Here is a 71,232-nt window from a genome sequence, read left to right on the forward strand (position 1 = left end):
GTGCAGTCCAATGAGTGCTGAGGCATGTAGTGGATATCGTTATGTTCTTACTTCACAGATGATTTGAGTAGATGTTGAGTATATTTACTTGATAAATCACGAGTCTGAATTATTGAAAGGTTCAAGTAATTTCAGGGTGAAGTTGAAAGATCGTCGTGACAAGAGGATAAAATATCTATGATATGATCATAGAGATGAATATTTGAATTACAAGTTTGGCACAGAATTAAGACATTGTGGAAGTTGTTTCACAACTAATACAGCCTGGAACACCGTAGTGTGATGGTGTGTCCGAACATCATAACTGCACCCTATTGGATATGATGCATACCATGATGTCTCTTATCGAATTACCACGATAGTTTATGGGTTGGGCATTAGAGACAACCACATTCACTTTAAATAGGGCACCATGTAATTCCGATGAGATGACACCATATGAACTATGGTTTAGAGAAACCTAAGCTGTCATTTCTTATAAGTTTGGGGCTGCGACGCTTATGTGAAAAAGTTTCAGGCTGATAAGCTCGAACCCAAAGCGGATAAATGCATCTTCATAGGACACCCAAAACAGTTGGGTATACCTCCTGTCTCAGATCCGAAAGCAATAAGGGATTGTTTCTAGAATCGGGTCCTTTCTCGAGGAAAAGTTTCTCTCGAAAGAATTGAGTGGGAGGATGGTGGAGACTTGATGAGGTTATTGAACCGTCTCTTCAACTAGTGTGTGGCAGGGCACAGGAAGTTGTTCCTGTGGCACCTACACCAATTGAAGTGGAAGCTTATGATAGTGATCATGAAACTTCAGATCAAGTCACTACCAAACCTCGTAGGATGACAAGGATGCGTACTACTTCAGAGTGGTACGTAATCCTGTCTTGGAAGTCATGTTGCTAGACAACAATGAACCTACGAGCTATGGAGAAGCGATGGTGGGCCCGGATTCCGATAAATGGCTCGAGGCCATAAAATCCGAGAGAGGATCCATGTATAAAAACAAAGTGTAGACTTTGGCAAAATGGCTCGATGGTCGTAATGCTATTGAGTACAGATGGATTTTAAAAGGAAGACGGATAATGATGGTAAATGTCACCATTAAGAAAGCTCGACTTGTTGTTAAAATGTTTTCCGACAAGTTCAAGGAGTTGACTACGATGAGACTTTCTCACTCGTAGCGATGCTAAGAGTCTGTTGGAATTATATTAGCGATTGCTGCATTATTTATGAAATCTTGCAGATAGGATGTCAAAACATTGTTTCCTCGACGATTTTCTTGAGGAAAGGTTGTATGTGATACAATCGGAAGGTTTTGTCAATCCTGAAAGATGCTAATAAGTATGCAAAGCTCCAGCAATCCTTCTAAGGACTGGAGTAAGCATCTCGGAGTTGGAATGTATGCTTTGATAAGATGATCAAAGTTTTGGGTGTATACAAAGTTTATGAGAAACTTGTATTTCCAAAGAAGTAAGTGGGAGCACTATAGAATTTCTGATGAGTATATGAGTATATGATGTAGAATTTCTGGAAAGCATATAGGGTTATTTGGAAAGTGTTTTTCAATGGAAAGCCTGGATTGAGCTACTTGAACATTGAGCATCAAGATCTATAAGGATAGATCAAAACGCTTAATGGTACTTTCAAATGAGCACATGCCTTGACATGATCTTGAAGGTGTTCAAAATGAATCAGCCAAAGAAGGAGTTCTTGCCTGAGTTGTAAGGTATGAAGTTAAGACTTAAAGCTCGACCACGGCAGAATAGAGAGAAAGGACGAAGGTCGTCCCCTATGCTTAAGACATAGGCTCTACAGTATGCTATGCTGTGTACCGCACCTGAAATGTGCCTTGCCATGAGTCAGTCAAGGGGTACAAGAGTGATCTAAGAATGGATCACAAGACAGCGGTCAAAGTTATCCTTAGTAACTAGTGGACTAAGGAATTTTCTCGATTATGGAGGTGGTAAAAGAGTTCGTCATAAAGGGTTACGCCGATGCAAACTTTGACACTAATCCAGATTATTCTGAGTAGTAAACTGGATTCGTATAGTAGAACAGTTATTTGGAATGGCTCCAAATGTAGCGTAGTAGTTGCATGTACAAGATGACATAGAAATTTGCGAAGCACATACGGATCTGAAAGATTCAGACCCGTTGACTATAACATCTCTCACAAGCATAACATGATCAAACCCAGAACTCATCGAGTGTTAATCACATGGTAATGTGAACTAGATTATTGACTCTAGTAAACTCTTTGGGTGTTAGTCACATGGGATGTGACCTTGAGTGTTAGTCACATATCGATGTGAACTGGATTATTGACTCTAGTGCAAGTGGGAGACTGTTGGAAATATGCCCTAGAGGCAATAATAAATTATTTATTATTATTATATTTCCTTGTTCATGATAATCGTTTATTATCCATGCTAGAATTGTATTAATAGGAAACTCAGATACATGTGTGGATACATAGACAACACCATGTCCCTAGTAAGCCTCTAGTTGACTAGCTTGTTGATCAATAGATGGTTACGGTTTCCTGACCATGGACATTGGATGTCGTTGATAACGGGATCACATCATTAGGAGAATGATGTGATGGACAAGACCCAATCCTAAGCCTAGCAAAAGATCATGTAGTTCGTATGCTAAAGCTTTTCTAATGTCAAGTATCATTTCCTTAGACCATGAGATTGTGCAACTCCCGGATACCGTAGGAGTGCTTTGGGTGTACCAAACGTCACAACATAACTGGGTGACTATAAAGGTGCACTACGGGTATCTCTGAAAGTGTCTGGTGGGTTGGCACGAATCGAGACTGGGATTTGTCACTCCGTGTGACGGAGAGGTATCTCTGGGCCCACTCGGTAGGACATCATCATAATGTGCACAATGTGATCAAGGAGTTGATCATGGGATGATGTGTTACGGAACGAGTAAAAGAGACTTGCCGGTAACGAGATTGAACAAGGTATCGGGATACCGACGATCGAATCTCGGGCAAGTATCGTACCGCTAGACAAAGGGAATTGTATACGGGATTGATTAAGTCCTTGACATCGTGGTTCATCCGATGAGATCATCGTGGAACATGTGGGAGCTAACATGGGTATCCAGATCCCGCTGTTGGTTATTGACCGGAGAGTCATCTCGGTCATGTCTGCATGTCTCCCGAACCCGTAGGGTCTACACACTTAAGGTTCGGTGACGCTAGGGTTATAGAGATATTAGTATGCGGTAACCCGAAAGTTGTTCGGAGTCCCGGATGAGATCCCGGACGTCACGAGGAGTTCCGGAATGGTCCGGAGGTAAAGAATTATATATAGGAAGTGCTATTTCGGCCATCGGGACAAGTTTCGGGGTCGCCGGTATTGTACCGGGACCACCGGAAGGGTCCCGGGGGTCCACCGGGTGGGGCCACATGGGCTGTAGGGGGTGCGCCTTGGCCTATATGGGCCAAGGGCACCAGCCCCAAGAGGCCCATGCGCCAAGAGAAGAGGGAAAGGAAGAGTCCTAAAGGGGGAAGGCACCTCCGAGGTGCCTTGGGGAGGACTCAAAAGAGCAAATGGAAAATGGTTTTTTCGTCCAACGAGCACTCAAAAAACCTCCTTTCGAGCACTCAAAAAATGGAAAATGGTTTTTTCGTCCAACGAAAATGAAAACTTCCTTAGACAACATTGTTTGACATTCCAAGATGCACCCTTGTGCACAATATGAGATCATTTGAACAAACTACGCCATGAATGTGGCCATAAGATTGATCATTTGGCTTGAAAGCCATTGATCTCCACACATGATAGCTCGTTTCTGAGAACACTTTTTTTATAATAATTGCCGTATTACAAGTTTGTTATTTTTCATAGGAACTTGGCCACATATGATGACACAATGCGAAGGTTTCCCAATTTTTTGATTTTTTTTGAATTTTTTATGCCCGTTTCAAAATGCGGTCAAAACGGCGGGAATGACCGTTCCTAGCTAGTGGTTGAATCTTGGATTTTTTTTGGTGTTTCTCTGATTAAATAGATACTTATGTACCTAGAAATGATTTTTGGAAAAAATAAAGAGCAAACCATGAGGCAGCTGCAGTTCAAATTTGACCCGCTTCCAACTGAATCGACGGGAATTTGTCTTTTTCACCAGAGGTGGATCAAAACTTTTGACACCCAACCATTTTGTCAATTGTGCATTAAATATGGCCTAGTATTTTAGAAAAATGATTTGGTCCAATTTTGCAATAATTATTTGGGAGGTCCTTCACAAAAAAACCTCCTTTTGGGCACTCGAAAAATGGAAAATGGTTTTTTCGTCCAACGAAAATGAAAACTTCCTTAGACAACATTGTTTGCCATTCCAATATGCACTCTTGTGCACAATATGAGATCATTTGAACAAACTATGTCATGAATGTGGCCATAAGATTGATCATTTGGCTTGAAAGCCATTGATCTCCACACATGATAGCTCGTTTCTGAGAACACTTTTTTATAACAATTGCCGTATTACAAGTTTGTTATTTTTCCTAGGAACTTGGCCACATATGATGACACAATGCGAAGGTTTCCCAATTTTTTGATTTGTTTTGAATTTTTTATGCCCGTTTCAAAATGCGGTCAAAACGGTGGGAATGACCGTTCCTAGATAGTGGTTGAATCTTGGAATTTTGTTGGTGTTTCTCTGATTAAAAAGATACTTATGTACCTAGAAATGATTTTTGGAAAAAAATAAAGAGCAAACTATGAGGCAGCTGCAGTTCAAATTTGACCCGCTTCCAGCTGAATCGGCGAAAATTTGTCTTTTTCACGAGAGGTGGATCAAAACTTTTTGCACCCAACCATTTGGTCAATTGTGCATTAAATATGGCCTAGTATTTTAGAAAAATGATTTGGTCCAATTTTGCAACAATTATTTGGGAGGTCCTTCACAAAAAAACCTCCTTTTGGGCACTCGAAAAATGAAAAATGGTTTTTTCGTACAAAGAAAATGAAAACTTTCTTAGGCAACATTGTTTGCCATTCCAATATGCACCCTTGTGCACAATATGAGATCATTTGAACAAACTATGCCATGAATGTGGCCATAAGATTGATCATTTGGCTTGAAAGCCATTGATCTCCATACATGATAGCTCGTTTCTGAGAACACTTTTTTAAAATAATTGCCGTATTACAAGTTTGTTATTTTTCCTGGGAACTTGGCCACATATCATGACACAATGCGAAGGTTTCCCAATTTTTTGATTTTTTTTAAAAAATTTATGCCCGTTTCAAAATGCAGTCAAAACGGCGGGAATGACTGTTCCTAGCTAGTGGTTGAATCTTGGAATTTTTTTGGTGTTTCTCTGATTAAATAGATACTTATGTACCTAGAAATGATTTTTGGAAAAAATAAAGAGCAAACTACAAGGCAGCTACAGTTCAAATTTGACCCACTTCCGGCTGAATCGGCGGAAATTTGTCTTTTTCACTAGAGGTGGATCAAATCTTTTTACACCCAACCATTTGGTCAATTGTGAATTAAATATGTACTAGTATTTTATAAAATTGATTTGGTACAATTTTGCAACAAATATATGGTAGGTCCTTCACAAAAAATCTCATTTTGGGCACTCAAAAAATGGAAATTGTTTTTTCACGAGAGGTGGATCAAAAGCTTTTGTCATGCAACTATTTGGTCAATTTTATATAAAATGCGGTCTACTATTTTAGAAAAAAATGGAGTGGTGCTATTTTGGAACAAACATTTGGTAGGTTCTTCACAAAAAAATCATTTATGCACTCGGAAAATAGAAAAAAAAAATTGTGCAATAAAAATTAAAGATCTATTTGGCAACATTGTTTGCCATTTCAAGATGCACACTAATGCAAATACGAGATTATTTTGACAAACTATGCCATTGTTATGTTTTAAAAAAATCAGAGATTTGAGTCCAATTTTTTGAGATTCAAAAGCGAGACAACCGGCCAATGAGACGCGAGGAACCACCTTCACGCGGATCATCAAATTGGACGCAATATGAGCCGTCTATCGTGCATCCATCCAACGGTGGAGCCTCTCCCGAGTAACAAAAACCCTAACCCACCCACCCACCCTCCTCGATCCCCGCCGCCGCCACCCACCCACCCACCCACTCCCGACCCACCCTCTCGGCCTCTCCCCCTCCCCTCGATCCCCTAGATCCGATCGAGGCATGCCCCGCCGCCACCCCCACCCACCCGCCGCCGATCCACCCTCGCGCTCGGTAGCGCCGCCCTCCTCCTTCTCTCTAGAGTCCATGGCCGGCACCGCAACCTCGTCTCCATGGCTGCTCTGCAGCGCCTCCGACGACCGCGGCCGGAGCGCGACGGTGGCTCCGTTCCGAGCACTTGACGCCACGCTCCGCCGCGGCTCCTTCACCGTCCGACGCTCCTCCGGGCTCTGCATCTCGCTGACTTCCCCCTTCATCACGGCCTCTCGTCCATGGTAGAGACAGCCACATCCTCGATGGTTGCTGCTGGACTCTACCCCTCCAAGTTGCCCGGACGCCTCCCCAACTCTCCCTCGTCCCCGACAAGGCCGCGATGGCGGACCAGCACGGGTAGGTGCCCCTCGTCCCCGCTTGTTTTTCCCCTCCGATCTGATCGATCCGCACGGGTAGGATGTAGCTGACCCCCTCTCTCACTTCGCCTTGTGGATGCAGATCCGTCGAGGGATACACCATCGCCGGCCGCCGGTCCTTCGTGCCTTCCTGTTATTGAGTTTCCTCCGTGCGCTGTGCAGATGGCGGTGCCTTTGCTGAAGAAGGCGATCGTGAAGAAGGGGGTGAAGCACTTCAAGAGGGTGCACAACGACCGCTACATCGGCCTCAAGGTGAGACCCCTAGCTTGCTCGCTCTCGCTCTCGCCGTCGCTCATCGGGCTTCTGTTCCAGAAACGCGCCAATTTCTAGATGGATTACCCTTGCTTTGTTCATGTGGGGTTCTGGCAGCTGTCCCGACCTCCTCTGCTAGCTCTCGATGCGTGGATCTGGTTTACATGTCGCGTTAGTTTAGAGTGCGTCTATGTAATCATCGCTACAAAGTTGGGCCTGGGTGCTGGTGTTTAGTGAGCACAGTAGGGGTTGGTTTAGTTTTTGTATGAACCTGTATATATTTTGTGTACACACCACTGATTCGTATGGTGCACTGTGAGGCTGGAAATTTCCTTTTAAGCTATGGTGTGTTTGTTCTTGAGAGCTAGTTGTGGAAAATCCCCCTTGCTGTATGGAATCCACTGAAAAAAATTCGAAATGGTTCGATATCCCACCACACACTAGTTGGGCCTAGTGATATTGATGAACTATAGTGTTTCATTGTTGATTCGTATGGTGCACTATGATGCTTGAAATTTTATTTTTAAAGCTGTGGTGTGTTTGTTCATGAGAGTTCACTGTGTATGTTGTGTGCAGCCTTGTGAATCAAGTTATGCATGCCTGCTGCATTTAGCATGACATAAAATAAAATTCCATGAAAGCTTATTACTACATTAGTGCTTGCTCCCAGTGTTTCCGTCTTGCAATTTATCCTGGTGTGCACTACACTCATGCGATATTTCTGGATAACAAAGTCAGATACCCTGGAATATTTGTATGATCGGATCTTGTTGGTTTCATCCATCTAATGATAATCTATGTATTTGGACAACCCATTTAGCTATAATTAGTTGCTGCACCACATGTCATCTTGTAGTTGGTGCTAATTCTAGTTACTTTGTTACAAAGGTTTATTCTTTTAGTCCTTCTTTATGTTTGTTTGCTTAAATAGTACTCGCCAAACTCGCCATAAAAGATTCAGTATGTCGATCATCTTACCACCACATATGCTTTTCTGTTTGTTATGAAAGTTTCGTCATTCTGATAATACACTGGATGCTTGGAGAATGGATGTGCCCTGTTTTTTTTCCTTTCTGTAGTTGCTAAAGTTGCAATGTATAGTGTTAACTAATTCTCCTGTTCTGCTACCTGATGAGTGCTTTCTTTGTAATATTTCACCTTCGTATGCATATTTGTTTTGTATTTTTTATAAATTATGATAGTTTGTGCAAGATGTTCACATGTTATTTTATTTTTTGAATAAATTCTCTTATGCCCTTGACTTAGATTGACCCAAAACAGCAGCATCCTTGATGCGTACTGACCTTCACCTTGTTCTTTCTCTCGCAGACTCGAAGGAGACTATACGCAAGGCACCTCCTCTTCGGTTGTGAGAGTGTCCAGGGGTCGTGGGTGTGGCTAATGCCTATGTTTGTGGCCGCACTTGACACTGCCCTCTCTTTAAGGGCACATATCATTTTTTATAACTCTGCTATCTTTTCCCAAGTCTTTATTATCTTGCCTAGCCTTGTACTGATATGTATTGTTTGATGCTAATTACCCAAGTTAATGCATGATGTTAAGGATAACCTGAGAACACTTGCCCAAGTTTATAAGATATGCATGTGACAGTTCAAACCTGCTTTGCTGCTCTTTCAATGCTTTTGCTGCTGTACTGTGCTTCTCTAGTTGTCTAAATGCTTCTGCTGCTAGCCTGCTAGACTACTACTAGCTTGAATAGGTGTGCACTTGTGCTGGTGGTGGTGCTGCTTGTGTTGTTGCTGCTAATTAAATGCTTATACTCGCGCTGCTGTTGATTAAATTCTTATGTTGTTGTTGCATGCTTATGCTACTGATTCAATGCTTTAGAAATTGATTGAATTGAACCTGTTGTAATCCTTCATGTTATACTCGTATTTAATTTTTGGGTTTCTATTTGATTTTTTAGTCTGTTATATACTGTTCATCTTCAATTTCTTCTGTAACCTGCTTGGAGCTTAGAATACAGAGCCCAACTAGTCTCATATACAACTAAGACAAATGATTCATGCTCAATTCTGTATATGTATGTATGACCAGTAAAGTTGGAAGGCCCAAATCTTAACGTTAATATGCTCAATTTTGTACCATATTCATGCTCATGCATCACCAGTTACTGCTTTTTTTGCTTGATCTATTTTGGCTCATAATCTAAGTATACCAAAACTGATTAAACGATTTCTCCAACTTGCCAAAATTGTCATAATTGTCTCCTGCCTTGTGATGTTAGTCTCTGTGCACTTACTAGTATTGTTAGTTGAATGGATGGTCGTGGTAGTAGAATAGGAATTTTTTTAGGTTAGTGTTATAGTGATGTTCATTTCATTACCTAAACTTTGTACCAATGTACCATGCAGGTATGTATAGATTACTATTGTAGAACAACATCAGGTTAATCTGTTGCATTCAAGTTGTTGGAAGTTTTGTTATGCCATGCTTAGTGTTTACTAAATTGGGGCATTTGGGCATGTATGTATAAATTTTAGCCTCTTGAAAGAATATTATTTACTTCCAGTGTATTACCCATATTGAGACTGAACATGTGGCTTTTCTTCTCATCTACAGGAGAGTTATGTGCTGATTTTTTTGAAGAAGCTGGAAGTCCGAGTCAACGACTTGCTTTATGTGTTTGTTGTAATGCTGTATTTTCTGGGAATTTGGATGTATTGTTGATCTGGCTGAGAATTTGGTGTATATTTGCTTGCTGAACTTACAAATGCTAGGATATATGTACAAATCCTTGGAATATTATTCTATGTTTACTTGAAATGTATTCTTGGATTGAAAGTGGTCAAAAAGAGAATATATTGTTGTAAATTGTATTTGAAATAAAGAGGTGTGGCCCAAATTAAAAACTGGCCGAAATGTCTATTGGACCAAATGAAAAACTGGTCGAAATGGCTACAGCCCAAAAAAATTGGATCGCAAAGAGGCCAGGGCCCAAAAAATGGATCGCAAAAAGGCCAAGGCCCCAAAATTAAATGCACTATAAAAATCGTGAGGCCCAAATTTAAAATGGACCGCAAAATGCCCAAAGCAATTGACCAAAATTGGCAGGAAAAAAATCATAAATGGGCCGAATAAATGGGCTCGGCCCATGTAGAAAACCGAATTGGACCGGGCTGAATCTTGTGCCACAACAGCTTGCCACGCTGGATGCCTACGTGGCCTGGGGAGGTTGCTAGTGACCAAAACAGAACAATAGGCTTATTTTGGTCATAAACGTTTGCGACCATTCCAGAAGAAAGGTTGCTATAGTCAGTTTACGACGCCCAGCTTTTGACCTTATGTTTTTGGTCACAAAAAGGTCATGAATGGAAATTTGTGACCATTCAGTGACCAATAGTGGTGGTCATAAGTTGACATATTTCTTGTAGTGATTGTAGACATAGAAATTTGCAAAATACATACAGATATGTATGTTGCAGACCCGTAGACTAAACTTCTCTCACAAGCAAAACATGATCACTCTTTGGGTGTTAATCACACAACGATGTGAACTAGATTATTGACTCTAGTAAACCCTTTGGGTATTAGTCACATGGAGATGTGAATTAATCACATAAAGATGTGAACTATTGGTGTTAAATCACATGACGATGTGAACTAGATTATTGACTCTAGTGCAAGTGGGAGACTGAAGGAAATATGCCCTAGAGGCAATAATAAAGTTATTGTTTATATTTCCTTATATCATGATAAATGTTTATTATTCATGCTAGAATTGTATTAACCGGAAACTTAGTACATGTGTGAATACATAGACAAACAGAGTGTCCCTAGTATGCCTCTACTTGACTAGCTCGTTGAATCAAAGATGGTTAAGTTTCCTAGCCATGGACATGTGTTGTCATTTGATGAACAGATCACATCATTAGAGAATGATGTGATGGACAAGACCCATCCGTTAGCTTAGCATAATGATCTTTTAGTTTATTGCTATTGCTTTCTTCATGACTTATACATGTTCCTATGACTATGAGATTATGCAACTCCCGAATACCGGAGGAACACTTAGTGTAGTGTGCTATCAAATGTCACAACGTAACTAGGTGATTATAAAGATGCTCTACAGGTGTCTCTGATGGTGTTTGTTGGGTTGGCATAGATCGATATTACGATTTGTCACTCCGTGTATCGGAGAGGTATCTCTGGGCCCTCTCAGTAATGCACATCACTATAAGCCTTGCAAGCATTGTAACTAATGAGTTAGTTGCGGGATGATGTATTACGGAACGAGTAAAGAGAGTTGCCGGTAACAAGATTGAACTAGGTATTGAGATACCGATGATCGAATCTCGGGCAAGTAACATACCGATGACAAAGGGAACAACGTATGTTGTTATGCGGTTTGACCGATAAAGATCTTCGTAGAATATGTAGGAGCCAATATGAGCATCTAGGTTCCGCTATTGGTTATTGACCAGAGATGAGTCTCGGTCATGTCTACATAGTTCTCGAACCCGTAGGGTCCGCACGCTTAACGTTCGATGACAATTGGTATTATGAGTTATGTGATTTGATGTACTTAAGGTTTTTCGGAGTCCTAGATGAGATCACGGACATGACAAGGACTCTCAAAATGGTTGAGACGTAAAGATCGATCACGGACATGATTTGAGCATTATTATTATATTTCCTTGTTCATGATAATTGTCTTTATTCATGCTATAATTGTGTTATCCGGAAATCGTAATACATGTGTGAATAACAGACACCAACATGTCCCTAGTAAGCCTCTAGTTGACTAGCTCGTTGATCAACAGATAGTCATGGTTTCCTGACTATGGACATTGGATGTCATTGATAACGAGATCACATCATTAGGAGAATGATGTGATGGACAAGACCCAATCCTAAACATAGCTTAAAGATCGTATAGTTCGTTTGCTAGAGTTTTTCCAATGTCAAAGTATCCTTTCCTTAGACCATGAGATCGTGTAACTCCCGGATACCGTAGGAGTGCTTTGGGTATACCAAACGTCACAACGTAACTGGGTGACTATAAAGGTAGACTACGGGTATCTCTGAAAGTATCTGTTGGGTTGACACAGATCAAGACTGGGATTTGTCACTCCGTATGACGGAGAGGTATCACTGGGCCCACTCGGTAATGCATCATCATAATGAGCTCAAAGTGACCAAGTGTCTGGTCATGGGATCATGCATTGCGGTACAAGTAAAGTGACTTGCCGGCAACGAGATTGAACGAGGTATTGGGATACCGACGATCGAATCTCGGGCAAGTAACATACCGATTGACAAAGGGAATTGTATACGGGGTTGCTTGAATCCTCGACATCGTGGTTCATCCGATGAGATCATCGTGGAGTATGTGGAAGCCAACATGGGTATCCAGATCCCACTGTTGGTTATTGACCGGAGAGTCGTCTCGGTCATGTCTGCCGGTCTCCCGAACCCGTAGGGTCTACACACTTAAGGTTAGGTGACGCTAGGGTTGTAGGGATATGTATATGCAGTAACGCGAATGTTGTTCGGAGTCCCGATGAGATCCGGACGTCACGAGGAGTTCCGGAATGGTCCGGAGGTAAAGAATTATATATAGGAAGTGCTGTTTCGGCCATCGGGACAAGTTTCGGGGTCACCGGTATTGTACCGGGACCACCGGAAGGGTCCCGGGGGTCCACCGGGTGGGTCCACCTGCCCCGGGGGCCACATGGGATGTAAGGGGGTGTGCCTTGGCCTACATGGGCCAAGGGCACCAGCCCCAAGGGGCCCATGCGCCTAGGGTTTCCAAAGGGGAAGAGTCCCACAAGTGGAAGGCACCCCTAGGTGCCTTGGGGGGGAGGGAAACCTCCCTTGGCCGCCGCCCCCCTAGGAGATTGGATCTCCTAGGGCCGGCGCCCCCCCTTGGCCCTCCTATATATAGTGGGGAGATGGAGGACTTCTTACCCCATGCCTTTGGTTGCCTCCCTCTCCCTCTCCAACACCTCCTCCTCCTCCATAGTGCTTGGCGAAGCCCTGCCGGAGTACTGCAGCTCCATCACCACCACGCCGTCGTGCTGCTGCTGGAGCCATCTTCCTCAACCTCTCCTTCCCTCTTGCTGGATCAAGAAGAAGGAGACGTTACGCTGACCGTACGTGTGTTGAACGCGGAGGTGCCGTCCGTTCGGTGCTAGGATCTCCGGTGATTTGGATCACGTCGTGTTCGACTACCTCATCCCCATTCTTTGAACGCTTCCGCTCGCGATCTACAAAGGTATGTAGATGCATCCGATCACTCGTTGCTAGATGAACTCATAGATGGATCTTGGTGAAACCGTAGGAAAATTTTTGTTTTCTGCAACGTTCCCCAACAGTAGTAACTTGATCTGAAGTTACATGATCATCATCATTAGCTTCCTCACTAATTGGTGTAGAAGTCACAGGAACAGATTTCTGTGATGAACTACTTCCAATAAGGGAGCAGGTACAGTTACCTCGTCAAGTTCTACTTTCCTCCCACTCACTTCTTTCGAGAGAAACTCCTTCTCTAGAAAGGATCCATTCTTAGCAAAGAATATCTTGCCTTCGGGTCTGTGATAGAAGGTGTACCAAACTATCTCCTTTGGGTATCCTATGAAGACACATTTCTTTGATTCGGGTTTGAGCTTATCAGGATGAAACTTTTTCACATAAGCATCGCAACCCCAAACTTTAATAAACGACAACTTTGGTTTCTTGCCAAACCACAGTTCATATGGTGTCGTCTCAACGGATTTAGATGGTGCCCTTTTTAACGTGAATGCAGTTGTCTCTAATGCATAACCCCAAAACGATAGTGGTAAATCGGTAAGTAACATCATAGATTGCACCATATCTAATAAAGTATGGTTATGATGTTCGGACACACCATTACGCTGTCGTGTTCCAGGTGGCGTGAGTTGTGAAACTATTCCGCATTGTTTCAAATGAAGACCAAACTCGTAACTCAAATATTCTCCTCCACGATCAGATCGTAGAAACTTTATTTTCTTGTTTCGATGATTTTCTACTTCACTCTGAAATTATATGAACTTTTCAAATGTTTCAGACTTATGTTTCATCAAGTAGATATACCCATATCTGCTCAATTCATCTGTGATGGTCAGAAAATAATGATACCCGCCACGAGCCTCAACACTCATCGGATTGCATACATCAGTATGTATTATTTCCAATAAGTCAGTTTCTTGCTCCATTGTTCCGGAGAACGGAGTCTTAGTCATCTTGCCCATGAGGCATGGTTCGCAAGTACCGAGTGATTCATAATCAAGTGATTCCAAAAGTCCATTAGTATGGAGTTTCTTCATGCGCTTTACACCAATATGACCTAAAATGGCAGTGCCACAAATAAGTTGCACTATCATTATTAGCTTTGCGTCTTTTGGCTTTAATATTATGAATATGTGTATCACTACGATCGAGATCCAACAAACCATTTTCATTGGGTGTATGATCATAGAAGGTTTTATTCATGTAAACATAACAACAATTATTCTCTAATTTAAATGAATAACCGTTTGCAATAAACATGATCAAATCATATTCATGCTCAACGCAAACACCAAATAATACTTATTTAGGTTCAACACTAATCCCGAAAGTATAGGGAGTGTGCGTTGATGATCATATCAATCTTGGAACTACTTCCAACACACATCGTCACTGGGTGCTGAAGTCGGGAGGACCATGCAAGTTTACTCCATTAAAGTCGCAGAAAGAGAAGGCTTCACCCTCGAGTGGCCACTGAAGGTATATGGTGTAGTTGCTGCCCGAGATTCTGTGGACTATCGTCACAATCTTCTCTTCTATCTGTTGGAAATATGCCCTAGAGGCAATAATAAAAGTATTATTATTATATTTCTTTGTTCATGATAATTGTCTTTATTCATGCTATAACTGTATTATCCGGAAATCGTAATACACGTGTGAATACATAGACCATAATATGTCCCTAGTAAGCCTCTAGTTGACTAGCTCGTTGATCAACAGATAGTCATGGTTTCCTGGCTATGGACATGGGATGTCATTGATAACGGGATCACATCATTAGGAGAATGATGTGATGGACAAGACCCAATCCTAAGCATAGCACAAGATCGTGTAGTTCGTTTGCTAGAGCTTTTCCAATGTCAAGTATCTTTTCCTTTGACCATGAGATCGTGTAACTCCCGGATACCGTAGGAGTGCTTTGGGTGTACCAAACGTCACAACGTAACTGGGTGACTATAAAGGTGCACTACAGGTATCTCCGAAAGTGTCTGTTGGGTTGACACGGATCGAGACTGGGATTTGTCACTCCGTATGACGGAGAGGTATCACTGGGCCCACTCGATAATGCATCATCAAAATGAGCTCAAAGTGACCAAGTGTCTGGTCATGGGATCATGCATTGCGGTACGAGTAAAGTGACTTGCCGGTAACGAGATTGAACGAGGTATTGGGATACCGACGATCGAATCTCGGGCAAGTAACATACCAATTGACAAAGGGAATTGTATACGGGGATGATTGAATCCTCGACATCGTGGTTCATCCGATGAGATCATCGTGGAGCATGTGGGAGCCAACATGGGTATCCAGATCCCGTTGTTGGTTATTGACCGGAGAGTCGTCTCGGTCATGTCTGCCTGTCTCCCGAACCCGTAGGGTCTACACACTTAAGGTTAGGTGACGCTAGGGTTGTAGGGATATGTATATGCAGTAACCCGAATGTTGTTCGGAGTCCCGGATGAGATCCCGGACGTCACGAGGAGTTCCGGAATGGTCTAGAGGTAAAGAATTATATATAGGAAGTGCTGTTTCGGCCATCGGGACAAGTTTCGGGGTCACCGGTATTGTACCAGGACCACCGGAAGGGTCCCGGGGGGCCCACCGGGTGGGGCCACCTGACCCGGGGGCCACATGGGCTGTAGGGGGTGCGCCTTGGCCTACATGGGCCAAGGGCACCAGCCCCAATAGGCCCATGCGCCTAGGGTTTCCATAGGGGAGGAGTCCCACTAGTGGAAGGCACCCCTAGGTGCCTTGGGGGGGAGGGAAACCTCCCCTTGGCTGCCGCCCCCTAGGAGATTGGATCTCCTAGGCCGGCGCCCCCCCCCCCTAGGCCCTCCTATATATAGTGGGGGAAGGAGGGCTCTTGAGACACGCCTTTGGTTGCCTCCTTCTCCCTCACCAACACCTCCTCCTCCTCCCTAGTGCTTGGCGAAGCCCTGACGGAGTACTGCAGCTCCATCACCACCACGCCGTCGTGCTGCTGCTGGAGCCATCTTCCTCAACCTCTCCTTTCCCCTTGCTGGATCAAGAAGAAGGAGACGTTACGCTGACCGTACGTGTGTTGAACGCGGAGGTGCCCTCCGTTCGGTGCTAGGATCTCCGGTGATTTGGATCACGTCGTGTTCGACTACATCATCCCCGTTCTTTGAACGCTTCCGCTCGCAATCTACAAAGGTATGTAGACGCATCCGATCACTCGTTGCTAGATGAACTCATAGATGGATCTTGGTGAGACCGTAGGAAAGTTTTTGTTTTCTGCAACGTTCCCCAACAATGGCATCATGAGCTAGGTCTATGCGTAGTTCTTCTTGCGCGAGTAGAACACAATTTTTTGTGGGCGTAGATGTTGTCAACTTTCTTGCCGCTACTAGTCTTATCTTGCTTCAACGGTATTGTAGGATGAAGCGGCCCGGACCAACCTTACACGTACGCTTACGTGAGACCGGTTCCACCGACTAACATGCACTAGTTGCATAAGGTGGCTGGCGGGTGTCTGTCTCTCCTACTTTAGTTGGAGCGGATTCGATGAAAAGGGTCCTTATGAAGGGTAAATAGAAGTTGACAAATCACGTTGTGGCTTTAACGTAGGTAAGAAAACATTCTTGCTAGAACCCTAATTCAGCCACGTAAAACTTGCAACAACAATTAGAGGACGTCTAACTTGTTTTTGCAGCAAGTGCTTTGTGATATGATATGGCCAAAGTTGTGATGAATGATGAATGATCTATATATGATGTATGAGTTGTTCATGCTATTGTAATAGGAATCACGACTTGCATGTCGATGAGTATGACAACCGGCAGGAGCCATAGGAGTTGTCTTTATTTTTGTATGACCTGCGTGTCATTGAGAAACGCCATGTAAATTACTTTACTTTATTGCTAAACACGTTAGCCATAGTAGTAGAAGTAATAGTTCACGAGCAACTTCATGGAGACACGATGATGGAGATCATGATGATGGAGATCATGGTGTCAAGCCGGTGACAAGATGATCATGGAGCCCCAAGATGGAGATCAAAGGAGCTATGTGATATTGGCCATATCATGTCACGTTTATTATTTGATTGCATGTGATGTTTATCATGTTTTGCATCTTGTTTACTTAGAATGACGGTAGTAAATAAGATGATCCCTTACAACAATTTCAAGAAGTGTTCTCCCCTAACTGTGCACCGTTGCTAAAGTTCGTCGTTTCGAAGCACCACGTGATGATCGGGTGTGATAGATCCTTACGTTCACATACAACGGGTGTAAGACAGTTTTACACATGCAAAACACTTAAGGTTAACTTGACGAGCCTAGCATGTACAGACATGGCCTCGGAACACAGAGACCGAAAGGTCGAACACGAGTCGTATGGAAGATACGATCAACATCAAGATGTTCACCGACGATGACTAGTCCGTCTCACGTGATGATCGGACATGGCCTAGTCGACTCGGATTGTGTAACACTTAGACGACTAGAGGGATGTCTAATCTGAGTGGGAGTTCTTTAATAATTTGATTAGATGAACTTAATTATCATGAACTTAGTCTAAAATCTTTACAATATGTCTTGTAGATCAAATGGCCAACGTTGTCTTCAATTTCAACGCGTTCCTAGAGAAAACCAAGCTGAAAGACGATGGCAGCAACTATACGGACTAGGTCCGGAACCTGAGGATCATCCTCATAGCTGCCAAGAAAGATTATGTCCTACAAGCACCGCTAGGTGATCCACCCGTCCCACAGAACCAAGACGTTATGAACGCTTGGCAGACACGTGCTGATGACTACTCCCTCGTTCAGTGCGGCATGCTTTACAGCTTAGAGCCGGGGCTCCAAAAGCGTTTTGAGAGACATGGAGCATATGAGATGTTCGAAGAGCTGAAAATGGTTTTTCAAGCTCATGCCCGGATCGAGAGATATGAAGTCTCCGACAAATTCTTCAACTGTAAGATGGAGGAAAATAGTTCTGTCAGTGAGCACATACTCACTATGTCTGGGTTACATAACCGCTTGACTCAGCTGGGAGTTAATCTCCCGGATGACGCGGTCATTGACAGAATCCTCCAGTCACTTCCACCAAGCTACAAGAGCTTTGTGATGAACTTCAATATGCAGGGGATGGAAAAGACCATTCCTGAGGTATTTGCTATGCTGAAATCAGCAGAGGTAGAAGTCAAGAAGGAACATCAAGTGTTGATGGTGAATAAAACCACTAAGTTCAAGAAGGGCAAGGGTAAAAAGAACTTCAAGAAGGATGGCAAGGAAGTTGCCGCGCCCGGCAAGCAAGCTGCCGGGAAGAAGTCAAAGAATGGACCCAAGCCTGAGACGGAGTGCTTTTATTGCAAAGGGAAGGGTCACTGGAAACGGAATTGCCCCAAATACTTAGCGGACAAGAAGGCCGGCAACACCAAAGGTATATTTGATATACATGTAATTGATGTGTACCTTACCAGTACTCGTAGTAACTCCTGGGTATTTGATACCGGTGCCGTTGCTCATATTTGTAACTCACGGCAGGAGCTGCGGAATAAACGGAGACTGGCGAAGGACGAGGTGACGATGCGTGTCGGGAATGGTTCCAAGGTCAATGTGATCGCCGTCAGCACGCTACCTCTACATTTACCTACGGGATTAGTTATCAACCTCAATAATTGTTATTTAGTGCCAAGTTTGAGCATGAACATTGTATCAGGATCTCGTTTAATACGAGATGGCTACTCATTTAAATCCGAGAATAATGGTTGTTCTATTTATATGAGAGATATGTTTTATGGTCATGCTCCGATGGTCAATGGTTTATTCTTAATGAATCTCGAACGTAATATTACACATATTCATAGTGTGAATACCAAAAGATGTAAAGTTGATAACGATAGTCCCACATATTTGTGGCACTGCCGCCTTGGTCACATTGGTGTCAAGCGCATGAAGAAGCTCCATGCTGATGGACTTTTAGAGTCTCTAGATTATGAATCGTTTGACACATGCGAGCCATGCCTCATGGGCAAGATGACCAAGACTCCATTCTCTGGAACAATGGAGCGAGCGACCAACTTGTTGGAAATCATACATACTGATGTGTGTGGTCCAATGAGCGTTGAGGCTCGCGGAGGATATCGTTATGTTCTCACTCTCACTGATGACTTGAGTAGATATGGGTATGTCTACTTAATGAAACACAAGTCTGAGACCTTTGAAAAGTTCAAGGAATTTCAGAATGAGGTAGAGAATCAACGTGACCGAAAGATAAAGTTCCTGCGATCAGATCATGGGGGAGAATACTTAAGTCACGAATTTGGTACACACTTAAGGAAATGTGGAATCGTTTCACAACTCACGCCGCCTGGAACACCTCAGCGTAATGGTGTGTCCGAACGTCGTAATCGCACTCTATTAGATATGGTGCGATCTATGATGTCTCTTACCGATTTACCGCTATCTTTTGGGGGCTATGCTTTAGAGACTGCCGCATTCACTTTAAATAGGGCTCCGTCGAAATCCGTTGAGACGACACCGTATGAATTATGGTTTGGGAAGAAACCTAAGCTGTCGTTTCTAAAAGTTTGGGGATGCGATGCTTATGTCAAGAAACTTTAACCTGAAAAGCTCAAACCCAAGTCGGAAAAATGCGTCTTCATAGGATACCCTAAAGAAACTGTTGGGTATACCTTCTACCTCAGATCCGAAGGCAAGATCTTTGTTGCCAAGAATGGATTCTTTCTAGAGAAGGAGTTTCTCTCGAAAGAAGTAAGTGGGAGGAAAGTAGAACTTGATGAAGTATTACCTCTTGAACCGGAAAATGGCGCAACTCAAGAAAATATTCCCGAGGTGCCTGCACCGACTAGAGAGGAAGTTATTGATGATGATCAAGATACTTCTGATCAAGCTCCTACTGAAATTCGAAGGTCCACAAGGACACGTTCCGCACCAGAGTGGTACGGCAACCCTGTCTTGGAAATCATGTTGTTAGACAACGGTGAACCTTCGAACTATGAAGAAGCGATGGCGGGCCCGGATTCCGACAAATGGCTAGAAGCCATGAAATTCGAGATAGGATCCATGTATGAAAACGAAGTATGGACTTTGACTAACTTGCCCGATGATCAGCGAGCCATAGAAAATAAATGGATCTTTAAGAAGAAGACAGACGCGGATGGTAATGTGACCATCTATAAAGCTCGACTTGTCGCTAAGGGTTATCGAGAAGTTCAAGGGGTTGACTACGATGAGACTTTCTCACCAGTAGCGAAGCTAAAGTCCGTCCGAATCATGTTAGCAATTGTCGCATTCTACGATTATGAGATATGGCAAATGGACGTCAAAACGGCATTCCTTAATGGTTTCCTTAAGGAAGAATTGTATATGATGCAGCCGGAAGGTTTTGTCGATCCTAAGAATGCTAACAAGGTGTGCAAGCTCCAACGCTCGATTTATGGGCTGGTGCAGGCATCTCGGAGTTGGAACATTCGCTTTGATGAGATGATCAAAGCGTTTGGGTTTACGCAGACTTATGGAGAAGCCTGCGTTTACAAGAAAGTGAGTGGGAGCTCTGTAGCATTTCTCATATTATATGTAGATGACATACTTTTGATGGGAAATGATATAGAACTCTTGGACAGCATCAAGGCCTACTTGAATAAGAGTTTTTCAATGAAGGACCTTGGAGAAGCTGCTTATATATTAGGCATCAAGATCTATAGGGATAGATCGAGACGCCTCATAGGTCTTTCACAAAGCACATACCTTGATAAGATTTTGAAGAAGTTCAAAATGGATCAGTCCAAGAAAGGGTTCTTGCCTGTTTTGCAAGGTGTGAGATTGAGCTCGGCTCAATGCCCGACCACGGCAAAAGATAAAGAAGAGATGAGTGTCATCCCCTATGCTTCAGCCATAGGATCTATTATGTATGCCATGCTGTGTACCAGACCTGATGTAAACCTTGCCGTAAGTTTGGTAGGAAGGTACCAAAGTAATCCCGGCAAGGAACACTGGACAGCGGTCAAGAATATCTTGAAGTACCTGAAAAGGACAAAGGACATGTTTCTCGTTTATGGAGGTGACGAAGAGCTCGTCGTAAAGGGTTACGTCGACGCTAGCTTTGACACAGATCTGGATGACTCTAAGTCACAAACCGGATACGTGTATATGTTGAATGGTGGAGCAGTGAGCTGGTGCAGCTGCAAGCAGAGCGTCGTGGCGGGATCTACATGTGAAGCGGAGTACATGGCAGCCTCGGAGGCAGCATATGAAGCAATATGGGTGAAGGAGTTCATCACCGACCTAGGAGTCATACCCAATGCGTCGGGGCCAATCAAACTCTTCTGTGATAACACTGGAGCCATTGCACTTGCCAAGGAGCCCAGGTTTCACAAGAAGACAAGGCACATCAAGCGTCGCTTCAACTCCATTCGTGAAAATGTTCAAGATGGAGACAAAGATATTTGTAAAGTACATACGGACCTGAATGTAGCAGATCCGTTGACTAAACCTCTCCCTAGGGCAAAACATGATCAACACTAGAATTCCATGGGTGTTCGATTCATCACAATATAACTAGATTATTGACTCTAGTGCAAGTGGGAGACTATTGGAAATATGCCCTAGAGGCAATAATAAAAGTATTATTATTATATTTCTTTGTTCATGATAATTGTCTTTATTCATGCTATAACTGTATTATCCGGAAATCGTAATACACATGTGAATACATAGACAATAATATGTCCCTAGTAAGCCTCTCGTTGACTAGCTCGTTGATCAACAGATAGTCATGGTTTCCTGGCTATGGAAATGGGATGTCATTGATAATGGGATCACATCATTAGGAGAATGATGTGATGGACAAGACCCAATCCTAAGCATAGCACAAGATCGTGTAGTTCGTTTGCTAGAGCTTTTCCAATGTCAAGTATCTTTTCCTTTGACCATGAGATCGTGTAACTCCCGGATACCGTAGGAGTGCTTTGGGTGTACCAAACGTCACAACATAACTGGGTGACTATAAAGGTGCACTACAGGTATCTCCGAAAGTGTGTTGGGTTGACACGGATCGAGACTAGGATTTGTCACTCCGTATGATGGAGAGGTATCACTGGGCCCACTCGGTAATGCATCATCAAAATGAGCTCAAAGTGACCAAGTGTCTGGTCATGGGATCATGCATTGCGGTACGAGTAAAGTGACTTGCCGGTAACGAGATTGAACGAGGTATTGGGATACCGACGATCGAATCTCGGGCAAGTAACATACCGATTGACAAAGGGAATTGTATACGGGGATGATTGAATCCTCGACATCGTGGTTCATCCGATGAGATCATCGTGGAGCATGTGGGAGCCAACATGGGTATCCAGATCCCGCTGTTGGTTATTGACCGGAGAGTCGTCTCGGTCATGTCTGCCTGTCTCCCGAACCCGTAGGGTCTACACACTTAAGGTTAGGTGACGCTAGGGTTGTAGGGATATGTATATGCAGTAACCCGAATGTTGTTCGAAGTCCCGGATGAGATCCCGGACGTCACGAGGAGTTCCGGAATGGTCTGGGGGTAAAGAATTATATATAGGAAGTGCTGTTTCGGCCATCGGGACAAGTTTCGGGGTCACCGGTATTGTACCGGGACCACCGGAAGGGTCTCGGGGGGCCCACCGGGTGGGGCCACCTGCCCCGGGGGCCACATGGGCTGTAGGGGGTGCGCCTTGGCCTACATGGGCCAAGGGCACCAGCCCCAATAGGCCCATGCGCCTAGGGTTTCCATAGGGGAGGAGTCCCACTAGTGGAAGGCACCCCTAGGTGCCTTGGGGGGAGGGAAACCTCCCCTTGGCCGCCGCCCCCTAGGAGATTGGATCTCCTAGGCCGGCGTCCCCCCCTAGGCCCTCCTATATATAGTGGGGGAAGGAGGGCTCTTGAGACACGCCTTTGGTTGCCTCCTTCTCCCTCACCAACACCTCCTCCTCCTCCATAGTGCTTGGCGAAGCCCTGACGGAGTACTGCAGCTCCATCACCACCACGCCGTCGTGCTGCTGCTGGAGCCATCTTCCTCAACCTCTCCTTTCCCCTTGCTGGATCAAGAAGAAGGAGACGTTACGCTGACCGTAAGTGTGTTGAACGCGGAGGTGCCGTCCGTTCGGTGCTAGGATCTCCGGTGATTTGGATCACATCGTGTTCGACTACATCATCCCCGTTCTTTGAACGCTTTTGCTCGCAATCTACAAAGGTATGTAGACGCATCCGATCACTCGTTGCTAGATGAACTCATAGATGGATCTTGGTGAAACCGTAGGAAAATTTTTGTTTTCTGCAACGTTCCCCAACACTATCGCACTAGGGATGACTGCCAAATCCTGACAAAACAGGTATGCATGGATATTTTCCTGTTATTTTTCTTATTGTTCGCATCTTTGTTGGCAAGTTAATGGTGAACAATGATGCTTGCAGGATCCTTTTTTGCACTTGACTGGCCCTTCTCGTGCAATTATGTCTGGGGGCATAATGGAACCCACAGTTACGATTGAAGTCCACCTAAAACTTAAGGGCACGGTGGAGTCTAAAGATAGAACATTGATCAGTAAAGCCTTTTTTTATGATGAAAAAGATCTTGATAGTGGTGATATTATTTCCACCCGTGTCCTTAAGGGCCTTTGTGAAATAGAGTTATGCTGTGAGCAGCTTGAATATTCACACCAAGCCACTATCCTCGGTGTCCGTGTTGTACGGGGCTCATTGCCTTGTGGCAATGGCATCAAGATAGTTTGCTCCGCACTACCTGAGGACAAAACCGAAGGCGGTGGTAAGCGCCCAGCTGGGTGTATTTTGCTGCTTGATTCACAAGCTGGAGATATGCGTGTGGGTGAAGGGGGTTATCTAGATCTGTTGAGGCAAGTTGTATCTGTAAAATCAAGAGGAAGGCTTGAAATTCTCATGAAGGCTGGAGAAATCAGTGGAAGTGTCGTCTTCCCAACCAAATTCAGCGACATAAGTCGAGAAAGTTGCGAGCTTGGTAGTTGTGAAGTGGAGATAACCGTTGCTTGGTCCTTGCTCGTTGAAAAGCAGTATGAAATCTCGGTGATGGGAGCTATACACCCTTACGCATGGGAATCAATTCCACGTAGGCCGATCATGAAGCTTGTTGACGCTTGTTGAAGAGGTTCACTTAGTGAAGATGGCATTCTAGCTAGTTGTACTTCTTAGTGTAATAGTAATCCGAAAAGGTATATATGGGCAACACAAGGCAGCGTCAGATGCTGGTTCAGTTTCTCCCTCAAAAAAAAGAAAAAAAAATGCTGGTTCAGTTTCTGAATGTATTTTTTGGCAAAGCAGAGATGATCACCGTGCAAGCTGATAGTACAAGCAGTATAATCCTGGATGCGATTCGAGTTTGACAGGAAGAATAGGGACCATGAAAAACACCCACACGCAATTTTTGTTTGTAAACTACATGATTTTAGTACATTGGACAATATTATTGTAAAATGTCAAGAACATTTTTCTAACACGTGATGACAGTTTTTTCATGTCTGAACATTTCTTCAAATGAATGTTAAACATATTTAAAATACACGTAACATATCTTGAATGGTATGAGACCTTTTATATATTTGTCGGACTACTTTTACATATTAACATTTTCTGGGTTCCCTAGATGGTCCCAAGCCGGTTTTGGGAACTTTTCAAAAGGTTCCTAGTGGTTTTTCGGTCTTCTATTTTTGGTTTTGGTTTACATTTTTTCTGTTTTGTATTTTTCTTTCACTTTTTAATTTATTCATTTTCCTTGTTTTTTACTCAAAGTTTGTCAAAATCATTAAAGAAATTCAAAATGTCAAAAATTATTCGGTTTTGCAAAATGTTTGGGATTTAAAATTTGTTCATTTTTTCCAAAAAAAATCATGTTTTCAGATTTTGTTTGCATTTCGTAAATTAATCAAAATTTCAACCAATTTTCGCTATCGTAAATAAATGTTCATTTTTTTCAAGAAATATTCATTTTTATAAAAAAAATCGGGATTTAATTTTTTCCTCCATTTTTTACAGCATTTTAGAAATGTTCGTTATTGAATTTGCTAACATTTTCCAAATTCGTGATCTTATTCTTTTAGGTGAATTCGTGATCTTATTTTGAAATGACGACAGTGATACTGGGCTGGGCTGCCGGGAAGGTCCGTCTCGATCTACTGGGCCTGGCTACGCCTGAGAGAAAATATCTGGGCGCACGCCCGTCTGCACCGTATCTTGAAAACCCTATGCTGGGGGATCTTTGCTTTCCCCCGAACAAAAAAACGAGAGCGGCGGCGGCGCACAGTGGTGAGGAGGTGAGATGGACACCGCAGGGAGTTCGATGGGAAGGAGTGGCGAGTCCATGTTTACCGAGGAGCTCTATCAGGCTGGAATCTGCATGCGGGAGAGCATCCGATGGATCGAGGCCCAGGACCAGGAGGCCAGGATCGAGGAGATTGCACATAGCGACTCTGGCTATGATAATCTTCCGGATTTCAGAGTGGATATGGCCGTCTTGACGGACAGGATCTTTCAATTGTGGCACAGGATGGGCGCGATGCAGAGCGCCGGTTGGATCGGCAATGAAGGGGAATCGATGGAGACCCAGAGCAAGATTGGCGACGGCGGAGAGATGGAAGCCGGAGGGAAGTCGTCGGAGAGAAGCAGGAGTGCCGGATCCCTAGAGCTCAAGAATCTGCTCTACCGTGCCGGAATCCTCACCGGTGGAGAGATAGGCGGAGACACAGAAATCGAGGAGCTGTTTGATCTGTTTGCAAATGAGGCCAATGAGTGGATCGTTGGCCAGGCAGACAGTCAACTCCGATGGGAAACTGTGCAAGAATTGACAGTCCAAATCCTGTTGAAATTTGAAGAAGTGGTGGGTGCTGACATTCTTAAGGTATTTGAAGAAAAAACCATCAGGGAGGAGGCAATGGCAGTGCTTAGGTTCGGCTTCAGACTGTCGTTGTTTTCCGAGCAGATCGATGAGCTGAGGCATGAGATGTGTAACATTTTGAGATCGTTCTCCCCAGAAAACAAAGATATAAGGAGCACCATGAAGAAGTTTATTTCTGAGCCATATCTATCTCGTATCTCCAAATTGCAATTGATCTCTGAACGTATTAGCATGCTCCAGCAAATGGACCCAGCCTTCGACTTCAAAGTGAAATCAACAATTATCAAGTTGAAATCAGAATCTTTCTTGTCAGCAATGAAGGAGTTGGAGAACGACAGCCCCAGGGAAGGCCAAGAACACTCCATGGAGATGGAGGAGAAGAAATTCGCTGCATACTGTCTGTACTGGGAACGCATATGGGGCAAGGATGGCCACAGCTTCGAAAACCAGAGTGAGTAAACATGCATGCATGCTAGTTACCCGATGGTAGTTATTTGACATACTGCATGTCTCAAGGAAGCTGATTCCTTCCAAATTGGAATTTAGTCCACTTTATTATGTAACCAGATTGATTCGGATATATTCTTCTTGAATAGACTAGTTACTTCATGTTAGATCTCTAACTCGTACTTAACTTGCATGCAGCGTTATTGAGCCCCATGCAATTTACGCATTGCACACCAGGCCACATTCCAACTGAAGCTGTCGCTGGGAGTACCTTACAAATCTACTCCATCAAAGTATCACTAGTAAAACCCGATTTTTTGCCACTGCCGGTGTATGGAGTGGTTGCAGTCCGTGATGCCGTGGACCGTCGTCGCAACCCTCTATTCCTCTGTTCAAGAGAGCACTGCCAAATCCTTGAAGAAAATGTATGTATGGTATTTTTGTGTTCTTGATCTTTTGCTTGTTGCCTGCATCCTTGTTGAACAGTCAATGGCAAATGATGATGCCTGCAGGATTCTTTCTTGCACTTGACGGGCCCGGTTCGTGCAATTGTCTCGATGGATACTATTTACATTGAAATCCAATTAATAGTAAAGGGCACAAAAAAATCGGAAGATACACCATTGATCAGTACATTTGGCTTTTACAATGCTGACAATTCCGGTACCTATCTTGCCAAAAATGACTTTTGCAAAGTGGAGTTGTGCTGTGAGCAACTTAAACAGTCGGTCCAGGCCACTATCTTGAGTGTGGCTGTTACACCAAAACAGGAATCGTTGCCTTTTCTACATGGTGGTGGAGTTGTTTGCTATTCATTGCCTCAGGAGGGTAGTGAAGATATCGCTGAGCAAGCATCATGTAGGCAAGTTTGGCTGCTTGATTCAAAATGTGGAAGAATGCCTATGACTGAAAATGGCTACCTTGATCTGGCAAGGAATGTAGTTTCTGTGGAATTAAATGGAAAGCTGCAGGTCCTCATAATGGACGATTCACAGACTGAGATTGCTGCTAAATTCGTCCTTGAATCTGAAAAATACAACACAAGTGAATGTGAATGCTCCCTTGCTGATGGCTCTAAGGTTGAGATTACTGTTGCTTGGTCCCTCGTTCACTCAAAGATGCTACAGTCAGATGACAGTGGGATGGCGACCACAGGGAATTTGAAGGGAAGAAGTGGCGAGCCCATTTTAAGCGAGGAGCTCTGCCAGGCTGCAATCTTCATGCAGAAGAGTATCTGCTGGATCCAGGCCCAGGAGAAGAAGATGGTGGAGATTGGATATTACGGCTCTGCGGAATACAAGAATCTTCAGGTGTTGAAATTGGATATGTATGAGCTGTCGAATAAGATCTTTGGTCTTTTCAATTATGAGACCCAGAAGAGGATCCGCGCGATGCAGAATGCCTGTTGGATCAGCAATAAAGGGAAATTGACAGATACCCAGAGCAAAATTGGCGATGGCATTGAGATGGATACTGGAGGGAAGTCGTCGAAGGGAAGCAGTGGCGAGTTTAAATTGGCGAGCATTGGCAATGAAGGCATAATGGTACAGACACAGAGCAAGATTGGTGACGGTGGCAAATCAGTCTCCAAGCAGTTCAATGAGCTGCCGGTCAATAACTCAATCCCCATAGCTGAATCTGTCAGAAACAAGATTGAGGAGGCAGAGGCAGAGACTGTTAGGGCTGAGGTGGTGCCGAGGGTCAGCTTCAAATTAGCTCTGCTCTCCCGGCAGTTTGATGATCTGTGGGACAACATGTGCCAGCTAGTCTCAACAGAACCAAAATTTCTAGCGATATGCATGCTTATTCGGGAGCCCTTCGCACACTATTGCTCCACATTGAAGTTTATCTCTGCAGTTTTTGACCGGCTTGGTCAATGGGTGCCAGATTTCAGAGAGGGATTGGAATTGATAAAGTTAAACCTGGACAGGGATAAGGATGTGGAAGTTGAGGATGTGTATGAGGCGACGAAGGTAGCTGAGGAGTATTATTTCAATGCTTACCGTAGAGATTGGGAATGTAGGCGCAGCAACTTTGGCAGCTTCGAAGACCCAAGTGAGTAAATGTGCTAGTGATATGGTTTTTGTTAGTTCCTTTTCTTCTTCCATTTACTGCATGTCTCAAGCAAGCTAATTCATTCTGTTAGCATAGTGATTTACTTTAATCATTGATTCTTCTTTATTCATAATGGACAGCAAAAGCAATCTTTAGGTAGTTCACGTTAGATTTCTAACACATACTTAACTTGGTTGCATGCAGCATTATTGAGCCCTATGTACTTTACCCAAATCATACCAGGCCACACCGAAGTGGGTGCTGAACTCGGGAGGACCATGCAGGTCTACTCTATTAAAGTTGCAGAAAGAGAAGGCTTCACCCTTGAGTGGCCACTGAAGGTATACGGTGTAGTCGCTGCCCGAGATGTTGTGGACTATCGTCGCAACCTTCTCTTCCTTCGCACTAGGGATGACTGCCAAATCCTCACGACAGAGGTATGCATGGGTATTTTTCCTGTTCTTTCTCTTATTGTTTGCATCTTTGTTTACATGCTAATGGTGAATAATGATGCTTGCAGTATCCTTTCTTGCACTTGACTGGCCCGTCTCGTGCAATTATGTCCAAGGACACTGTTACAATTGAAGTTCATCTGAAGTTAAAGGGCACAGTGGAATCTAAAGATACCACATTGATCAGTAAAGCCTTCGATGATTATGACGGTGTTTCTACGTGTCTCCTCCGTGGCCTTTGTGACATTGATTTATGCTATGATCATCTTGAACAATCACACCAAGCCATTATCCTCGGTGTCCGTGTTGTTAAGGGCTCATTGCCTTGTGACAACGGCATCAAAGTCATTTGCTCCACGCTACCTGGGGACAAAACTGAAGGCAGTGGCTCTGGGCATGTTTTGCTGCTTGATTCACAAGCTGGAAAAATGCCTATGAGTAAAGAGGGTTATCTAGATCTGTCGAGACAGGTTGTATCTGTAAAATCAAGAGGGAGCCTGGAAATTCTCATGCAGGCTGGAGGAATCAGTCAAAGTGTCGTCTTTCCAACCAAATTCAGCAACGTAAGTCGAAAAAGTTGTAAGCTTGGTGATTGTGAAGTGCAGATAACTGTTGCTTGGTCCTTACTCATTGAAAGCCAGCATGATATCTCGGTGAATGGATCTGTACACCCTTACGCATGGGAATCAATTCCACGTATGCCCATCATGAAGCTTGCTGACGCTTGTTGATATCATGTGAACTGTTGCCTGGTGAAGTTGTCTGCTACTTCTAGCTTATTGTGTGTGCTAATTGTTCCTACCACTATGATACAAGGCATTCTTCTCTGATAACTTTGGTCTTGTGTCTATGCTAATTGTTCCTGTACTATTATGATGTAGTATAAGAAAGGTCTATATTTCATCTTCCTGTTATGCATATTTATGTTGTTGTGCTTGGTAAGCCAACTTTGTCATTTCTAGCTTATTGGTGGAGATATACGTAGATCTTATTTCTAGCTTATTGGTGGAGCTGCTTATTGTTTTTGGCGGTGAAATTGCGGTACACTTTGTGCATGCTCGTCGAGCCAGATGGGAAGTCATTCTTACCCCGTTGTGGGCAATGACCACTTTTCCTATTAGGCTATGTTTGGTTGCTCGGGAGAGAAATTCCAGGGTAAAAATAAGCACGGGTGTGATTTTCTCCACACTTCCATGGGGGATTATCGTTCCCAGGTGAATACAGCCCTGGCCACCAATCCCCCAGCGTGGATTTTCCTTGTGCATCCCCGATCCCTCTCACCATGGGGAAGATAACCCCACTGTCCCTGTTGCCCAAATGGTAACGGCAGGGAAGGAGAACCCCCACACATGCTAATGCAAATATAACAAAGAATTTACATGAAATAGACACAGGTCATAGGTAAATATTCCACAAATAATTCTGAAAGAATTCTATAAAATACAAACACAAGAGAATTCAGAATCCATCTAAAGTAGAAGTTTGAAAAATATTAGAACTGAAATCCATCACTTCAAAAAGGTTTAATATTGATCGGTTCACATTTCACGGCGATCAATTGTGGACCAAAATTGTTTTCGTGTGCCGACACGAAAGCAATAATTACAGCCGGCATTGATACATCATTGCTCAAGTTTGGTCACTACAAACAGTTCTAAATTATCAAGTTGTGATGTCCAAGGAGTTGTGATGTCCGAGGCAAAGACACTTTTAAATAAGATGAGCTGCAAGGTGATAAAGCAAGGCGATCTTCTCCCCACTCGGCTTCAACATCAGGTAACACAGCTTGATGTTGCCTGAACTATGAAAAAAGTAAGAAAGTTAGAATCATGTATCCAATTGACAACTGTATGACTAGAGCTTGGATTTCTAGTAATGAGCAACATGAATTGTTGATAAAAAGAATAAAAACACAAAACAAACTACTATTTGCGATTACTGTGGCATAAATTTCAGTAATAATTACTGGGAAGAGAATTGTATAATTGGAAAAGTAAGGATAAAACAAACATAGATTTATGAAAAGTGAAGTCTTATTATCTAAAAAAAAGAGGGAAGGCAGCCTAAGAACCAGTTCACAAACCAATACATGGCACTTTGTTTAGATGCCCAGGCAAAAACCAACTAGGACTGTAGCTGATGACCACCAAAAAAAAGAACAAGCAGAAAAAATTGAATAGAAGATGGCACCTTGTTTCTAACAAAACTAACCATTCCAATGGAATCATGCAGTGACGATAACCCACAAGTATAGTGGATCGCAACACTTTTCGAGGGTAGAGTATTCAACCCAAATTTATTGATTCGACACAAGGGGAGCCAAAGAATATTCTCAAGTATTAGCAGCTGAGTTGTCAATTCAACCACACCTGAAAGACTTAATATCTGCAGCAAAGTAGTATGAAAGTAACGGTAACGGCAGCAAAAGTAACAGTAGCAGTTTCGTAGCAATTGTAACAGTGGCAACGGAAAAATAACTAAGCAAAGATCAATATGTGAAAAGCTCGTAGGCAATGGATCAGTGATGGATAATTATGTCGGATGTCATTCATCATGCAATAGTTATAACCTAGGGTGACACAGAACTAGCTCTAATTCATCAATATAATGTAGGCATGTATTCTGAATATAGTCATACGCGTTTATGAAAAAGAACTTGCATGACATCTTTTGTCCTACCCTCTCGTGGTAGCGGGGTCCTAATGGAAACTAAGGAATATTAAGTCCTCCTTTTAATAGAGAACCGGACCAAAGCATTAGCATTTAATGAATACATGAACTCCTCAAACTACGGTCATCACCGGGAAGTGTCCCGACTATTGTCACTCCGGGGTTGCCGGATCATAACACGTAGTAGGTGACTATAACTTGCAAGATAGGATCAAGAACTCACATATATTCATGAAAACATAATAGGTTCAAATCTGAAATCATGGCACTCGGGCCCTAGTGACAAGCATTAAACATAGCAAAGTCATAGCAACATCAATCTCAGAACATAGTGGATACTAGGGATCAAACCGTAACAAAACTAACTCGATTACATGATAAGTCTCATCCAACCCATCACCGTGGACACATGGTTGTGGAACCAAGTTCTGTAGTAGTTTTTCAAAAAAAATCTTATATACTGAAATAAGACCACTGTCAATACTAGGCAGAGAAATATAGTTAAGAGTAGTAGTTTTATTAGAAAGAGCATTCTGCATAGATTGCATTGTGTATAAACAGAATTAAGAACAGTCTGCATGACAGTAACGGAACAAACACATAGTTAAGAGTAGTAGTTTTGTTATAAAGAGTATTCTGAATAGATTTCATTGTGTATAAACAAAATTAAGAACAGTCTGCATAACAGTAACAGAACAAACACATAGTTAAGAGTAGTAGTTTTGCAGAAATTAAGCTTCCTCAATGACGGTGTCTAAGGGATGATTGCGTCATACACCTTTCTTCCTCTAAGTGAAATATTCTCAATGACCGACGAATCGAAAGGCACCAAGCAATTGAACACAACGTCTTCGGGTAAAGCAAAACACTTCTAATGTTAGAGCACCTGCATTCGACACACGAATGAATACTTATCAGTTTATGGCACAAAAGATGCATATAGTATTTTTGCTAAACAATTTTAGAACACACAATACATTCAAGAAGCGCATGAATATGCACTAGCTACCACATATTACAGAACATATTGCTAAGCAATAACAATACCAGTAGGTAGGAGCCTAGGAATAGAGTAAATACAAACATAGTGGTATTCTACAAAATTAAGAGCAACATTTTGTCATAGACTAAAATCAAGCAAAACACTTGCTAATGTCAGAGCGCTGCAACTGATAATCAATTTTAACAAAGAAGAGCACTATATGAGCAACTATCAATGAACAATGAGACATAATGATCAGCAGTAGGCAAGTTGCTATATGCATCAAGCAATTTATTTCAGGTTGGTACTTGCTTGGCGGCATTGAATCAGATTTGATGAATACGATGTCTACAGCAGTTTCGTGTCAAGGGAATGGCTCACATACCTTTCTTGCTCCGGGTGAAATCTTCTCCATGATCGACGAACCAAAAGGCACCCAACAACTGAACACGGCGTTTTTGGATAAGGCAAACTTCTAGTGTCAGAGCACCTGCATTTGACACACAATAAAATACTTCTCAGGAACAGAATAAACGCAGTACCATGACTTACATTACATTTTAGTTCTCTCTGCACTAGGGAAGAACTACTATTAACCAATGCATATGAAACTTGTGTGTGTAAATCAACATCAATGAATTTCACACCAAGTACAACCTATCAAATGCTGGTAGTACAGAGTGCACAAGAAACTACATAAGCTACATATGTGCCAGGTAATCATAGATAGTTCTATATTTTTAATCGTGCCATGGAAAAATATAATATCCAGCAGATGACATGTTAACAGTAAGCTAGCTAGCTATGCAGGGAGAGAAAAACAAACCAATAGGAAGCTCACTGAACTAGACCTACACAAAGCTGGCATTCAACGCTAAATTTTTCATGTCCTGAACGACATAGTAATTACCACTTCCACTTTGGCAATCCGCCAGAACGCAAGTTAGCAGCGATTACCCATCACTAATTCTTCCAAGTTATGTCAATCTATGTACTAGTATGTCTAAATATAATTATCTAATCTTGCTGCTCCCAATTGTCATTACGATGGCAGAAAGAAAAACACCAATCATCTAGTGGCAAGGAACAAGAATTTTTCTTCCATAATAATTTGTTGGGGCCATGAGAACAAACCAATCACGCTAGGGGCTCGGGGGCGCTGCAAACAAAAGAAGTAGACCAAAGAGGAGGTTTTTGGGTCTCGTGTCCTCGTGTGGCAGTGAAGGCATCACCATGGAGAAGAAAACCACTCGGGTAGAAGAGGAGGAGGAGGGCATACCTTGGTGAAAGAGGAGGATGACCTCCCGGCCGCGTCTTCGTCGGAGGTGAGGAACTTAAAGGCAGGGGAGAGAGATCCAGAAGGTGATGACCTCCGTCGCCATCACCCCCGCTAGAGGGACTGAGCATGGAGGTGGAGGGAGGTGGAGCGCTCGATCTCGCCGCCGCGGAAAGGGAGAGCAACTAGTTAACGAGCGCTCCTTCGAGAGCCTCGCAACGATCAGCGCCACTTGACGCGCTCTCAGCCATTCGCCACGTGTCGCGTTCTGGGCGCTTCTCCCGGATCTTGTTTTTTTATTTTTCCGTACATGTTTTCAGTTTTTTAAACGGTTTTTCCGTGCTTTCTCGACGTTTTGGTTTTCCACCGCTCTTCCTTAGCTTTTCAACCAAAAAAATATTTGAAAAAATTTTTGCGTGAAAAAACGCGTTTTCTTTTTTCCCCTTTCACTAGAGTCATGGTTTTGCTTTCGCGAGAGGCATGGTTTGCTTTCGCGAGAGTTACGGCCGTGCCTCTCGAAAACGAAAAAAAAACACTTTTTTCTTTTTTTTTTCTTTCGCGAGAGTCACGGTTTTTGCTTCCGCGAGAGGCACGGATGTGCTTTCGCGAGAGTCACGGCCGTGCCTCTCGGAAACGAAAAAAAACATGTTTTCTGTTTTTTTTCTTTCATGAGAGTCATGGTTTTGCTTCCGCGGGAGGCACGGTTGTGCTTTCGCGAGAGTCACGGCCGCGCCTCTCGGAAAGGAAAAAATATGTTTTTTGTTTTTTTCTTTCGCAAGAGTCACGGTTTTGCTTCCGTAAAGTGGCATGGTTGTGCTTTCACGAGGGTCACGGTCGTGCCTCCTCGGAAACGAAAAAAACGCGTTTTTTTTTTTCCTTCCGCGAGAGTCACGGTTTTGCTTCCGCGAGAGGCACGGGCGTGCCTTTTTGGAAAGAGAAAAAACTTGTGCTCCCGGTTCGGTTTTTTCATCCGTTTTTTTGTCCGATTTTTTCGTGAAAAAAGTTCGTCAAAACCTATCAACATGGGATCTAGTTTTGAAGATCTCGACGTGAGGAATCCAACGACGAAAGCGATTCGAGATTTGGACGCACAGTTTGAGAGATAAAACGTTTTGAATAAACGGATCTACGAACAAAGGAAAAACTCACAGGTTGCGATAACTGACGCTGCATGTGCGCCACTTGTCGCAACCAGGGGGATTAGAGTGATCTTTGCAACGAATACTCCTCAATTAGTGATTTCACGGAAAGGGCTGAGCTGCCCCTGTCTCGTGGGTAAACCCAGGCAAACGTCAGGCCGGGCCGGGTTTCGGGCCGAGCTTGTAAAAGCCCAACCTTCATTTCCCAAGCCTGCACCCGGCCCGAAGCCCGAAATACACCCTATTTTCAAGCCTGAGCCCGGCCCAAACTATCTTCCGGGCTGCAAAACAAGGCCCAAGCCCAGCCCAAACGTCAAGCCCGACCCAGGTTTTTCGGCCAAGCTCGGGCCGGGTCGGCCAGGCTGCCCATGCCCGGGTTTACTCGTGGGCTTCCAAATGCGCAGGTGTCTTGGGCCTGAAACCAAATGAGGCCTGAGGTGGTAGATGGCCTGCTTGCGGTTCCAGAATTCCAGTGCCCTTGTAACCGAAAGGAAAGATATTGCAGAGGATAATGACGGAAGGAAAGACAAACATAATACAGTAGTATTTTGTTTCTCCATATACGGCTCCAAACTGGGAGCCCGGTTCCATTATAGTACTCGTTAACAGAACAAGGTCCAAAACAAAAAGCAGTAAGCCAGTAACCGAGTTCCAAACCATATCAAAACGGAAAGGCAACTACACAATTAGCAAGTAACCGAGTTCCAAATAATAATACCAAAACGACAAGACAACAACTACACAGGCAGCAACTGCCATTCATATACAACTTCAGCGCCCATCAATCAAGACTAGGGCCAAAACACATTGCCACAAGACAACATCAACTGGACATTTTGACCTCCAGAAAACAACTTCTGTCATCTTCACATCACTGGTCATCACACTTCTCAGACCCAGCCTCTTCCTCATCCTCTCCAGCTTCAGTGACAGGCAACAACATTCATGGCAATTGCTAGGTAACATATAAAGCATTTTACAGCAACTACACGATGGGCAAATCATTCAATAGGACATCTAGAACCTTCTGCCCATCCTCATCCCTGATTCTCTCCCAGTGAGCATACTCAGCATTGTTTTCAGCTTTCCTGCGCTCTGCTATACTCCTCTTGGCTGCTGGCATCTTTGTCAGGTCTTGCTCTTCAAGTTTTGGTTTGTGCTCATGGATAATGTTAGTGACTTGATGCTTAGTCCGCATGATGATCCTAATAATGTCCTCCTTTTCACATTTTAGCAGACGAAGATAACCTCCCAACAAGGTTCTCAAGTTGAAGTTTCCATCTGATCCGCAAAAATTCAGCACTAGATCACCCCCCCTCATATCAATTTGACTGTGCATCTCCTTTCTAGCTTCGTCAAAACTAACACGACTCCCCCTAAACTCCATGTCGAACTCGATAATAGCAATAAAAAACATGAACGCCAGTTTTGATAATTTCGACCATTCACGGATCAATTCACTCAGCCTTGGGGTCACCATTTTCAGATGAGAACGAGGCAACTCACAGTTCTCAACCACAAAGTCCTCACTTTCAGGGAAGCGCGGGCACTCCCCAAGGATGAACATCAACAGGTTCAGCAAAGGAACAAGGTAACTTTTATAGCTTCGGCAATTGAGAACATTGAGCTTTCTGACTTCGTAGGTCATTCTCTTAAGAAAGCCCTTGAATATTTCAACCTTTGTCCTGTGTGAAACAAAAGACAACATCAGAACTCAATGAACTTTTGCTAGTTAGAGATAAGAATATGATTACGATTAGTAAGAATTCATGAAAACAGAGCAGCAGCTATGATACTTTTTCACACAAACAGGTAATTTATTGATCCAAGCTTGCCAGGGTTCAAATAGCAACCACCAGCCCAATAAACTGCATAGTAGTATGTACCTTGGGGCCTAGGTCCTACACTCATAAAATGGACCTGGTGTTGCGCAAAAATGGTCCCGTAGGTTTTCCCTTCCCGCAACCCATGTGCCAAAGCACATGCTCATTTGTGATTCATCCATCATCATGTGGTTACAGAACTTATGAGCGACCCTAAAGCACAGAAACTGTAACCTGCATTCCATGCCGGCCTCAACTGCCATGTATGTTCGGTGAAGGGCTAAGAGATTCTTATTGATAAATTCATTATTTGAGCAGGAGCAATCAGTATCTTCAGTGAGCTGATATAGATACTCAACTAAATATTCAGCATGGAATTAGACATGAGGACTCATCAAGTACAAGAAACAAAATGAATCCAATCAGTTAACAACGCACGCTGGTTTCTTATTAAGTCCGCTACAGATATTGGTGACAGCTTTAAAATAAATTTAAAGCTTGTATTGCCAAGTTTAAAATAAGATGAGGGGCCAGACTGAACACTGTACTGGATCAAGACTAACACAATTTTCTATCCACAATTAACTACCCCTGACTGAGCATTTTATAGCGTACTGGACATCCAACAATGTAATTACTTTGTGGAGCAAATGACGTTAATACAGAAATGTTCACCACAACAAATGGCAATGCGATTGAGTGCATTGAGCATCACAGAGTTGAACAATGTCATGAGCACTACCATGGCGTGTATTCTATTAAGTAACATTTTTCTTCAAACACACAAAAGAGAACATCCTATTGAGTGTTCCCCCATGCTTTTTTATTTCAGCTAGTACTTGTTGCAGTAAATAAAAAAATAAAGCTTGCAATAAATAAGTACTGTTGACTTACACATCTGTGTATGATTCTTTATATTGCTGCAACTCGGTGATGGGTCCAAAAATATCTGGGAACTGCATCTTCTTTGTCATTCCAGCAAATGTCAGGAAACCACCTTTCTCATACCTCTTCTTAGGATCCTGTGAGTAGTCGGGGGTTTCTCTGAAGAGGGTGAAATACCCACTCCAATCACAGCAAAGCAATTGCAACACTGATACTGCTGGAGAATTTGGGTCTGGTGTTTCCATCATTTCGGTCATACTGAATGTAACCTGCACAATCATACACAGAACCCATGTTCATGGACAGACAAGGCAACATTCAAATGTAGACCACTTATAGAAACACAAGGCATGTTCACTGACTTACAATATGATCAGGTGGTGTTGAAACAATTCTTTCCCCAAAATTGTATGAGGCAACCTTTCTAATGTGTGTTCTCCTTTTCTCAATGTACGCCTTAAATTCTTGCGCAGAACAATCAACTTTAAGCTCAAACTTTGGAAGACTTTGACTCTGTTCAAAATAGAGGTTTAGCAAGCCGGGGCTTGAAACTAGAAACAGGTAGCCCACAGCAATTTACGAGGAAATAAGTAGAAAATAACTCACAACAATAGTTTTCTGCTCCTCTGCGACAAGGGTACCTCTCATACCCGCCTCTGTGAAAGCGCGCTTGCACCTATTCTCCGCCCCCTTGAGCTTGCTGAATTCAGTCTTCAGGCGCTTCTGCACCGCATCCTCGATGTCCTGGTCCTCCTGCTCCTCCGGGGTAAGTGGAGCTCCTCCACCTCCCCTGTGTCTGTCCCGCTTCGACATCGCATCTACTTTGAGTCAGATCTGACTGGAGGCATGAGCAGGGGCGTCAATTTTAAGTAATTTAATAAGAACAAATATCAAAATAAAAAATGTTATTATGATGAAGTAAGCAGAGAAAATTATTGTGGTACATCAAGTAAAACTATTAAAGTAGATCTATTAATGTTATTACTCAGTGTGATTTGTATTGAATTGGAAGGAGCAGAAGTTGTAGATCTATTAAAGTAAGACTGTAATGCTGCCCTTCTGTACTCTGGTACAGTATATGTAATCTGACAATAATTCATGATTCATCTAATATCTTCACATATACAGTTCAGTACCATCTCTGGTATACATTTATTCTGAAACCCTAGGGGTCAAATTTTCCAAGGCGAATGGATCAATGTGTGCTATTCCTAATCATCCGCTGATCCGAAACCCTGTCCTTAAAATTCGTGCGAAAATCCACAAAATTCCCTAAGAACCCTATCCCCCTACAATTAAGGTAGCGACGTTAACCTTACGGACCTCGCCGTCGTCGCTGGCCACGGCGGCGCCGGAGCAACGCCGCCCGCTGCACGGGCTGTTCCCGTGGCCCTTCGCTTGCTTGTAGGCGTTGGGGACCCACCACCGTAACGGATCTGGTGACGCGCCTCAGTCGTCGTTGCGGGGACGCCTGCACGCGCTCGGCCGCGTCGCAGAGGTCACCGACGAGCACCGCTCGCCGGAGCTGCGCGCTAGAAAAATCCGCACGCGACTCCGGCGAAAGACACTCGCCGGCGCCGTTGTCTTCCTCCACTGCGGCAGGCGCTCGCTGTCGCCGCTCTCTCGCTCGCTCGTCGCCGTCACGGGTGTGAAGAAGAGAAGGGAGGGGGGAAATCGAGGGCTCGCTGGGGGCAGCCGCTCTGCGCTGATTTTGTTCCAGCTGCGCACGCTGTGGACCGTCCGATCGCCATCCGACGGCTCGCGGTAGCCAGCGGACGGGCCACTGGCGCCTCGTATTCCTAGCCCAGGCCCAGGCGGTTTGTCTGGCCCATCTCGGGAGGAATTTTCAGTCCAATAATAACAAAAATAAATAAATTATAGTAATGGACGGTAATGCAATTTCTGGCAACTTTATACTAAATCAGCGGTTCCATTGTCTCAAAAACACTAAATCAGCGGTTCCCCCTCAAAAACCAAAAAAAAAACAGTGGTTTCTCAAAAAAGAAAAAACAACGACAACTGAGATGGCACTTTAGTGCTAATGTGTATAAATTTTAGGGATTCTTGCATGCTTATTAATGTTAGATGATTCTCTATCGTTTCTATTCTTCCTCATGCAACTATGTGCCATGCTTAATTGTTTTAACACTTTTTGTTATGCTTAGTTATTTCTTTGATGGCATTTTTGTTATGATGATGATTATCATTATCATGCCATAATGTCGCCGCTGCAAAATTAAATTTACAAATCCTCTAAATTGAGTGCGGCTTATGTTCATGATTATCATTATCATGCCATAATGTCGCCGCTGCAAAATTAAATTTACAAATCCTCTAAATTGAGTGCGGCTTATGTTCATGTTGAATGACGGGCATCTTGACCACATGATTTTATTAATCTTGTCAATTTCTGACCCAAGCTCATGTGGACCGGGTTGATAAAGAAATTTATATATGAGTATTTAATAGAGTGGCTTCTATTTATTTTTTTGGCCAAAGATGGTTCATAAATGCATGCCCATAATTTTTTTGTTCTTATCCATCTTTGGCCAAAGTTTGTATTTAATTATATCAATAAAAAGGCTTATATTATTTAGAAACGGAGGGAGTAACATTTAATGTCTCTTAATCTCATCATGTTGGAATGCTCAATGGCATGCACTTAAATGGTAGCAATTAAAATAAGGAGAAGCTTGAGATCACGTTGGCTTTGCTGAATATTAATTATGCTCTTCTTAATAATCCTCCGAAAACACCTAAAGAAGGCGGTGAAAATTATGATACCCTGAAAAAGGACAATGTTGTTGAGAAGGTAAAATGGGAGGATAGTAGTGCCTAGTGACAAAAATTATGATATCCTGAAAAGGACTATGATGTTGATAAGGTTAAGTGGGAGGATTCAATTCGTAAGTGCCTCATCATTAAGGGGTCTATTGCTTAAAGCATGAGAGGAGCCAATTTGGACTCTCAAAGTGCAAAGAGTTGTCTTAGAAAGACTGAGTGTCAATGCAAAGGATTCTCTAAGGGAGAAGATGCGCGAGAGGACGTGCAACAACACTATCGACATCTGGTCAATTCATTTTTATCGTCGGATCTAATCACGATAGTCGACAAACAAATGGTGGGTTTCCCCTCCCACAACAGCCCCACTAAAGCCTCAATATAACCCTGAAGTCCACCTAAAACTTAAGGGCATGGTGGATTCTAAAGATAGAACACTGATCAGTAAAGCATTTTTTATGATGAAAAAGATCTTGATAGTGGTGATATTATTTCGACCCGTGTCCTTCGGGGCCTTTGTGAAATAGAGTTATGTTGTGCCTGTGAACAGCTTGAACATTCACACCAAGCCATTATCCTTGCTGTCCGTGTTGTACGGGGCTCATTGCCTTGTGGCAATGGCATCAAGATTGTTTGCAATGGCATCAAGTGAACCCAATGGATTTTGCTTGGTACGTTCGTATATATACGTATTTACGTGACGTGAATCCACTAAAATATCTTGTCTGACCCCAACAAATACCTCACGTGGAACAAAGGGCCCTAAGGCAACAGCCCACTAATCCATTCACATGCCTAAACCAGGAGTCTGGCAAACCAACCTGTGGTTGGATGGTTAGAGGGACAGTGGTATCCCCAGCCCATCAGGGTTCAAATCCTGGTGCTTGCATTATTCCTGGATTTATTTCAGGATTTCCGGCGGTGCGCTTTCAGTGGGAGGAGACGTTCCCGTCGACGACGAGGCGCCTACGGTGACTTCGTAAATTTCAAGATGACATGCCGGCTCAGTCTCTCGGAGGTGCTCATAGGGGTAGGGTGTGCGTGTGTGCGTTCATAGGGGTGAGTGGATGCGCGCATGTATGAGCGCTTGCGTCTGTACTGATGTTCAAAAAAAACCAGGAGTCCGTGAGTCACGCAAACATGAAGCCACACGCGGCACGCCTCATCTATCGTCTGGTTTTTTTTCATTGTTCGTCTTTTCGTTTCTTCGACTCCCATCTCGCCTCTTCGTGTTGCTTGGCGACTCGGCCGCCGCCTCATGACCACGGCAAGCAGGCGGCCGCAAATCGACGTCGGCAACAATTAAATCCTAAAAGTTGAGGTAATTAGATTACATTGCCGCATCTTCTCTCTCTCCAATAGCCTAATACAACGGTGATTGTTTTGCCCTAGTCTTCTAAAGAAATCCATGCACTTTAATTGATCTAGTCTATGGAGCGGTATTTTTCAAAGGGAACTTGGTCACTAGATCAAGATTATGATACAGGCACATCGAGGTCACCCATTAGACCTAGGCAAAGTGCGTCGAATGTCACTGCAGTTAAGTCTCCCAAAGCCTAATATTCATACAGAAAATAACTTAGATGAGTTGCCTTATGATCCGGATGATCGGATGAGAATTTTGGAGTACACGAGAGATCCAAAGAAGCAAGATGAGGGAAGGCGCAAATATTTAACGAGGGGACCTTATAGGCCATCGTCTAATTTTGATTATCCACAGGGGGAGATTGGAGATACTCAATGGAGATTTAATCCAGATTGTTGATGAGTATGGTCCTTGACTTGAGTATAATGATAAAGTGAATTAGGCCTTCTTCTGCTACCTTTTCAAAAATTACGACGAGGGACAAGGTGGAACTGGTGCATTTGCAATTAACAGCTAGAACGGTTGGAACAAGAAAAGCAGACTATATACGGGTAAGGGTAGTGTTATTAGCTTTCATAATGTAATAGTAGAAAGATGTGTTGCGTTGATGAATCAAGTTCAGTCAATTCAGGTTGCTCTTGATAAGCAAACTGATCATAAAAAAAGCAAAATCGAATTTGACTTAATACTTTCATTGATTCGCTGAGATACTTGTTGCATTAAGGCCTAACTTTCCAAGGCCATGACGAGTTAGAAGAGTCAAAAAATAAGGAAATTTTTCGAGAGTTGGTACATACTTTGGCAAACCAAAATAAAGTTAGACGGAATGTAGCCCTGGAGTGAACCCAATGGCCAAATTTTCTGCCTCCACCCCTGCCAGCTGGGTGTATTTTGCTGCTTGATTCACAAGCTGGAGATATGCCTGTGGGTGAAGAGGGTTATCTGGATCTGTTGAGGCAAGTTGTATCTGTGAAATCAAGAGGAAGGCTAGAAATTCTCGTGCAGGCCGGAGAAATCAGTGAAAGTGTCGTCTTTCCAATCAAATTCAGCAACATAAGTGAAGAAAGTTGTGAGGTTGGTGATTGTAAAGTGGAGATAACCGTTGCTTGGTCCTTGCTCGTTGAAAACTACTCATATGATATCTCGGTGATGGGAGCTATACAGCCTTATGCATGGGAATCAATTCCACATAGGCCGATCATGAAGCTTGTTGACGCTTGTTGAAGAGGTTCACTTAGTGAAGATGGCATTCTAGCTAGTTGTACTTCTTAGTGTAGTAGTAATCCGAAAAGGTATATATGGGCAACACAAGGCAGCGTCAGATGCTGGTTCAGTTTCTCCCTCAAAAAAGAAAAAGAAAAAAAAAGATGCTGGTTCAGTTTTTGAATGTATTTTTTGGCAAAGCAGAGATGATCACCGTGCAAGCTGATAGTACAAGCAGTATAATCCTGGATGCGATTCGGGTTTGACAGGAAGAATAGGGACCATGAAAAACACCCACATGCAATTTTTTTGTAAACTACATGATTTTAGTACATTGGGCAATATTATTGTAAAATGTCAAGAACATTTTTCTAACATATGATGACAGTTTTTCCATGTCTGAACATTTCTTCAAATGAATGTTAAACATTTCTAAAATACACATAACATATCTTGAATGGTATGAGACCTTTTATATATTTGTCGGACTACTGTTACATATTAACATTTTCTGGGTTCCCTAGATGGTCCCAAGCCGGTTTTGGGAACTTTTCAAAAGGTTCCTAGCAGTTTTTCTGTTTCTTACTGGTTTTCGGTTTTTTATTTTTGGTTTTGGTTTACATTTTTTCTGTTTTGTATTTTTCCACTTTTTAATATATTCATTTTCCATTTTTTTTACTCAAAGTTTTTCAAAATCATTATAGAAATTCAAAATGTCACAAATTATTTGGTTTTGCAAAATGTTTGGGATTTCAAATTTGTTCATGTTTTCCAAAAAAAGGGAAACGTTCTTTTTCATCCGGCTGATCTACACGGCGCGTAAGTCGGCTCGAGCGATCGACACGCGTCCCATGGCCTGGGCCCACGTGCCGCTATTCCTCTTCGTTATCCCCACGCAGCAAACCGCACAACCACTCACTTTCTTCTCCTCGCCCCTATCCTTCGCCTTCCTCCTTCGTTTTCCCTCCCTCTAGATCAGGGCAAGCGCCAGCAAGTCGACGGCCGCCCCTGTTGGGAGCTTTCTGCTCCTCATTCGTGTGCACCTTCAGGAGGAACACCACCGTTTTGTTTTCTGCATCCGCTACTCCTGCCCGCTGCTGCAAAGCAAAAGGATGGCCACTGCTCGTCGCAGTTGCTGCACGTGGCAACGACGGTCGCTGGAGGCAACGTAGATGCTGCAAGGGGGCAACAATCGAGGATGCAGCGCTCGTCGGCGTCTCGCGGAGCTGCGATGACGACTGTGGGTGCTGCAAAGGAGCGCTCGCCGGCGGCTCCAAGCGCTGCAATGGAGCGCCTAGCGGCTCCGGGCACTGCGACGGAGCGGTCACCGGCGACCCCCAGCGCTGCAATGGAGCACTCCGGCGACTCCCTGCGCTGCAATGGAGCGCTCGGCGGCGGCTGCCGGCGCGGCGACGGAGCTCCCGGCGTTGCAATGGAGCGGTAGCCGGCGACCCTCGACGCTGCAATGGAGCGCTCCCGACGACTCCTGACGCTGCAATGGAGGTCCTATTGTTGCAATCGAGCGGTCGCTGGCGGCGTCCCAGTGAGTCGCCGGCGGCCGTTGCTGCACACAGGAAGATGTGATGCGTGTTGCTTTGCAGCATCACCGGCGAGACAGTCAATAGAGGACGCGGTCGGAGACAAGCGGTGACCGACTGCCCGATGTGAAGGGGGGAGCGATGCTTGAGGGCGAGGCGTGTGATGCGGACTGTGGGCGAGCGATACGGGATCTGAGCGATGGTTGTGATGGACGCATCTAACGGTCGTGGGGGCGGCTTTAGTTTTCGTTTAATCAACCGGATGATTTCAGATTTTGTTTGCATTTCGGAAATTAATCAAAATTTCAACAAATTTTCGCTATCGTAAAAAATGAAACATTTTTTTCAAAACATATTCGTTTTTTCCAATAATTGACCTCATTTTATAAGAATTCGGGTTTTAATATTTTCTCCCTTTTTTACAGAATTTTAGAAATGTTCGTTATTGAATTTGCTAACATTTTCCAAATTCGTGATCTTATTTTGAATTCACGACACTGATACTGGGATGGGCCTGGGCCATGTGCGTGCTGGGAAGGTCCGTGTCGATCTACTACTGGGCCTGGCTACGCCCGAGAGAAAAAATATGGGCGCACGCCCGTCTGCACCGTATCTTGAAAACCCTAAGCTGGGGGATCTTTGCTTTCCCCCGAACAAAAAAACGAGAGCGGCGGCGGCGGCGACGGCGGGGAGAAGAAAGGACACCGCACAGTGGTGAGGAGGTGAGATGGACACCGCAGGGAGTTCGACGGGAAGGAGTGGCGAGTCCATGTTTGCCGAGGAGCTCTATCAGGCTGGAATCTGCATGCGGGAGAGTATCCGGTGGATCGAGGCCCAGGAGGGCAAGATGGAGGAGATTGCACATAGCGATTCTGACTATGATAATCTTCCGGATTTCAGAATGGATATGGTCGTCTTGACGGAGAGGATCTTCCAATTGTGGCACAGGATGGGCGTGGTACAGAGGGCCGGTTGGATCGGCAATGAAGGGGGATCGATGGAGACCCAGAGCAAGATTGGCGACGGCGGAGAGATGGAAGCTGGAGGGAAGTCGTCGAAGGGAAGCAGGAGTTCCGCATCCCTCGAACTCGAGAATCTGCTCCACCGTTCCGGAATCCTTGCCGACGGAGACAGAGGCGGAGGCGCAGACAGTGAGGAGCTGCTTGATTTCCTCGCAATGGAGACCCAGGAGTGGATCGTTAGCCAGTCAGACAGTCAACTCCGCTGGGAAACCGTGCCCGAATTGACAACCGAAATCCTGTTGAATTTTGAAGAAGTGGTCGTTGACATTGCTAAGGTATTTGAAAACAAGAAGATCCGGGAGGAGGCAATGGCAGTGCTAAGGTTCGGCTTCAGATTGCCGGCATTCTCTGAGCAGATCGATGAGCTGAGGCACGAGATGTGCAACTTTCTGTGATCCTTCTCGTCAGAGAACAAAGATATAAGGAACACCATGATGAAGTTTATTTCTGAGCCGTACCTATCCCGTATCAGCAAATTGAAGTTGATCTCTGACCGTATCACTATGCTCCAGCGAATGGACTCGGACTTCGACTACAAAGTGAAATCAACGATGATTAAGCTGAAATCAGAATCTTTCTTGTCAGCCATGGAGGACGAGCTTTGCAGGGCAGGCAAAGAAGATTCCGTGGAGATGGAGGAGAAGAGATTCACTGCTTATCATCTCTACTGGGAACGTATATGGGGCAAGGATGGCCACAGCTTCGAAAATCAGAGTGAGTAAACTTGCATGCATGCTACTTACCTGATTACTTGCATTTTGGAATTTACACCACTCAACCAGATTGATTCTTAAATGGACTATTTATTTACTAAAGTTTACTCCACGATTTGGGGTTCTACTAGTGAGACTTTGATGTAGTAGATCTCTAACTTGTTAACTTGTATGCAGCGATATTGAGCCCCATGCAATTTACACATTGCACACCACGCCACATTCCAATTGAAGCTGTCGCAGGGAGTAGCTTGCAGATCTACTCCATCAAAGTCTCACTAGTAGAACCCCAAAAGTTGCCACTGGAGGTGTATGGAGTGGTCGCAGTCCGAGATGCTGTGGACCGTCATCGCAACCCTCTATTTCTTTGTTCAAGAACACATTGCCAAATCCTTGAAGAAAATGTATGTATGGTATTTTCGTGTTCTTGATCCTTTGTTTGTTGCCTGCATCCTTGTTGATTATGGCAAATGATGATGCTTGCAGGATTCATTTTTGCGCTTGACTGGCCCGGTTCGTGCAATTGTGTCGACGGATACTGTTTACATCGAAATCCAACTAAAGTAAAGGGCGCAACAAAATCTGAAGATACAACATTGATCAGTACATTCGGCTTTTACAATGGTGACAGTTCTGGTACCTATCTCCTGAAAAACAGTTTGTGCACAGTGGAGTTATGCTATGAGCAACTTAAACAGTCGGTCCAGGCCACTATCATGGGTGTGTTTGTTACACCCAAACAGGAATCATTGCCTTTTCCATATGGTGGCCGAGTTATTTGCTCTTCACTGCCTCAGGATGGTAATGAAGATATCGCTGGGCTTCCATCTAGGGAAGTCTTGCTGCTTGATTCGGAAGGTGGAAGAATGTCTCTGACTAGTAATGGCTACCTTAGTCTGGCAAGATGTGTAGTTTCTGTGGAGTTAAAAGGAAAGCTGCAAGTCCTCATAATGGCTGAATCACCATCACAAAATGCTGAGATTGCTGCGCAATTCCTCTTCACACCCGAAAAATGCAACATAAGTAAAGGTGAATGTTACCTCCCTGATGGCTCTAAGGTTGAGATTACTGTTGCTTGGTCCCTCATTCCCTCGACGATGCTACAGTCAGGTGACAGTCGTGAGGACAGTGGGATGGTGACCGGACGATATTCAAAGGAAAGGACTGGCGGGTCCATGTTAAGTGAGGAGGTATGTAAGGCTGGAATCTTAATGCAGGAGAGTATCCGCTGGGTCCAGGCCCGGGAGGAGAAGCCTTTGAAGGGAAGGAGTGGCGATGTTGAATTGTTGAGGATTGGCAACGAAGGCAGAATGTTGAAGACACTGAGCAAGATTGGTGACGGGGGCAAATTGGTCTCCAAGCAGTTCATGGAGCCGCTGGTCAATTTCTCAATGTCTGTAGCCAGATCTGTCAGAAACATGATTGAGGAGGAGGTAGAGACCGAGGCGGCAGGGGTGGTGCCGATGGTCGGCTTCAAATTACATTTGCTCTCCAGGCAGTTTGATGAGTTGTGGGACAACATGGGCCAGCTAGTCTCAACAGAAGCAAAATTTCTAGCGATATGCATGCTTATTCATGAGCCCTTCGCATGCTATTGCTCCACACTGAAGTTTATCTCTGCAGTTTTCAACCGGCTTTGTCAATGGGTGCCAGATTTGACATCGGCAATGGGATCGATAAGGGAACACAAGGAGATAGAGGACGGGGATAAGGATAGGAAGGTTGTGAATGAGTATGAGGAGGAGAAGAAGGCTGAGGAGTTCTATTTCAATGCCCACCGTGAAAACTGGGAATTTAGTCGCAGCAACTTTGGCAGCTTTGAAGACCCAAGTGAGTAAATGTGCTAGTGATATGGTCGTAGTTAGTATGCTTTTCTTCTTCCACTTACTGCATGTCTCAAGCAAGCGAATTCGTTCTGTAAGCATAGGGATTTACTCTACTCAGATTGACTCTTCTTTATTCTTCTTGAATGTATAGTAAAAGCAATCTGTGCACTCTTTAGTTAGTTCACGTTAGATTTCTAACACATACTTCACTTGGTTGCATGCAGCGGTATTGAGCCCCTTGCTCTTTACCCACTACATACCAGGCCACACCCAACTGGGTGCTCAAGTCGGGAGGACTATGCAGGTCTACTCTATTAAAGTCACAGAAACAGAAGGCTATGCCCTTGAGTGGCCACTGAAGGTATACGGTGTAGTCGCTGCACGAGATGTTGTCGACTATCGTCGCAACATTCTCTTCCTTCGCGCTAGGGATGACTGCCAAATCCTCACGAGAAAGGTATGCACCTGTTCCTTTTCTTATTCCTTGCATATTTGTTAACAAGTTAATGGAGAATACTGATGTTTGCAGGATTCTTTTTTGCACTTGACTGGCCCTTCTCGTGCAATTATGTCTGGTGGCATATTGGAGAACAATGTTACTATTGAAGTCCACCTAACACTAAAGGACACAGTGGAGTCTAATGATAGAACATTGATCAGTAAAGCCTTCGTTTATGACGAAGATGATCTTGGTAGTGGTGATGTTATTTCTACGCGTCTTCTCCAGGGCCTTTGTTCAATAGAGTTATGCTGTGAGCATCTTGAACAGTCAGTCCAAGCCACTATCGTCGGTGCTCGTGTTGTAAAGGGCCCATTGCGTTGTGGCAATGGCATCAAGGTCGCCTGCCCCGTTCTACCTGAAGGTAAAACTGAAGGCAGTGTCAAGTGCCCATCTGGGCGTGTTTTGCTGCTTGGTTCACAAGCTGGGACAGTGCCTGTGGGTGGTTATCTAGATCTGTCAAGGCAAGCTGTATCCGTAAAATCAAGAGGAAGACTTGAAATTCTCATACAGGCCGGAGAAATCAGTGGAAGTGTCGTCTTCAAAGCTGAAGACAGCAGCATAAGTCGAGAAAGATGTCGTCTTGGTGATTGTGAAGTGGAGATAACTGTTGCTTGGTCCCTCCTTGTTGAAAACCAGCATGCTATCTCGGTGATGGGCTATATAGCGCCTTACGCAGAAGAATTAATTCCACCTTTACCCGTCATGAAGCTTTATAGAGGCCCTCGGTGATGATGAAGCCATGCATCTGATATCGTGTTTACTGTTCCATCGTGAACTTGTCTGCTAATTCATGTACTATGATATACTACCTAGATACATCCGTTTGAGCGACAAGTATTTCCAGATGGAGGGAGTACAACACTAGTATATGCTCGTTTTTCTTAACTATGGTCTTGTGTGTACTATGATACAAGACAAAGCCTATGTATATATTGCTGTTATGCACATATATGGTGTTGTTGTTGAGCTAGGTAAGCCTACTTTGGAATTTCTAGCTTATTGGTGGAGCATCTTATTGGTGGATTGTATGCCAATTTACACTTGTTTGGAAACCTGTTGATTCATCATGGATCTGGAGATGTAGCCTTGTGCTTTCCTCTAGGTTGTACTGCTAGAACCTAGCCGACAATAAAGGATAACCGTTTTTTTACGAATAATAAAGGATAAAAGTTGAAATGCGATATGACAACTCAAACAGTAACAACTCCTAGGGGTATTTTTACTCTTATTATAGATGTGCTTTTCATATTTTCCGATGAAAGCATATATGCGCTTTTCTTTTTGGAAAATCGTAGAAGCATAACATGTGCTTCCCGTGAAAGCAAAGTTGTGATTCTCGCGTAATATTGAAGGACAGAGGCGTTCATAGTTCTCCATACATCATCCCTTTATATCCCTTGATTTTATATTAATTATAGAGATTGACGGCTGAGATTGAAATCTCTTTGGTTCATCCGCTGTTTCCTTATGAATAGACTCAGAAAAAATTCATCTGCTATAAAAAAAATAAGGTAAATACATCGGGAGTCATAAAACTTGCATGCGATGTTCAATTTGGTGCATAAACTTGTAAAATACGTGTTTTTGGTCATCTAACTTGTCCTTTCATTGGCCGTATCCCACACACACATGTGGCGTGCCAACGTTGTGGGGGCGCATTGTCAGTGTTTTTTTAATCCTTGCATTTTATTTATTTATGCAGAAAAATCTCAAATAAAATTAAAACCAAACTTTTTCTGAACCCTTCCATTTTATTTACACGGACATTTCTTAAATGAAATTGAAAACGCTGGTACATGCTGGGCTTCGAACTACTCGACCAACCTGATTTTTGGTGATTACTACGCACAGTTAGCTGCATCCTGCATATAATATGGACAGTACGAAGAAAGTAGAAATTAAAACGGGAAAAGCTGTGCAAAACAGATATAGCCCCGGTTCAAACCTATGACCTCCTGGCTAGCTCGCCGCATGTGCAATTAAAGAGATATACAAAATTTATCTTCTGTATTCTTCTTTGTTTTTTTCTATGTAAGAAAATAGCTTATATTCTAGATAAACTATTCGGACAAATCACTAAACTTTTGTTTGAATTCGAATAATATTAACTTTGAAAAATATAGATAAAAGAAATACAGTGCAGAATGAATGTTCATATTTTTTTAGACAAATCAACTAAATTTTTGTTTAAATTCGAATAATTTTAACTTAAAAAATCTAGTGCAGAATGAATGCACGTATTTTTTTTGGACAAATCAACAGAAATTGTTATCGAATTTAAATAATTTTAAGTTTTTAAATCTAGATAAAGGAAAATATACGTCAGAATGCTTGTACGCAAATTTTTCGGACAAATGAACTATTTTTTCTGGAGTCGAATAATTGCAAATTTAAAAATCTAGATAAAAGAAGATATAGTGCAGAATAAATGTACGTGAATTTCTTTCAGGCAAATTAGTGAGGTTTTTTTGAATTCAAATAATTTCAAATTTGAAAATCTAGATAAAAAATAGTTCAGCTGATTTTCCCAAAGGAATTTTAAAATTTGAATAATCTTATGTTTGAAAAAAAATTGATCGCTCAAACAGAATGATCCCACTCTCCCCGTGATAATGTGCATAAATTTCTACCTGCGTAGTTTTCTTAAATAGAACAAGATTAATAACAACATACACACGAACATTTCTATTCCCCGCATGAATAATTTTTTGAAATGCGTGAATATTTCTAAAATGCAACTTAGTACTTTTTTAGTTACACAAATAGATTTTTAAATGATTACTTTTTTTACAACGTATGAACATTTTTGAAATGTCACAAACAAAAAAATATAAGCTGTTTTCTTACATCATTTTATTCCTGCAGGGAATACACAAACAAGTTTTTAGTTTTCGTTTATTCCTTTGTTGGGCTGAGTGAACACATATGTAAGTTTGATATCAATTTATTCTTGGTCGAGTACTCGAGTGGTTAGTGCAGTTATCTCTTAGTTTGCAGGACGTCCGTTCTAGTCCACTGGCGTTATTTTTTTATTCCTCGTTCTTGAAAGATACTATGTGCTTACATGTGCGTAATTAAATAAAAAATAAGGATGTTTTTTGCAAAAGAAATATAATGCATGGCTCACCGAACGCCTCACCGGGACATGTAGGCTGTATTCATGCTGACACAACACGTGACCACAAGATACGACTGAATATGAAAGAAGTGACCGTATCTGCATCCATAGGCAAGTTATGTAACCGTAATGACGTATTTTACGACTTTTAGCACCAAACTGAATATTAGATGCAAGTTATATGACTGTCACTGATATTACCTCAAAAAAAAAAAAATTTGCACGCAGCGGGAGTCGAACAAGGATGGCGAGTCATGCGACGCATTGCACGAGCCAACTCACACCCAGCCAATGCTTTTGAGAAAAGTTAGGAAAGTCCAGCCTCAGGCCCAGGTTGGTCTGCTATAATTTAACATTTTTTAGGCAAAGATAAAATTTAACTGGGCTGACCTCCAGACGCCCAAATTTGGTCTGGCCCACGTATGCTCTGTTGTTTCTTTTCTGTTCTGTTTTATCTTTTTTGTTCCTTTTGCTTTCCGTATTTCCTTATTTCTTTTCTATTTTTCTTATTTTTGTGTATTATTCAAAATTCATTGCGTGTTTATAGACGAAAATATTCATCATATTTAAGGAATTTCTCACCGTATATTATGAAAATGTTCATCACATTTCATCAAATGTTCATTTTGTATTTTAAAATTATTCTCCATATCACTAAAATGTTCAATATGTATTAGAATATTGTTCAGTGTATATCACAAAAATGTTCAGTGTGTATTTAAATATTTTTCAGTGTATATCAAAAAATGGTGCGTATTTTAGAATTGCTCAGTGTATATTACAAATTTTTTCAATATATATATATATATGTAAGAATTGCACATCGTATATAAAAAATCAATAAATATTCATAATTTGAAAATTTTCTTCATGTGTTTCAAAAATTTGATCACTTTTTTCAAAAATTGTCAACAGTCCCATGTGAGCTGTCGTGTGCCCGCAAAAAGTAATCGAGTCATCAAAACGCATTGGTAACAGATGCATGCAAAACATTGCTACCGAAACTTACGTCCTCCATGTCTGGCTTGGACCGAAATAATCAACCAGTGAGGCTAGCTATTATATTTAATATATACCCATAACCTCGACCCAATCGTCCCCTAACCGCCGCCTCTCCCCACGCGCTCCAGGCGTTTCAGGCCGATGATGCCATCGCCTCCATGTACGCCTCGGGCCTTAATCGCATATCAAAGCTATGAGCGTGACATCCAGATTGTCATCGAGCTATTTGAGGTGGCCGTTGAGGTGTTCGACATGGGACTGCACACCGGTCTTTCCTATCGTGAAAAGCACATGATTACTTGGTGTGACTGTGTGAGCATCATGCCGGACTAGATGGCCTTACGCATATGTACACCATGGACCAGGTTCTCCAACCGTGACACCGGTCTTTACCATCGTGAATACACTCAGCTATATGATGGCACACTCACACACAGCCGGACGTGATGCGGTACTGTACATGCTTGTGGCGGGACAACACGTCGGGCAACATGTCGACCTCGAACTCAGACGTGATAGATGTGCATGTCAAGGCCCATAATCACAATAGTGGTGGTGGTCTTGACCATTGATCCTTTGCCCAGCTAGCTATAACTTTCAATCATCAGGTATGTCTTCTCCAATTAGTTTTCTTCTTCTCCACCGTAAGCACCTTTTCTATTTTTAGCTGAAACTTCTTAATCGAAGACAGTAGATCCTAATGAGATCTCATATAAAAAAACATCTATAATATTAATATTTTTCATTTGAGGCATTAGGGACAAGCGCAAGTATAAAAAAGCATCTCTAATTGTTTGCACACAAGTGACGGACTTTTGATAAGATTAACAGTATATGATATGTATAATGTGAAAATTATATAATTGATTGAAAGATTCTTTCACGTACAAATTTATTGATATGCTTTGTGTAATTTATATGTCATATATTTATTGCTTTAATATGTGATTAAAGAGTTAGCCTCAAAAAACACTTTAGACCCTATATATATGAACAAAAGGGGTATTACATGTAGCCTGGCACAAGTACTCATGTTTCTTCCCACCTCTCACACATCATTGCACAACAAACTCTTGATGCTTTTCCGGCCACCACCGCTAGAACCAAACACCTACCGGTATTTTTCATTTCTTATAAGATTTGCTCAAATTAAACACAATTTTATCAAAAAATAAAAAAAATCTTTGAGGAAATCTGCATTTCGAGAGCTTTAGGAAAACAACAGAAATATGTATATAGTCCAAATCTCCGACATTTTCTCTCTTTCGATAGACGGTGTGGCAACGGTGCCTTTGTATAGGACGATGGTTTATATATGAATCAAAGGAAATTCGCATGAACAGGGAGCCAAACCCGAATCAAATTAAAGCGGTCTAGAGCCGAAAGGGGGTGCACCGAAAAATCCATGGTTCATATCCTTTCCCCGCCTGACGTCCCCTCTTTCCTAAACTGACCCCACGTCCAGGCCCGCCTGTCAGACTCCGACCTACACGGGCACCCGACCCGGACCGGAAAATAAAAAAAACGAAACGAGGTCATTTCAAACGCCGAGACCCTCCCCCGAATCGAACGCTAGGGTTTGCTCCTTCCACCGTCCCCTGTTTCCTCCCCACCCCCGCCCCCGCCCCCGCCCCCGCCCCCATGGCCGCCGCCGCCGCCTCCGCGGAGGCCGCCGCCATCACGCGGCGCCTGGCCTCCTGCAACGCCGGCGCCCGCGAGCGCGCCGTCCGCCACCTCCTCGCCGACTTCCTCCCCGCCTCCGCGCCGCACCTCTCCGCCACCGACCTGCTCAAGCTCTGGAAGGGCCTCTTCTTCTGCTTCTGGCACGCCGACAAGCCGCTCTACCAGGCCGACCTCGCCTCCCGCCTCGCCGCCGCGGTCTCCGCCGCCGCGACGCCCGCCGTCGCCGCCGACTTCCTCGCCGCCTACCTCGCCACCATCCGCCGCGAGTGGTCCGCCATCGACGTCCACCGCCTCGACAAGTTCTACCTCCTCAACCGCCGGTTCCTCCACCACGCCTTCCTCTTCCTCGGCGCCCGCTCCTTCGCGCCCGACGTCACGGCCCAGATCGTCTCCGTCATCTCGGAGAAGGCCGTCCTACCGGAGGCCGACAACGCCACCGGTCGTGGACTCGGGTACCATGTCGCCGATGTGTTCCTCGACGAGATCTTGCCCGTGCTCCCGGTTAGCCTGAAGTCGATGGAGCTGCTGTTGGCCCCCTTCTTCACTGTGCTGGAGAAGTCGACCGACAGGGTGCTGGTGAGTAAGGTTAGGTCCAGCTTGTTTGAGAGGTTTCTGGAGAGCGGCAGTCAGCTGCTTGAGATGACGAGGAAAGGTGAAGAGATGGAGAAGGGGAGCGTGGAGGAGAAGCTTGGGAAGGTCGGGCTGTTGTTTGGATTCAGCAAGAGATTCCTGGATATCGGGGCGAGTGCTAAGACCGTGCAGGGAAATCGGAAGGTGGTGTTTGGGCTGAGGGATGCGTTTGTTAAGCTCGAAAAGGGATTGGAGCTGTCTGGTGTTAAGATCTCTGAGCCAGAGTTTCAGGGCACTCAGGTGCCAATGGTGGCAGTGGTAGAAAATGGCATGGATTTGGATGAGGCAAAGGTGGAAAAGAAGAGGAAGAAGAAGAAGGCAAAGAAGGCTGCATTAGTTGAAGGTGGGGAGGAGGAGGAGGTCAAGGCTCTGAAGCAAGAGAAGAAGGTGAAGAAAGACAAGAACAAGAAGGAGAAAAAAGAAAAGAAGAAGAAAAATAAGGTTGAGGATAGTGATGGAGGGGATAGCAGTGAGCAGAGTATAGATGCCACATCAGAGGACCAGCAGATGGGCGATGCCACTGATGCCATTACATTTGATGAGGCTTTGATGTCCAATCTTCAAAAGCAGTTTGAGAAGGCTGCTGCAGAAGCCGGGATGCCGGTGACACCAGTTACTGCTAAAGTGGCAAAGAAGAGGAAGCGCTCAAAATCTTCCGATAGGTCATCAGAAGTTTCTGGTGGAGGTGTTGGCAGCCAAGGTAATGTTCCTGCTCAGGATGGAGATAAGAGTGGTAAGAAAGTGAGGTTCTCAATGAAGAGTAATCTAGTTTGGAACCCTCCTACTCCTTTACCACCACAGTGCTTGAGGCTCCCACCATCTGCTACTCCAAGAGGGAGTGCACTAAAAAGTGGAGTTCGGCCTGGGCCTATAAAGGAAAGCTCCACGCCGGTGAAGAAGGCCAAGGCAAAAGCAAAGTCTGCAAAGAAGTTGTTGAAGAAGAGCCCTTCCTCTGCTGTGAAGCGCTTGCGGAAGTTGCAAACCTTCTCCGCGTGAAACTCTTGAATGTATGATGGCATGTCCGCCGTACCATTCTGCCTTTTAAATTGTGCTCTCATCGTAACTTGATTCTTCTCCATTAGGTAGTCTTATACACTGTTGGCTTGCTGCTACCTTTGCATTATTTATGGATTGCTTAATTATGTGTCTTGTCATAGTGCATTCTTGATAATCTTGTGATAATTATTGTTTTGTGGTAGCAGAGCCCTTTTGATTTCTCGCTCTCTGATAATCCCCGTTTGGTTCTAACTTCATTTGCATCATGGCAGCAATGGCTTAGTGCAGTTCATGATTTATAATGGGCTGATTCGTACAAAGTACAAACTGCATGTGCAATGTCGTATTGTTAGTGCTGAAGACAGGCTGATTGTTCCCTTTGTTCCATGATGTTTCCTTTGGATGAAGTTAGACATAACAATTCTTAGAAACCTTGCATGATGAAGATAGCCCTTGATATACTTTGCTTCTTTCAGTATACTTTGATGGGCAATGCCCCCCTGATTGGCGGTATACTTTGATGGGCAATACTCATGGGCTGCTTTCTACAGTCTGCAGGCGCAATCTTGTATTGGTAGTGGTGAATCAGGCTGATTGTTCTCTTTGTGCCTTGATGTTTCCTTTTAAGTTAGATTAGACGTCACAATCTAGAAGCCTTGCATGATGAAGATAGCCCTTGATATGTTTTTCTTCTGTCAGTATACTTTGTTTGCCATGGCCCCTGATTGTCTGTATGTTTTGCTTCTGTCAGTATACTTTGATCGCCATGCCCCTTGATTGTCAGTATATTTTGCTTCTGTCAGTATATACTTTAATTGCCATATCCCCTGATTGTCATTATACTTTGCTTCTGTCTAATATATTTGGATGTATGTTCTTAAATGAGATTTTTGTGTTAAGTAGTTAAATCACTCACGGGTCGTAAATCTGTTTCGACCTGGTGACCAACTAGATGTCTTTTGCAAGACTGCAACTTTTGGTTCAATTCATGGGTAATTTAAATCTATATACTTGTGTAGTTTGTCCTGCAATTCAATATGAGTTAATTGGATTGTATGAATGATGATATGTCTAAGGTAGTAAGGTTATTTTGTTCAAATACCCTGAGCCCAGGATGTTCCTATGTAATCTTACATTCTGAACTCACAAGCTCATTGTCAAATTTGGTGACTAACAATCATATGCATCTTGGGCGATGCCCCCCCCCCCCCCCCCCCCCTCCCCTAATTGTATGAGTTTTTTGTGGTAAGTAGTTTAATCACTGTTAAGGGTCGTGCATCTGTGTTGATCTGGTCCCAAAGAATGAGGAACTAGATAGCTTCTGCAACTTTTGGTTCAATTTAGGGTAAATTTAATCTGCACCTGTAAAGTTCATCTTGCAATTCAGACTGCATTACTTGGATAATATGAACAATAATTTCTTTGGTTATTTTGTCAAATACTCAGGCCAGGATGTACGCCTTCCGTTCACAAATACAAGTTCTTTTAACTTTTTTTTCTTCTGAATTGGATGTAATATAGGCACGTTTTATTGTGTTCACTTATTTCAGTCTGTATGTAGTACATATTGAGATATCAAAAACATCTTATATTTGTGAACGGTGGAGTACCTATGTAATCTTACATTCAGAACTCACAAGCTTAGTGTTGAATTTGGTGACTAAATTGTGTCGGTTTATTGTATCAGTCGTGTGACTAGCAATTGTATGCATTGTCTTTTCCGTGTTCAGACTTTTTGTCTAAGATTGCACCGAATTTCTGTGTCTGTTGCTGATCATCTCTGAGCTGGAACTTTCAGTCCTCCAAAATTACTGCTTGCCATTGCAGGGTGTTGTTTCAGCCTGAGCTTCAGTGCTGCTGGTGACAAAATCATAGTCTCATTGTCATTCTTAATGATAGGGAAAAGCTAGTTTGTTACAGTATCTTTCTTTGAGTTATTTTTTTTAACATGAAAAGGATTTTATTCATCTAGCAACATTTTACAGAGAGGAGTGTGAAGGGATTCACACTGAATAATGGGAGAACATCTCTCCCTGGACATTGACCTGAACCTGAAGTGAGGCACCTAACCGGTAGACTGAATTTTGACAGCTAACTGGGCCTGATGATGAGCTTTTACATTGAAGCACCTGTTAACATGATCTATTCTAGTTGGATGAAAACCGCAGACTGTTGAATAGCTGCAAGAAGTGGTCTGATGATCCAATGACCTGCCGTGCTGAAGATGGATGTAGTTGCCGTCTCCGAAGCCAATATCGCGGAATCTGTGAAAGAAGTTTCATGTTGTTGCAGTCTCCGAAGCCAATATCGCGGCAAACTTACTTGCACTAAGCAATTGAAATTCGAGAACAGTTACTAAAAATTAACCTGATCAAATATAGTTCCATCTATTTTTAAGCCCTAGATACCTCCGTTGCACCTCTGAATACCTTGGTGCCGTTTCACCTCATTATTTTCTCAGCATAAAGCTTCTCTGTGACCCCTTTCGACGCCCTCCAAACATCAGCCACTGCACATTTTCAATGCCAAACGAACATACTGTCAACACTGGTTCGTTACATCTCTATCAGTTGATTCGCTCGTCATTATTATAGTACAGTTGCTCGACGTTGCAGTGTACATCGGGTAGTTTCGATGCATGAATAATGAGTTGTATTATTATTGGGAAATTAGCGTGGTAGATAGACGATACAACCATTTGATCACACCATTTCACAATCCAATTTCCGAAAGGAAGTGCCGAAAATTAGCTACAGATCAAAGATAGCTTTCCTCTATTTTTAAGGCGCCGGCTGACCTCCCTGGCGCCACCAGCTCGCACGCCCTGCACCGCTCGTACGCCGCGCCAGGCAACAACCTTTTCGTTTTCCCTCGAATGGTTTGACCTGGGCGCGCCGGCCATGACCGACACGAGATGATGGCGATGCCGTCGTCGGCGTCCTCCACGCCGGCCGCCGACGTGTTGGGCGTGCCGCCCCCGCTGCCGCCGCCGCCGGGCGCGGACGTGTCCGTCATCGTGGGCGTGCTCACGGGCGTCCTCCTGGGGCTCTTCCTCTTCCTCATCTACGCCAAGCACTGCAGGCAACGCGGCGCCCGCGGCGCGGCCGGCCGCCTCGGCCTCGGGTTCCGGGCGTCGTCGACGTGCGACCGGTGCCGCTCCGGCCTGAGCCTCTCGGTCGTCGACGCGCTCCCGGTCGTCAGGTTCGGGGACATGGGCGGCGCCGCGGCGGCCGCGCAGCCGGAGTGCGCGGTGTGCCTGGGCTCGTTCGACGCGGCCGCCGACGAGCTGCTCCGGGTGCTGCCCAAGTGCCGCCACGCGTTCCACGCGGGCTGCGTCGACACGTGGCTGGAGGCGCACTCGACGTGCCCCGTCTGCCGCCGCCGCGTCGGCAAGGAGGACGCGTTCGCCGTGATCCCCAAGCTGGAGGCCGGCGCGGATCACGGTGACGCGGAGTGGTATCCGGCCCGCGAGGCGGAGATGCAGATCGTGGTGCGTCGACCGGCGTGACCAACCGAGGGAGCGGCATTCCACGGATGCATTTCCGGGTCACCATGCATGAGAACCCGCACGGCACGGCAAGGAGGGTGCCTTCGCCGTGACCCCGAGCTCCACGCCGGTGAGGCTGAGCTGCAGATTGTGGTGCACCGACCGGCGTGACTGGCCAAGGGACGGTGGTTGGCCACGAGGGGTTCGGTAGCCGTCACTGTGCGGTCTAGCTGACGGTCGTCATTCGTTCATGATCTTGCTTCGTTGCACGCGCGGAATGTTGCCGGCCGGCCGGCCGGAGGGAGCGGGCTTTTTGATAGCTATATGTATACTAGGCGGGCATTCACCGTCCGTATGTAAAGTGTACAACACGTGTGTATATAAAGTGTACAACACCTGTCACGTACTCCCTCCGTTCCGAATTACTTATCGCAGATATGGATGTATCTAGACGTATTTTAGTTCTAGATACATCCATTTCTGCAATGAGTAATTTGGAACGGAGGGAGTAGGTTTTTAGCACAGTATAGACGGAAACGTTCATATATATGCGCGTACACTCATCCTTGTGAACGCACATACGCACACACCTTATCCGTATGAGCACGTCCGACAGACTGAGCCGGCATATAGATTTTACGAAGTCATCGTAGGCGCCTCGTAATCGATGAGAGCGTCTCCTCCCACTGAATACGCATCGATGAAATTCTTGAAATAAATTCAGGATAAATACAAACACCAGGACTTAAACCCTGATGGATTGAGGATACCACAGTCCACTTAATCATCCAACCACATGTTGGTTTGCAATGTCCATGTTGGTTAGTGACAATAATTGGTGCAAATAAAGAGCTTTGAAAAATCAGTTTTGTTACCTCTAAATGCTGTATGAAGCTAAAAAAAACCATGAGGATAGTCATCGGGTAAGTGATTTCGGACGCAGCCGCTACCTCCTCCCAAAAAGGAGATCGGGGTTCCTCTGCCTCTCACCGACGCCGCCGCCGGTCTGCCTCGTCTCCGATGGCCTTAGGGCCATGGGGGCGCGGTGGATCCCGGCCCTTGCCGGAGGGAGGGTTTTCGTTTTTAGAAATTTCTTTGAGTTTTATTAGGGTTTCTGTCCCGTTCAGGAGAGTGAATTACATCTATAGTACTCAAACTTGACACTAGGGTTCACTTTCATCACTGTATTCAGGAAGTGTCAGAATACGGTCACTGAAGTTGCGTAAATGTGTCACTCTACGATCACTGCTACCGTATCCAACGTATTTCACTGATGTGATACATGTTCACCTGTCCTAACGGTTGACTTGCTTACGTGGCAAGCTCATCCTTCTCATCTCTCTTCGCATCCGATGAATGAACCTGAGCACTGGCTGCCGCGTATGTCCACCAGCCGTGGAGCCCGTGACGATGTACCACATGGCTGCTCGGCTCTGTTCTGTCAACAGCCTCTACTTCCCCACCGCCCTTCTTCACGCCGCGCCGTCCTTGTTAAGGCGGAAGACCGCCCTACTCGAGCTCCTCTCGTGCGACGCCTCGCTCTTCCTCAAGCAGTACGGAGGCTCGCTGCACCCAGACGAGCTCGCCTTCTTCGACATGCTCCGAGATGACTACGAGGTCTGCTCGCACCTCGGCCGCCTGCGCGCCTCCGCCTCCTGGAAAGCCGGTTCCCCTCACATGTACCTCATCTGCTTGCCTAGCTAGTGCGCCACAAAGAGCATTTCTCCCACCCGGGAACCTCCTGCGAGCGGCCAGCACTCACGTAGGCCATGTCGCCGCTGTCGCCGCAATCTACGTCCCCTCCAGCGTTGCCAAACTCATCTGTGGTGTTCAGAATACAGAGCAAGCCGCCGTGCTCAATGGGAGGCATACGATGGTTAGCCTCGCCGAACCCGTGGAGCTCGACACCGTCGCCCGTCGGCGGAAGAAAGAACAGGCGGACATGATGTTCCGCGGAGCGAAGCCATACGCGAGAAGTCCGAGATCGTCGCAGCTCTCCGCGTCAAGTCCCCGCGCATGTACAACATCACACTCTGTAATCCCTTTTCAACAAAGACGCCGCCCAACTTGGCATCCGGCGTGCCGACTACTACACCAACCGGGAGTATGCCTGTGAGGTGTGGGGGTGTAGCTAGACGAGAGGTGGGGAAAGAACATGTCGACAGCCACGTCAGACAGGCGATGAAGGTTGAGCATATGCGAAGGAGCATGGTAGGGTGGACGACCTGTGTTGACGAAATCGCAAACATGGGGCTGATCGGCGCCACGCACCCGTGCACTTGCAAATATGGCGCCGGCAGTCGGCCAATGACGCCGATGAACTTCAAGTTGGGCGTGGCGCGGGAGTTGGGGATTCAAGTTAGAATCGTTCATGGACCACACGAGGCTTCGGGAGCTCTAGAACGCGGCGCTGGAGAGCTACAACAGCGGTTGGAGCTCGGTGTGCTATTCAACGGTGAATGCAGATAAGACGTTCGACAGAATTTCAGAGAGGAGTGGAAGTAGAGAGAGCGAGAGAGGAGTATTTGCCACATCAGCGAAATACAAAGGATACGGTACTAGTGACCGTAGAGTGACACGTCCTGGTAACCTCGGTAACCCTATTTTGACCTTTCCTAAATACAGTGACCAAAGTGAACCCTAGGATCAAGTTCAGGTACTATAGATGTAATTTACTCCGTTCAGGAAGACAAGAGGGTGACAACTCCCTGAAGATGGAATAAAATTCTCCCCGCCTAGTCCCCGTCCTGGTGCAGCGTCTAGCATCATCGGCGGGCGTGTGTAGGTGTGTCTTCGTCTACGTTCGTATGTCTTCAGGTTGGATCTTTCCGGTCTATGCTACTAGTCATGGGCGAAGGTTGCTGTTCTGATGAGGTCCTATGTGGCCTTAGCACGACGACCTCCCGACTATCTACTACAAGTCCTGCCCGGCTCTGGTGTGGGAGGGGCGATCGGTGGCGCGCCTTCAGCTCGCTTCAGTTATTGTAGTCGTCGCTAGGTGGTCCACGGATCTAAATGTATTTTATTATTATTTCTAGAGTTCGGTATACTGCCATGATTGATGATGAATAGATCAGAAGTTTTCTTGCAAAGAAAGGGGTAATAAGGCCAAGTATATTGTTAGTGAGATTCATGCATAGAGGGGGCGGTTTACTCATGGAGAGGGCAAAAGCTCCAATGGAGGGGGGGCTAGCCCCCACCCTCCTAAATTCGTCCCTGGACATGAAAAAAGCTCATCTATTGAACATGCGCATACGAGGCCCATCAATGTTAAAAAAAACATTGATGGGTCTCGTATGCGCATGTTCAATAACCACATTTTGGAGATCACATGCTTAGGGAGATTTTACCAGGGTCAGTGTCTGATACACTTGAACAAATAACCGTATGGGACTGCTTAGGATGGTGTTGGACTGGGTTCTAGTATCGGTTGAGTGGGAGCTTGGCTTTCCCGTTTGTAGTCTTAAGGTGGTCATCCGATCGGGTATATTCCTCTCTCATTCGCTCCTCAGTGAGGATACCCGACTTATATCTCTAGTTGCTAAAGGTAGAGGACGTGGATGCGACAGAAGTAGATCCAGGGGAGTGTACGCCATTGTTTGCATTCTCAGAATTTCTTACTACATTGGCCTCATTTCAAGGAGGTGGTTCAACCAAGGCAGTCAGCTGTAATGGGTGCTCCTCCTAGATACTTATGTGCGGAGTTTATGTGAGGAGGAGGTGCTAACCCAGGGCCGAGTTACGGTACCGTTAGAGGGTCTGCTTGGTCAGATCCGGGGTCCTTGACAATGCATCATACATATCCCTCAAAGAGTCAAGGTTGGGAGATTGTGACCCTCTCACGATCTTCACCTCTCCCTGACTATCAGATGGTGCCGCTTTCCTTCCCTCTGTTGGATCATCATGCAAGGCCATCGACCTAACTGTTTGTGCACCGCCTGCCCCTCTGCCCTGGGCAATGCTAGGCTGGCCCATGTTGCATTCTCCTCCAATCATCTCCTTGACACCACTACGTGCTCCACCTGCCTACACCGCAGTCGCTCCACGCTGAAAGAATATGAAGGTAAGGCAAGGAGAAGCACCAAGGTGGGGGAGGCTGATGATGGACTGAATTCTGGCTCCACCACGGCTAGCCGAAAGTGTTTTGGAGTGAGGCTATGGCGGTGGAGAGAGCACAGTGTTGTGCCCGAGAGGGGTGAGCAGTGGTATCAATGATGTTTTGTTCTCCTTCCGCATCGAATCAACGAGACTATCGATGACTTCTTCCATAGTTACATGTACATAAACCTTTTTGTTTTTTTAATTACAATATACAAAATCGAGTCGGTGGAAATAATTATGCTCTAATTAGTGGTCACCATTCTACTTCCTCTGTACCACAATACTTGTCACTTGGGCATTTCTCCGACTAGGTGAAAACGAGGAAAAGTACCTCGTCTTCCTCCATCGCTCGTCCCCTCCGCAAGCCTCCGCCCCTCCGCCGTCCGCAGCTCCCTCACCCTCCGCTGCACCTCCGGCGTCCATCCCCCCGCCATAGCTCCCTTGCCGGCCGCCTTCCTCCGCTCCAATCGAGAGCCCCAGGTCCGTCCCCATCGTACGTCCTTCTCGAATTGATCCTCTGTTGCTGCTTCACTCCGATCGACCCTCTGTTGCTTCGCTCCTCTCGATCCTCAGCTGCTGCTCCTCTGCCTTTGCCACCGGAGACCTGAAAATTTGTGTGGAAATCAACAAGCAAATCAGCACTATGCTGCTCTGCTGCTCTGCACAAACATTTTATAATTGTACTCCAGATCAGTGTTACACCTGAAAATTTTACAGTAGCTCCAGAACAATTGTCTGTCGTCTGTTAAATAAGAAACCGAGAAAGGGCCTGACAAGATGCATCACTCTAAAACCGCCAGCCATGGTCCTGTGTTGAGGAAAAGAAAACTAAATCAACTTTACTCGATGCAAACAGAAAACTGAAGTACTCCAACTTAACGAAAACAGAAAACAGAAAACTGGAGTACTCAACTTGGTACAGGCAACTTAATTTACTTGAATTCAGGGTACATGCAACTTAATGAAACCCCCAACTTGGTAGAACTAATATAGCCCCTTAAAAATTGATTATGATCAAGTTAGGTCTACTTAACGAAACCCTCAACTTGGTAGAACTAATATAGCGCCATATGCAACAATTGATTATGATTATTCAGGAGTATTTCACTGGAAGACAAGTGAAGCTACAACATTGTACTCCAGTTAAATCAGGGTATAGTAAGCTTGAATTTCAGGATACAGTAAGTTTGAATTTCAAGATAAAACACAAATATATTCATCACAGGAGTCTTGCTTCAAAATGCGCATGCAGGATTCTATGTTCGGCTGTTCGCCACATCAAATAATCATAACTCTAAATCACAGTTAATAGGGCGAGCGAAACAAAGTGCCCACTGCCTCATACGAGCAATTGCTGGCTAGAACCAATCTGCACGAAATAAAGGCATGATACGCAAATATCCGAATCGTTTTCCTGTCCATCTCAGTAACATACAGAGATGAATCACACACCGAATAATTGATTTGGGAAAACTAGAAAGAGTGAGGCAAAGCAAAACAATAAGTAATATTTGTACTAATTGAAGTAGATGTGGAAATAATTGTGGAGTAACAGTGTTTGCACCTACATAACTTTGTGGAGTACTTTGCTGAATTTATATGCACCTAGGTGCATATAAATAGGTGAGCACTTATCTGAATATATATGCACCTTTGCTGAATTTATATGCACCTAGGTAGAGGGAGTACATGATATGGTCAGGCCCAGGCCCCACGGGGGCAGGGATGCCTACTTGTATTAACTTTTTTTTTGAGATAATCTTACTTGTATTAACTAGGCCTGTCCCAAAGGAACACACAACCCACCACCTAGCTCTTTGCACGCAACAGCCCAGGCATTGTGGAGAGCTAAACCAACATGTTCAAAAAAAAAAGAGAGAGAGAGAACTAAACCAACGCCAACGTGGGTCCCCTGTGAAGCTTCACTTCATCGTTTGATCGCTAGATTAGGTAGAGCAGTCTGCCCGCTTTGATTTTGTTTCTTCGACCGCCGTCAAACCGTCTTATGTTGAATTCAGGTGAGGCCGAGGTCAGATTATCTCCTGGATGCCTATGTGCCCACGTCGCTAAGTGCCCACAAGGCCACAACTAAATTCTCCAGACGCCGCCTCAAAGAACCGGAGATGCCCCATCGCCGGCATTCATGCCGTCACCATTGCTAGGAGGCAAGAGGCCGAGTCACTGGCTGAGGCGTAATTTCAGTTTCTAGATAATTAAACGCATGTCTCTAACAATAGTTAGCATATACCATGTGCTACTTATTTTTTTTGCGAATGGGAAACTTTTTAAAACTTAAGCAAAGTCATCACATTGTTGACATAAGGTGTATATCATGTGCTACTTTGCCATGCCAATTGATAAATATTGCGCCTTCATTATTGCAATGGGGCTACTCATAATCAATTGATTGTATATTATTTAGCAATATATCTTATTAGGGATCATGATTTATCCTTTTTGAGTTCACTTAATAGTTAGTATTATGTTAATCTAGTAAGTTTATGTACTGAGAACAAATTGGTTTGAGAACTTCATGTGCCGAGAACAAATTGTTGCAATATATTGATATTGATAACATGTGACATTGCATATATAAATGTTGGAGGAAAATGTTAAGATAACATGCATAGATCATTCATATTTTTTCTTTTAGTGATCATCGATAGCATTTCACACATTGAGTGATGTACTACCTGTGTAATAGTTTACAGAGGTAGTATATATTGAAGTCCCGGGCTATGCTAATGTGCGCGCGCGTCACAGTGAGCGATTTCTGACCAGGTTTGTAGGCTCCATTAGGAAACAACATCCAACCACACTTTCCTTATAAACATGAAGCAGGGAGAGATAAGAGGAGAGATTTAACCACAGGTAGAGGATTAGAGAGAATATCTCAGCCGCCCCACACTAAAATGAGGGGGGCAGAGAGATTTTAAGGAGATCTCCTGTGATCTTATTAGGCCACCTTAAAATTGGGGGGGGGGGGGGGGGGGGGGAGATTATGATCACTTGTTGCTACGCTGACTCATGAAAGAGCTTTCCCGTAAAGTCCCTGGGTTTTGTTTCGCCCCGCCCCCCCTAAAGTCTCAGGACCGACCCTGGATATGGTGAGATTCTTTCTCAGTTCGGTGCTAATTGCAGATTAAGTAGTACTTAATATTCCATAGGCTAATAAGCAAAGTGTAATAATATGTGTTGCATCATGACATTGTGTTTACTTTGCAACAGAAAACTTAATGCACATATATGCTTTTGTATGATGTGGCCTTACATAATATTATTTAAGTGAATATACCCACCTTTATTGTGAATAAAATAATTGTTATAATAGAAAGAGTAAGGAAAAAAAGTGTATTTGCCTCCTCTTTTCTAATATCGGAGTAGTTTGCATCTACGGCTTGAATCCTTGATTTTTGTGATTCAAGTGAATCATATTGTCTTTTTCTCAAAATTCAGAATAAGCCAATAGTTGGAAGTGGTGTTCATAAAACAATGCATCAATTTCATCTACTAAGCAGACAACATTTGATATTTGGCTTTATTCTCTTTTCTAATATGTGCTTGTCATAATTAGTTATATCATAATTGTCTTCCTTATAGAAATCCGGAGAGTTAGCACCAATGTTGGTGTCACAGTTTGGTAAGAAGTATCATCCGTCTACCCCCCCCCCTTCAAAACGCCAATGTGTCATTTGATTTTTCTTCAGTTTCATATTCAGTTATTCTAAATTGGTTTCAATTGTCTTTTGGCACTTAAAAAGGGTTAGGTACCGTAGTGCCAGGCATTTAATTCGTTTAGTTGACAGTTTATATCCTTAGCTCTTACCACCAAATTATTTTTCCTTGAGAATTTGGCATCTTCATTTATGAATGCATTAATTTTTATTCCTCAGCAAGCCATATGACTCTTCGCTGGGGACATGATGAGAGGAATTTTTCAATCCATTTTAATTGCACCATAAGTGACATATCTACAATTTGTGACTCTCTTAAGACATGTTCCTTATTTTCAAGCTTCACTCCATTAGCACCAGAAATAGTACAAATAGCAAAGACTATTGGCAGGTACACATTGATGCGGAGCATCCCAAGGTCATCCCCATGGACCTACCTACATCTTCCACCACACCACTTGGACCAATGACAAGATCCCGTGCGAGAGCCATCAAGAACGAGGTTAACTCTCTCCTTGTTGAACTCCCCTTTGATCCACTTGAGACATGGCTACTACCTCAAATGGAGATGCTTTGTGTGCTTAGGTACCATGGAAGCAACCAAGGAGAAGTTACGGTGCAATATGGACATCGAGAGCATGAAGAACATCTCCCCAGCGCAGAAATCCCGGTACTACTGCCCGGGCGGTACAACCACTCAATCACCGCCCAACTACCGCCCAAACTTCTGTGATCGGAATGGTGCAAGGTCGGTACAACACCGGTTATTCTGGTAACAACCACCAGACTGGTACAACCGCCCAAACACCGGTACAACCGCTGAGCACATCCGGAAACACCTGCAGGAACCAGTACCTGAGCTCCCAACGGTACAACCGCCCTACCTGTGCGCAGTGAAAGGGGTTTCACCCCATGTATCCCCCAACTTACCCCTTGGACTATATATACTTGTCTCCTAGCTCCGTACTAGGGCAACATTGTGTTAGCTCATATGTGAGATAGAGCTTCACTCATCCATCCGGATCTACTCCTTCGCGAGGGACCGACACCTCTTCGGAGAAGATCCACTTGGATACAAGACCTCCTCACGGAGAAGACCATCAAGACATCCTTTGGAGAAGAACCAGTTACCCTTTGTATCGTCCCTTGCTGACTTTGGATCGTGTATCTCTCTTTGTGTTTCGAGAATCTAGCACATGTGTGACCTAATCTCGTTGGTTTGAGTGTTTCTCTTGTGTCTCCTTTTTGTGTGTTCCCCTTGTGTTCTTCGTGTTCCTCGTTGGGATCCGCTCCTTTCGTGAAAGATCGGCCGTATAGGGTTCCACCCTACATTATCTTGGTATCTAGAGCCACGTTGATCACGATTTCCGAGCCTCCCCGTTGTGTTTTCTAGCTTGATTTTGTTGTGTTCTTCCCCAATTTCGAAAATCCCCACCAAAAATAGGCCCAAAACTTTTTTTTTGTGATTTGTTGGTGTGATGAAGTTTTGTTGGATTTGATCCATGGATTTCGGGTGTAACAAGTAGATTTAGCTTCCCCACAAGTTTCCCCACCTTCCATCCTCGAAATCTCCGCAAATTTTCCCCCGAAATCATCCATTTCCTCCCCAAGTTTCGCCCCGATCTTGATCTGCGAATTTTCCCGACATCAGCGGTACTACCGCCCACTCCAAGCGGTACTACTGCTCAGCACCACAAGCGGCACTACCGCCCATCCTAGCGGTACTACCACCCTCCCAGTTTTAACCCCGGTTGATTGACAGTTTTGACCATAACTTCCACATCCGGACTCGGATTTTCGTGTTCTCTAGCTTGTTGGATAGCTATTGACATCCCCCATCCACTTAGATAAGTTCCAACACCATGTCACTCCATCAAAATGTTGTCATTTAGACATCGTTGCCTAGGTCCTCCACCATATCATCCACATTACCATTCCACCTTCCGCATAGGCACTTGCAAACCACCATCATTTTCCGCAACCACCATTTGATTTTGGTTTTGAGAATTTGAGTTGTGGTTCATCATTTCCTAGGGTGTTTTGGCTAACTAGGAACGGTTCAACATCGACATCACCGCCGCTCATCTTCGCCACGGACTCGTCATCAATGACGACCACTTTGAGTATCAACTTGGTATCGTGATATCTCATCATTGTACATTCTTGCCATTTGCATTGATAACCCCATAGACCATTTTGCGTACCTTCCCGATCTATACTAGCCTTTGGGTATTGTCGGCAACGTTACTTGTGCACACTAGTGATCATAGCTCCCATTGCATACATACCTTACCATCGTGGTGCATATCTTGGTATCATCTCTTGTGTCACAAGGTTGTCATAAGCATACACAATTGCTATCTTGGTCCATGAAGCATTGCATGAGAAAAGAGCTCAAAAGAGAAAGAGCCATCCAAGCTTTTAAGCAAAAGAGGAAAGATAAGCAAAGAGCTTATAAGCAAGAACCATAGCATTATAATACATTAAGATTGTCATACTAGATCATCTTGGATCATATCATCGGAATACCATACATAGAGCATACTTGGGATAGAAGTCATTGCATCTTTGCTTAGTAGGTTGTGCACAAGTTCGTATCCGCCTATTATGCAATCATGCTAGCGTCTCTCTAGTGTTGTGCAACAAGAGCATTTTCGTGGATTCCACATTTTCGCTCATTCCTTGGTTGCACGACCCCATTTATCTTTCCGTGTGTGAGTTTCCGTGTATCATATCTTGCTATTGGTCTACTTGTTGCATTTGCAAATTTGTGAATCTTTTCCAACATTATTGAGGCTCACTAACAATTGCATCAAATTTTGTGCCACCATCCTAACCAAGCTCCACCATAAGCTTTTATTTGTGTAGGTGTGCGAAACCGACAAGAATTGGTACCAATTGTGCTATTTCCTTGTTCCACATTGAGTGATCATTGATCTGTCTTCAACATCGGTCAAGGTACATTAGGTATAAATTCTTCTCTTCCTCCCACTCACATATTTGTTTGGAATGATGGATAGGCCAAGTACTTCTACCAACCCACTCTTCATCGAGCAAGACGACGACATGTCCTCCTACGTCACAAAGAGCCACCTCTTTTGGTGCACAACGTGCTTTGCATCAAGAGCAACAAGCAATGAGCGAACGTATCGACAACCTCACCACCAACTTGCGACTCTCCAAGCAACGTACAAGAGACTACTTCGACAACAAGCTCGACGAACACAAACAAGAGAATGATGCAAGAATGGACGAGATTCGAGCTTTGTTGGCCAACCGCTCTTCTTCCACTTCGTCCTCATCAAGACGGAGCCGCTCAAGTCGACACTCCGACTACACCATCTCTGGCTCAAGTACACCGACATTGAATACTCTTTGACGTGCCGCACGCCAAGATCGTCAAGCAAACCTCAATCCTCTACACGACAACGACTCTCAAGAGCAACAACACCATCAAAACCAAGCTACTTTCGCGCAAGAATAAGAACGACAACGCCAACGACAACAAGAAGATGAAGAGCGAGCACGAGAACACCAAGTTGCACAAGATGCCGAGGCACAACGTCAAGAACAACAACAACGAGAAGCTCAAGCACTTGAGGCACAATGTGCCCTCCGAGATTCAAGTCAATCCATAGCCACACACAACTGGCAAATCGTGAGCACCGAGAAGCACTTCACGAACAAGTTCAAGAGAGGAACTATCAAGCTCGAGCGCATCGTCAAGTTCAACGACCTCCTCGCCACGAACCCTAAGTTCACCAAGAGCAAGAAGACGATGGAAATCCTCCACGACAAGAGCAACATGAGGAAGACAATCCTCTTCGTCAAGGACGTCATCATCCCCGACCCCAACACAATGAAGAG

The 71,232-nt window shown here is 44.2% G+C and overlaps 6 protein-coding genes across 7 annotated transcripts; 5 read left to right on the forward strand and 1 right to left on the reverse strand.

The window, feature by feature from the left end:
• Positions 1–14,511: 14,511 nt before the first annotated feature.
• On the forward strand, positions 14,512–24,247 carry LOC125534250 (uncharacterized; the record flags this gene model as incomplete). The annotated part of the gene is made up of 3 exons (XM_048697517.2): positions 14,512–14,651; positions 23,421–23,460; positions 23,543–24,247. Coding segments are annotated over 3 exons (885 nt in total), but the record flags the coding sequence as incomplete, so codon positions are not given.
• A 1,084-nt stretch (positions 24,248–25,331) lies between these two features.
• LOC125538062 (uncharacterized) lies at positions 25,332–29,903 on the forward strand. Its single transcript, XM_048701366.2, has 5 exons — positions 25,332–26,445; positions 26,640–26,866; positions 26,954–28,496; positions 28,701–28,933; positions 29,017–29,903. Exons 1-5 carry the CDS (start codon positions 25,419–25,421, stop codon positions 29,677–29,679), a joined length of 3,693 nt encoding a protein of 1,230 aa, XP_048557323.2. The 5' UTR covers positions 25,332–25,418; the 3' UTR covers positions 29,680–29,903.
• Positions 29,904–35,648: 5,745 nt separating this feature from the next.
• Positions 35,649–39,397, reverse strand: LOC125539956 (uncharacterized). 2 transcript variants are annotated; one of them, XM_048703509.2, is made up of 5 exons: positions 39,047–39,397; positions 38,330–38,561; positions 38,090–38,236; positions 37,733–37,992; positions 35,649–36,700 (listed from the first exon to the last, which is right to left on the reverse strand). In XM_048703509.2, exons 2-5 carry the CDS (start codon positions 38,534–38,536, stop codon positions 36,001–36,003), a joined length of 1,314 nt encoding a protein of 437 aa, XP_048559466.2. In that variant the 5' UTR covers positions 38,537–38,561; positions 39,047–39,397; the 3' UTR covers positions 35,649–36,000. The 2 variants fall into 2 exon arrangements, with proteins under 2 accessions (XP_048559466.2, XP_048559467.2); XM_048703510.2 differs by having other exon boundaries at positions 39,038–39,397.
• A 5,842-nt stretch (positions 39,398–45,239) lies between these two features.
• Positions 45,240–49,728, forward strand: LOC125539957 (uncharacterized). Its single transcript, XM_087545068.1, has 5 exons — positions 45,240–46,347; positions 46,524–46,750; positions 46,833–48,176; positions 48,397–48,629; positions 48,702–49,728. The coding sequence occupies exons 3-5, from the start codon at positions 47,063–47,065 to the stop codon at positions 49,401–49,403; spliced, it is 2,049 nt and encodes a 682-aa protein (XP_087401194.1). The 5' UTR covers positions 45,240–46,347; positions 46,524–46,750; positions 46,833–47,062; the 3' UTR covers positions 49,404–49,728.
• Positions 49,729–54,402: 4,674 nt separating this feature from the next.
• On the forward strand, positions 54,403–56,305 carry LOC125539959 (ribosomal RNA processing-like protein). Its single transcript, XM_048703513.2, has one exon. It carries the CDS (start codon positions 54,436–54,438, stop codon positions 56,101–56,103), a length of 1,668 nt encoding a protein of 555 aa, XP_048559470.1. The 5' UTR covers positions 54,403–54,435; the 3' UTR covers positions 56,104–56,305.
• A 2,337-nt stretch (positions 56,306–58,642) lies between these two features.
• LOC125534251 (RING-H2 finger protein ATL43-like) lies at positions 58,643–59,975 on the forward strand. Its single transcript, XM_048697518.2, has one exon. It carries the CDS (start codon positions 59,018–59,020, stop codon positions 59,609–59,611), a length of 594 nt encoding a protein of 197 aa, XP_048553475.2. The 5' UTR covers positions 58,643–59,017; the 3' UTR covers positions 59,612–59,975.
• The last annotated feature ends 11,257 nt before the right edge of the window (positions 59,976–71,232 follow it).

Source organism: Triticum urartu, chromosome 2A (assembly GCF_056163025.1).
Source record: "Triticum urartu cultivar PI428250 chromosome 2A, HENAU_Tu73, whole genome shotgun sequence".
NCBI classification, from domain to species: domain Eukaryota; kingdom Viridiplantae; phylum Streptophyta; class Magnoliopsida; order Poales; family Poaceae; genus Triticum; species Triticum urartu.

Bases quoted from the DNA above. Each gene is read 5' to 3' on its own strand.
- LOC125534251 (XM_048697518.2), top strand. From the start codon at position 59,018: ATGATGGCGATGCCGTCGTCGGCGTCCTCCACGCCGGCCGCCGACGTG.
- LOC125538062 (XM_048701366.2), top strand. From the start codon at position 25,419: ATGGACACCGCAGGGAGTTCGATGGGAAGGAGTGGCGAGTCCATGTTT. The intron at 26,446-26,639 runs GTGAGTAAACAT...ACTTGCATGCAG, and splicing joins CCACAGCTTCGAAAACCAGA to CGTTATTGAGCCCCATGCAA. The intron at 28,934-29,016 runs GTATGCATGGGT...TGATGCTTGCAG, and splicing joins GCCAAATCCTCACGACAGAG to TATCCTTTCTTGCACTTGAC.
- LOC125539956 (XM_048703509.2), bottom strand. From the start codon at position 38,536: ATGTCGAAGCGGGACAGACACAGGGGAGGTGGAGGAGCTCCACTTACC. The intron at 38,237-38,329 runs GTGAGTTATTTT...TATTTTGAACAG, and splicing joins AGGAGCAGAAAACTATTGTT to AGTCAAAGTCTTCCAAAGTT. The intron at 37,993-38,089 runs GTAAGTCAGTGA...ATGATTGTGCAG, and splicing joins CAACACCACCTGATCATATT to GTTACATTCAGTATGACCGA.
- LOC125539959 (XM_048703513.2), top strand. From the start codon at position 54,436: ATGGCCGCCGCCGCCGCCTCCGCGGAGGCCGCCGCCATCACGCGGCGC.
- LOC125539957 (XM_087545068.1), top strand. From the start codon at position 47,063: ATGGGTGTGTTTGTTACACCCAAACAGGAATCATTGCCTTTTCCATAT. The intron at 48,177-48,396 runs GTGAGTAAATGT...GGTTGCATGCAG, and splicing joins TGGCAGCTTTGAAGACCCAA to CGGTATTGAGCCCCTTGCTC. The intron at 48,630-48,701 runs GTATGCACCTGT...TGATGTTTGCAG, and splicing joins GCCAAATCCTCACGAGAAAG to GATTCTTTTTTGCACTTGAC.